At 42.5% G+C, this 72,089-nt stretch overlaps 2 protein-coding genes across 2 annotated transcripts; both read left to right on the top strand.

Moving 5' to 3' along the window:
• Window positions 1-16,092: 16,092 nt before the first annotated feature.
• LOC311034101 (solute carrier family 22 member 4-like) lies at window positions 16,093-28,799 on the top strand (the record flags this gene model as incomplete). Its single annotated transcript, XM_084041844.1, has 13 exons — window positions 16,093-16,355; window positions 17,008-17,107; window positions 18,192-18,295; window positions 18,418-18,451; window positions 19,070-19,074; window positions 19,179-19,333; window positions 20,355-20,526; window positions 21,774-21,905; window positions 22,075-22,317; window positions 23,502-23,716; window positions 25,190-25,372; window positions 26,073-26,208; window positions 28,631-28,799. The coding sequence occupies 13 exons, from the start codon at window positions 16,093-16,095 to the stop codon at window positions 28,797-28,799; spliced, it is 1,911 nt and encodes a 636-aa protein (XP_083897970.1).
• A 10,028-nt stretch (window positions 28,800-38,827) lies between these two features.
• On the top strand, window positions 38,828-50,376 carry LOC311065633 (uncharacterized protein). Its single transcript, XM_084086074.1, has 7 exons — window positions 38,828-39,131; window positions 40,702-40,868; window positions 41,762-41,967; window positions 44,804-44,836; window positions 46,223-46,295; window positions 46,671-46,826; window positions 48,631-50,376. The coding sequence occupies exons 1-7, from the start codon at window positions 38,911-38,913 to the stop codon at window positions 49,644-49,646; spliced, it is 1,872 nt and encodes a 623-aa protein (XP_083942200.1). The 5' UTR covers window positions 38,828-38,910; the 3' UTR covers window positions 49,647-50,376.
• The last annotated feature ends 21,713 nt before the right edge of the window (window positions 50,377-72,089 follow it).

Genomic DNA, 72,089 nt, shown 5'->3' with positions numbered 1-72,089 from the left:
ATGTAATGTAATAGACTTAACCCACTTTAACCATTATTTTATACTTTGGCTATTCAAAAATAGCAGATATACAAGCTCATAGCACGGCACTGAGTGCCGGTACGAGCTTGTATATCTGCTATTTTTGAAAAATCATGAAAATTGTAACAAATATTTGAATATATATAATTTTCAAAGCGAACATTTGTAACTCAAATCTTTGCTTCTGTGGGGGTCCCTGGAACAACATATTTTGAGATGGTGGTCCGCGGCCAAATACATATCATTTTGGGGGTCCTTGACATGAAAAAGTTTGAGAACCACTGATATTATAGCAACATAAGTGTTTCCAAAAACTGTTAGGATCTAGATCAACTGATCCTTTCAATTAAATACTGACTCTTCATGAAACAGCAGGAATATTTTACAGTTTGACGCACGCACGCACACACACACACACACACACACACACACACACACACACACACACACACACACACACACACACACACACACACACACACACACACACACACACACACAGAGTCAGTGGTGTTTGGTAATAGTAGCTAAGCTGTGCAGCACTGGCAGAGGCTTTGTGAGTCACACCACCTAGAACAAAGACCCCATTACTGAACACCCCCCCCCTCATCGCCCACCCCCCCCTCCCCTCTATCCCCCTACTCTCTCTCTCTCTCTCTCTCTCTCTCTCTCTCTCTCTCTCTCTCTCTCTCTCTCTCTCTCTCTCCTCTTTAATGCTATGATGAGTGTGTTTCCTTTGCCGTCCATCCTGTCATTCTCTTTGGGGACGGTTACATACCTCGACCCTGGCAACACACACACACACACACACACACACACACACACACACACACACACACACACACACACACACACACACACACACACACACACACACACACACACACACACACACACACAAAAGCACCGGAGCTGAACAGAACAGGACCTTTATGGACTCACATTAATGCTCTCTCTCTCTCTCTCTCTCTCTCTCTCTCTCTCTCTCTCTCTCTCTCTCTCTCTCTCTCTCTCTCTCTGTGTTATTGTCATGTCTGCCAACAGATACAGGCCAGAAGTCATTATAATACATAATGATACAGCAAAATAACATTGAATAATTCCAGGGGTTTTCCATGCAGCAAAATGTGTTTCGAAAAAAGTGAATCCACTTAACCCTATGAACCCCGATATACAGCGACTTTTTGAAAATTGTCAATCTACAACACTTGGTGATGCTTGTCGTAGGTCAGCTGTTTTCGCATGAAAATATATATTTTTTATTATTTTTTTTGGTACTACTTTTGGTACTTAAAGTACATTTTGATGCCAATACTGTACTTATCTTGTACCTTTACTCAAGTAACCATCTAGTTTCATTGTATAGATTATTATTTGTGATTCTATATCCTTATTCCTTTAGGTTTTTGGTTTACCTGTGCTTACTGTAAATCACTCTGTATAAGAGCGTCTGATAATTGCTTACGTTGTAAATTGTAATATTTTTCCATTTTGATCCCCAGTGATGTAAAGTACATTTACTGAGTACTCCACTACATTTCAGAGGCAAATATTATACGTTTACTCCACCACAGTTATTCGAAAACTTTTGTTACTAGTTACTTTAAGAAAATAAACTTTGTAGATTTTGATTATTATTACAAAACATACATTAACCATTTCAGCCATTTGAAAATAGCACTTTTGTTACTTTAAGTACATTTTGATACCAATACCTTTGTAGGCTACTTTTACTCGAGTCGATTTCAAATCCCCGACTTTTACTGTAACAGAGTATGTCTACATTGCAGAATTGCTACTTCTACTGAATCGTAGTAGTCAGAAGAATACTCCTTCTACCGCGTCACCTTTTGGAGTGTTTTGGGGGAAACCCTGTTATATCTGACAGTTTTGACCTCACAGTGTTTACTGTGAGGACTTCAGGGAACCCCCCCCCACACACACACACACATACACACACACACACACACACACACACACACACACACACACACACACACACACACACACACACGCACACACACACACACACACACACACACACACACACACACCCCAGATGCCAGTGCATCTCTGCCAGACAGAGAGCATGATGGGAAGGGGACCGGCCATTACAGTTAGTTACCCCTCCGCTTTGTGAGGCCTAATTGATTAGTTCCAGGAACACTTGGAAATCCCCTCTAACAGTACACACACACACACACACACACACACACACACACACACACACACACACACACACACACACACACACACACACACACACACGTTTGCGTTGCTATACTTGTGAGGACATCAGCGTCGGTGTGTGACATCTATTAAATAGGGTAAAACTCCACCCCCATCCCTAAACGTAACCTCTATAAATGTCTAATCCTAATCCACAAACTGTAATATTGTCCTAATTGTAAACCTATTACTCCCCAAATCATTATAACCATAAAACAACCATTCATCTTGTGCAGGACCAGGAAAACAGTCTCAGTCTTCTCAGATTAGTCTAAAACCATGGGTTCTCAAAGTGGGGTCCGTGGGGGTCCCCAGCAAAATGAGTCAATATAGCGTCACAATCATTTTAACCACTTTAACCATATTTCATACTTTGGCTGTTCAAAAAGACCAAATATACAAGCTTGTAGATCTGCTATTTTTTATAAATCATGGCACACACACACACACACACACACACACACACACACACACACACACACACACACACACACACACACACACACACACACACACACACACACACACACACACACACACACACACACACACACACGTTTGCGTTGCTATACTTGTGAGGACATCAGCGTCGGTGTGTGACATCTATTAAATAGGGTAAAACAGGGTAAAACACACACACACACACACACACACACACACACACACACACACACAGCAGTACTCTGCCTCCATTGTGTGTCACCATCCTCTGCTCTCCGCTCCCCCCTGCTGGAGAGACCGTGCACCGCAATAAGAAATAACAAAGCTACAGTATAATATAGAGATTATAGACCAGCAGTGTTTGGATGTTTGTAAACAAATGGGTATTTCAGAGCAACAGAGTATTTCTACATTGCAGTATTGATACTTTTACTACAAGTGAAACATGTGAGTACTTTTCCCACCACTGAATGTAGGTAGTTTCAATAAATAACTTGGTACTAAGTGACATTGCTTACAATGTAATGTGTTGGTCAGGGGGTCATGTCACTGGAGTGTTGACCTGTTTCCTCTCATTAATGCATGTATGTCATTGTTTGCTGGAGGTGACTGTCTGGGAGGTGGTAGCTAGTGGCGCCTTGGCTTGACCTTCTGAATTTCACAAACAGGATAATAAAGTGTACCTTGACCTTGAGTGCATATACTGTAGGTACTTATTTAGTCTTGTATCGGGGGGGGGGGGGGGGGGGGGCTGAATGGGTGGAGAGGACGTCTGGGAATTGAAAATCTCCGGTTGGAGCCGTTCAATTGTCAAAGTGTCGCCGAGCAAGACACTTAAAGGAGTAGTTCAGCCAAAAAATGATTTGTTTTCTATGAATTACACACTCCATGAAGTCTTGAATTCATTTTGTCGCATTCCTAAGCCAATATTTTGATGACCGGAGTGGTCTCCAGTAGGAGATTCAATGAGCCTCCTAGCTCCTACTTACCTTTTTTCTTTTTTACCCCATTAATTGACAAAGTCCAAACAGTCTATCCTCAGGGAGTCCATCTCTGCTCTTTCATGTCTCGTATGATTCAAGAGACAGAAGATGATGGACTTTGATAAGTATCACAGCGTGCCGTTCCATTTTCTCAGCCTAGGGCAGCAGCTAGTGTTGCAAATTTTGATTGAGTTTAGTTAGTTAGATTTTAGTTATTTTAGTCATCTGAAATGTTTTAGTTTTTGTCTAGTTTTAGTCCACTAAAAATCATAAGATCGACTGAATGATTTAGTCGACTAAAATGTATGTTGGCGGTGCCTTGATGGCGTCGTAATGGCTGATTTTACACTTGGTTGCGTGCTGAAAATAGCCGATCTACAAGCTCACAACGCGTCGCGCTGCGACGCGTTGTGAGCTTGTAGATCTGCTATTTTCAGAGCACAACACCCCAGCGCAACAAACTAAAATAAAATGACTTGTCTTTTAGTTCTACTGGATCTCTTCTCCACTAGATCCCTCACTAACATTTTAGTCTGTTTTTTATTTGTTGACAATATTGTCAGTATATTTAGTTTTAGTCGTCATAGCTTAGTTTTTATTTGGTTTTTATGTAGTTTTCGTCAGTGAAAAAAGTAAAGTACCAAAAGTAAAAGTACTAAATATTTGAAAATAGCAGATCTACAAGCTCACAACGCGTCGCGATGCGACGCGTTGTGAGCTTGTAGATCTGCTATTTTCAAATAGCCTATGTATAAAATAGGACTAAAGTGGTTAATGTATGTTTCATTATATCATAGTTTATATATGAAAAGTAACTAGTAACTAAAGTTTTCAAATAATTGTAGTGGAGTAAAAGTACAATATTTGCCTCTGAGATGTAGTGGAGTAGAAGTAAAAGTATTGGAAATTGGAAATGTTCAAGTAAAGTACAAATTCCTCAAAATTGTACTTAAGTACAGTACTTAAGTAAATGTACTTAGTTACTTTCGTAGTTTACTGTTTGCTGGAGAGGACACCGATGCTAGGGATGTGCACAGCGACTAAATTGAGTGAAGGTTAAACAATGTTTTTGTAAGCGTTTAATCGACTAGTCTAAAACTTATAGGGAAAAGTCCGAAAATAGCCTAAAGTGAGCACATTACAACCTCGCAATGTAACGCATGGCGAGCTTGAAGTTCTGCTATTTGTGTTATTTGTTGTATGATGGAGGACAGTATATAGGGCTTAAGTGGTTAAGACAATTGTAACCCTTACTGTCCACCACTGTGTCACGATAACCCTATAGCTCAACAGTAAATGTCTGATCAACTTTATTAGACTTACACACAGCAGATGCTGTACAAGCAGTGGTAGAACAAGTTAATACTGCAATATAGAAATACTCTGTTACAACTAAAAGTCTGGAATTAAACATTTACTTGAGTAAAAGTATTGGTATCAAAATATACTTAAAGGTAGGGTAAGTGATTTGCTTTGGTTAAAATAAGTGTTAAATAGCTCTATATTCTGATAGTACTCATTGCTATAGAGTGTTTGTTCAGTATTAGGAGTCTCCTTGTCTCTCCACCTCTTTATTAAAGAGAAAATGCATTTTCGTTTCAGTTTCAGTTTCATTTCCCATTTTATTTAACCAGGACAGAGAACTCTGTCAGGATACAGATTAAACAAGTGAAATTGGAAGTGATGACACTAAGAAATGAGCAGACAAAATTGGAACTGGAACACTATACAAATGAAGCTTAAAAATGGGTACTTTCTCCTGATTGGCTGAGATTTTGACACCTACCGGAAAATCTATTTTCTGTTTATTAAAGAGCTGGAGAGACAGGGAGACATCTGTTACTGAACAAACACTCTATAGCAATGATTACTATCAGAATATAGTATTTTAACCTTTTAACAAAATATTTTTTGTTTTAACCAAACAATATCACTTACTCTACCTTTAAAGTACAAAAGTAAAAGTAGTCATTATGCAGAATGTTCCATTTCACAAGTTTTCCAATAAAAATGTATAAAAATCCTTTGAAAATAGGAGATCTACAAGGTCACAATGCGTCGCATCACTACGCATTGTGAGCTTGTAGATCGGCTATTTTCAAATGGCCGAAATGTATATAGGGATGAAGTGGTTATTGTATGTTTTGTAATAATAATACAAATCTACAAAGTAACTAGTAACTAAAGTTTTCAAATAATTGTAGTGGAGTAAAAGTACAATATTTGCCTCTGAGACGTAGTGGAGTAGAAGTAAAATTACTGAAAATTGGAAATACTCCAGTAAAGTGAAAATACCTCAAAAAGTACAGTACTTGAGTAAATGTCCGATCCACCACTGGATACAAGCATGTGCATGAGCTTGTCTGTGTAGCTGGATGCAGTGCTGGTTCACATGCATGGAGCTCTGTCTCCCATGATGTTTCTTTAATTACACAGATGGTTGGAATGACGCTGCAGCCATTTCCTTACATTAAGAAACTAAAAATGTTTTTTATGGACAAAATGAGCATTGGTCAAGTCCTTATGCTAGGGATTGATATCTGGTCCGATCTGGTCCCAGATGGCTCGTATGGTCAGATCACAGAGCGGAGGGCCGACAGTGTGGGGCCATCGTGTTTACTATGACATGACAACCAGATGACAATCTGTCACTGTCATGATGTTTAAAACATCAACCAGATGGCAATCTGTCACCGTCATTTCACAGCAGTCTACCTCTCAAGCATGTTAAAACGTAAACTGAGGAAACCTCTGTTTGGTTTGCCTTCTACAAACAGCCGCACAAAGTCTTGTATCAAACGGAATGTTTGATGAATGTTACGGATGGCACTTGGTGTGTGGACCACGTCAGAAAGGGTGAGGCTGGCTCTGGGCATCAGCAAACTGACGCTGTGGGTGCCAACCCAAAGTGCAGCTAGTGTCCACCTACGTAACAGTGTCGATTTTGTCGACTGAAACTATCGTCGACTACCTTTTTTCACTGACGAAAACAAAATAAAAACTGAAAAAAACTAAAATATATAGGGCTGAAGTGGTTAATGTGTGTTTTGTAATAATAATCAAAATCTACAAAGTAACTAGTAACTAAAGTTTTCATATAATTGTAGTGGAGTAGAAGTACAATATTTTCCTCTGAGATGGATTAGAAGTGAAATTACTGAAAATTGGAAATACTCCAGTAATGTTAAAATACCTCAATTGTACTTACAGTACTTGTGTAAATATACTTAGTTACTTTACACCACTGCAAGTCTCAACTACCGTTCACTCGCCATGACACCTTTGCCACAGTCTCTTCTAGCCGACAGGCCCACTAGACCTCTAGATGAGCTGCTGGAACTCCACTGAGGCGCTCGGGTGGTGCAGTGGTAAAGTCCCTGCCCACCGCCACGGAGGTTGTGGGTTCGGATCCACCGTGGTGTATCCGGCATTGTCGGGCGTCTGTGCGAACACAATAGGCTCTATGCGCAGCAGCCATATTGGGAATGAATTGGGCCCCTTCCTTACTTCCTTCACAGGTGTTGCATAATACTAATTAAGGCTCTGTTCCATTTAGTGTGGCACAGTAGTTGTCTTATTTTCAAGGACCCCCATAACTCTGAGAGTGTACAAATGTAACCAAATGGACCCTTACGGGTCCATTTGGTTACATTTGTACACTCTCAGAGTTACACACCCACCATAAGGGGCCATTTGGGAACCAAAATGGAGTGTTTCTAGTGAGCCAACATGCACAATATCAGCACCCTGACCAGAATGGAACAGAGCCTTCATTAGTATCATTGGTAACACCTGTGAAGGAAGTAAGGAAGAGGCCCAATTCATTCCCAATATGGCTGCTGTGCATAGAGCCTGTTGGCCCGTGGTCAGGGGAGGGAAGCCAGGCGGAGAGGGTGATATATATTTGTCACTGCATGTATTCCTATAGGCTGGGGGGGGTCACCTGTCAGCAGGGAGTGTTGGGCGGGAGGAGTAGGACGAAGGCCCCCGGTGGGGGCTCCTCACTGGCAGTGGCAGGTGAGTCAGTAGCAGCAGTGACAACACAGACATGTGTTTGTGGAGGAATTAATTGGCATAACGACTAAATTGTGGAGTAAAAGGGGGTCAAACATATTTGGCTATACTCTAAATTTAGAAATAGACAAAAACTCCACTGAGTTTAAATCAGTTGGGGGAAAAAAAAAACAATAGCAAACAGAAGAGCAAATCAACAGAGCAAAGTTCAAGATAGTGGATTGTACAACACAGAATTCTGCATTTCTGCTTGGACTTCTATTTCTCTGTTGTTTTGTCTGTGTGGGTTCAAGTTCTGTGGTGTTCTCTAATGTTAGTCACTCCAAGAAGTTGGCAGCACTGCCTCAGCGCCATCTAGTGGTGATGTGAAGAACGTAAGGACTGTGGCCTGTTGGTCTGGAACCTCTTTGGAGGAGGTTCACTTGGTTGGCTTGTCAGGAGAGACTGTCTGTGTCTGTGTCTGTGTCTGTGTCTGTGTCTGTGTCTGTGTTTTCTCTCTCTCTCTCTCTCTCTCTCTCTCTCTCTCTCTCTCTCTCTCTCTCTCTCTCTCTCTCTCTCTCTCTCTCTTTCTCTCTCTCTCTCTCTCTCTGGTTCTTATTTTCCATTCACCCTACAGTACATGCACCATGCCCTACCCGGCATTTCCCTACATTTTCCCCAGATTTGTACGGATTAGTTCAGGGCCTTTGCCTTCCCTCCTATTTGTGTCTGAACCATCAGTTCATCATGGCGTGCGTGCACGCACACAAATAGACAAACAAACATGCAGATATCATGTGAAGCTGAGCATATAAAGGTGTGAATGTGCAGGGTCCATTCTCTCTGCCTCTTTCCCAAGCTCTGGCTCTGTCAGCAGTGAAAGGCAGGCTACATCAGTAGTTTTATAGGTGCCATATTAGGTCATTACTGCATAGTTGTTATTGAAAAACATACTGTAAACGCACATGAACAGTGTAACAATATTGTAATGATTGTCTGTCTTGAGGTCACTCAGACCTCAGAAAGGGAGGGTGTGTTCCTCTCTCACTAACCCCTCACACAGTAGTGTTGGCAGAAACACAACATGAAAATGATAACACAACACAACAAAACATCATCTGAGGCATGCTGGGAAGTCCCCTCAGCCACTAACAGCCAGGGTCAGGGACACTATAGCACACAATAATACAACCAAAATATTCACGTTTGTATTTATTTGTTATCCTCCTATGAGCAGCCTACATAAGTACAATATGTTTATGAATATTGTACTGTGCGTGCCCACTTCAAGTAAGGCGCTAACAGCGACGTTGAAATTGTGTTAAATCCTACAACGGGGTATTTGTCCTGCCCTGCAAACCCAAACTAAAGCTGTCGGTTGAAACCACTTTGACCATTGTGTGCCTCTGGAAGATGCAGCCGAGCCACACATCCTGTTGATACCAACAGGATGTTTTCAGATGATGAGCTGAAGGTCTGCTTTGAAGTGGTACGGTACAGTATGTCTGCACCCACCCAGACAAGGGTGGGTAGCCTACATGTGAAGAGGAATCTTCATAGGCCAGTATCAGTCCCCCTCTTATTACTGTACCTCTGTCTCTCTCTCTCTCTTGCAAAAGTAAATGTTACAGATACAGTACAACACATTATGTTTTTATCTGCAATGCTTGTTTTCTTCTAGAAAGCTAAACTCTCCTGTCTCCAAGAGTGTAAGGCAGGGGTCAGCAACCTTTTTGACATGAAGTGTCAGTCTGCCTTATCAATATTACGTATTACGTACACCACATCGAAATGAAATATTTCCAACAGATTCTTGATTGTCTTGATATATTCACATTAGGACATTGTAATGATCAATACACTCTCTCAATAGAGTAATAACCCCACCTACTGTATATCCTAGACTCCCTAACCAGTCAGAGTTCAGAGTTTGAATGGATTTAGAATTATGTGCAGGATGTAATTTGCATACAGATGTGAGGGTCTTAATTTAATGATGTCAGACACAACATAAAGCTCCTGCGGATAGAATGCAAGCTTTAAGGACCAGAAAAGCTGCTGCAGAGAACAGACAAGATAAGGCAAGTGACACTGAGGAATTAACCAAGCAGCGACGTGGCCAAAGCCATCAGATCATGCACTGATGTCAGACACAACATAAAACTCCTGCGGATAGAATGACCGACAGTGTGGAATAAACTCCCATTACACCTAAGACAGGCAGCCTCTGTCGATAGCTTTAAAGCACAGCTCAAGACCTATTTCTTCACTCTTGCTTTTAGCTGATTCTTTGGTTGATTTTTAAGTCCTCACTGTATTGCCTATTTTAATGTTGTTTTATGCTTTTGCTTTTATTTTATTTTATTTTCGTTTGCTTTATTGTTAAATTGGTTGTAACTGTAATTGTATTCTTGCTCTGTAAAGCACTTTGAGCTGCATTTCATGTCATGAAAGGTGCTATACAAATAAAGTGTATTATTATTATTATTATTATTATGCGGCCCGAACTCTAGATGTGAGGGCAGGCTTTAACGCGCTGTGCTTTGTTTTCAGCCACACACACGCAGGACGGGCTGGGTTTGTGGCAGCGCACAGACACATTGCTCAGACAAAATACAACATAGAACATACAACTTAGACGTTAGTTTTATGCGTTCGGGTTGGAGTTATTTTAAACACAGATGTCATATTTAGAGGGGAGAGTTGGCTTTGCCAGGTAGCATCATGTTGTTGTTGTCGGTCTGGAAACCTCATATGTCCGAAACTATTATTTTCAGGATAATAAGAAAAAGGAGATCTTCAAGCTGTGAGCTTGTAGACAGGCTATCTTTTGCTACTTGTGTGTGACACTGTAGTATGACAAAGTATGACTCATTTATTTTATAAAAAACACATAAGAGATAAGAGGTTTCTGCCCGACAGCAACGATAGTATGCTAGCTATGGTTTTCTCTTGCATTCAGAAAACAGGGAAATGAGGTACTGCAGCCACAAACCTGGAGAAATATTATTTTTATTTTTTAAGCGTATGACTTCAACTCCACTACATTTCACTCAATAACATTAGGAAGAAACACCGTGACCCAAACTTACAAAAAATACATGATGAATTAACCACTTGATGAATGATTTGCACCCTCAACATTTCCTCACAGAAGCCCCTTCAGTTTGTTCTGACAGCTATTACCACCAGTAAATGATAGACATGGTTATAATAGCCTACTAGACGGGCCCTAAGCTGTCGCTTCAGAACCAATGGGTGCATTGGTTCCCTGTGTGTGTGTGTGTGTGTGTGTGTGTGGGTGGGTGTGTGGGTGTGGGTGTGTGTGTGTGTGGGTGGGTGGGTGGGTGGGTGGGTGTGGGTGTGGGTGTGGGTGTAAAGCAAAGCAAAGCAAAGTTTGTTGTTTACCCAGGGTGTCGGACTAAGCACGAAGCTTGTTTCCAGCCGGACCCTGCATGGAAGCCTTGCTCAAGGGCTATTCAGCAGTGATTCATGATTGATGTGATGAATTGGGGAATCGAACTAGGGACCTTCCGGTATCAAGGCCGCCCCTCTAACCACTAGGCCACCGCTGCCGCTGTGGGTGTGGGTGTGTGTGTGTGTGTGTGTGTGTGTGTGTGTGTGTGTGTGTGTGTGTGTGTGTGTGTGTGTGTGTGTGTGTGTGTGTGTGTGTGTGTGTGTGTGTGTGTGTGTGTGTGTGTGTGTGTGTGTGTGTGTGTGTGTGTGTGTGTGTGTGTGTGTGTGTGTGTGTGTGTGTGTGTGTGTGTGACTGTGTGTGTGGTGGTTCTCCTCCAGACAGGTGTGCCAGTGAGTATTTCTGTCTCCAGTGTCCACCGGTATAGGTTGTGAGGTTGGGTCCACCGGTACAGGTTGTGAAGTTGGGGCTTCCCTTGTTCAAGCAACGTCTGTCACATTGGCTTCATGGACACGGTCTCTGAGGACCTACAGTAGATGTTAATCTAGGCCAGCCGATCCCTGCGAATGTGGTGGCTCACTCCACAAGGGGGGTGGCCACCTCCTGGGCTGCTCTGGTATCTATGGCTGGTATCTATGGCAGAGATTTGTGCAGCAGCCTCATGGACTGTGCCTTGCACGTTTGCTAGGTTTTACAGGCTGAACGTGGCGTCCCAGGTGTCTTTGGGTTCCACGGTGTTGCTTGCGGCTGCCCAGCAAGATTGATTGATTGAAGTTAAAAAGTTAAAAAGTTAAAAAGTTAAAAACAATTACATGTTGAGGTAGGGAGATTTAAGAGCAGGTCATTAAATTGTCCATAGGATATTGGGGCATTAATTTTTAGCGTGAGTTGTAGAGTGTTCCATGAAATAAACACTCTACACAGATGGTGATGGGGCTGGGTCTGGGTGATGGGGCTGGGTCCCCTGTTCCTCGTGACCCGGTTGGTATTAGTCATCCTTTGTTATGATGACCGTAGTGACGGTCAGAGTGAGGTGGAAATAGATCGTAAGTTATTACTGTAACTATGGATCCATGAGACCGAACGATGACCGTCACTATCTCCTGTTGCTCGGAACGTTCTTAGGCGTTCGAGCGTTCGAGCCGGCCGTCCTCACCTGGCATGGTTAAAGGTGAGACCGCCTCCCCGGGTCATGTGAGCATGGCTATGTTGGTATTTGGTCTCGATAATAGATAGAAGATGAGGGCATCATTTTTTGTTATGACCGTAGTGACGGTCATCGTTCGGTCTCATAGATCCATAGTTATAATCATAACTTACTATTTGTTTTGACTATCTGTGTGCTTTTATGACTGATGGCTGATCATTGAGTAGCAGGTCTTGTCTTAACAAATTGGTATTTTATCAGGGAAAATAAAGTGATAAATCTAATGTGAGTTGTTTTGAAGGTTTGTGAGGAGGAGTGTGATGGTAATGATCACAATGCTATAAAATGTCTGTTAACACCAAGGGGCAAGTCTTAGATATTTACGATGAGGCCGACAAAATGGCCAGAGTGGCGCTGTTTTACCCTGCGCCGACCTGCGGTGTCAGAAAGAATTTATTTTAACGCAAGTGAATGGGTTTTTTGACAAACTTTAGACTAGATTTTCTTACTGTAATAAAAATGGTCATAAATTCTATATGCTTCCAGTCGCTAGTTTAAAGTCTCCTTTCAATCATCAGGATATGCGTTTTGCTAAATTATGGTCCTATTTATTATAAAATTGACGATAAAGTAGGCTATTCTCTAGGAGGGGCGGGATGATTTGATTGACAAGCTACACAACCAATAGCATTCATTCCCCGCCCCCCGCTCTTGATTGACAAGCTACCCAACCAATAATGGTCTGGTCTCATTCTGACACGTATTGAAAGATGGCGGGTCTGTAGAAATCAGCGGAGGGGGTTTGTCCATCTCATTTATACAGTCTATGGTTAACACATACAGGGGCACCTTGTTATTGTCCTGCACCGCTCACACAAACGCTTTCAGACCACAGTTCATGTTCCAGCGTGCTTTCCTGTTATTCACAAGTAGGCTTTAAATTTTTTTTACATTTCTGCCTGTAATGACATGACAGAAATAGGTTTGCAGAAAGTAAACACGTGTCTATAAGTATCAATCTGAAAAAGAACATTGAGAGATGGAGATAATATAAATAAAAGGTCAAAAGTGAAAGCTAGAGGGGTGGCGATTGCCATCCCCTGGAACCCCAAACGACACCCTGGTATAGGTCTTGAGGTCACAAGGTCACTGACACTAACGCAGGGATCGAACCAGGAATCATTCGATACTCAAGGGAGTATCTTGGGTACTCAAGTACTCAAGATACTCAATACCATCTTTTCATTGGACACCAAGGGGCCTTGGATGCTGTAAGCTCAGTATTTGCCAATGATGGAGACAGTCAATCAGTCTTACACTGGTAGGTATGCAGGAACATCTTGTACCTTGTTGCTTTCAGGTAGAACAATTGTATCTCCATATTTACACTTTGTTTCTTTCTTCGTTTTTCTTTATTATTATTCATATTATTATTGTTGTAAATTAATTCCTTACTTCATCGTACACGTACAAGCTGTGTGTTGCACAAAAATAGCCTATCTTGTGATGTGACGTGTCCAGAGCTTTTACATTTGAGGCTATTTTCATTACTTTTGTGTTGACACTTGTATGATGAAGTAGGTCATTCATTTAAGAAAACATAATAAGTTTAAATATGGAGGCAATGATGTGGACTTCTCTGCGGGCTAGTTTAAAACAGATAGGAATTGTTCAATCAGTAAAGTTAATGTTAATCATTTCCGGGCTGAAAAAATGTCATTTTGACAGGCTTGGTGGTGGAAAACTGTAACTGTTAACAAGGATACGACGCCCATGCATGAAGATCGCCTATTAAGGCACAACGCCAGCCTGACGTCACATCTCTAGAGATAAATACTGTACTGACACTGAACAGAGACACATTCAGAATGCATCATATTTCTATGCCTCAGAAGACAAGCATTCTTAGTTAATCATATCAGTTAATCAGATATCACGATGTCTTTGATACCAAGCATGTAATCGACTGTCTGGGAAGAAGAACTCAACTTCCATACATCGAGATTGGACCTTCAGAACAACCTCCAGAAGAAGACGAGCAAGAAAGATACCTCCAGTGGTGTAAAGTAACTAAGTACATTTACTCAAGTACTGTACTCAAGTCAAATTTTGAGGTATTCTTACTTTACTTCTAGTTTTCAGTACTTTTACTTATACACTACATCTCAGAGGCAAATATTGTACTTTTAACCACAAACATACATTAACCACTCCAGCCCTATACACATTTTGGCCATTTGAAAATAGCCGATCTGCAAGCTCACGATGCGTCACGATGTGACGCATCGTGAGCTTGTAGATCTGCTGTTTTCAAATGATTTTTAAAAATGTTTTAAATTTGAAAACTTGTGAAACGGGACACTGTGCATAATGAGTACTTTCTACTACATTTTGATACCAATACTTTTGTACTTTTACTGAGAAGTACATTTTGAATTCCGGACTTTCACTTGTAACAGAGTATTTCTACATTGCAGCATTGATACTTTTGCTTAAGTAAAACATGTGAGTACTTTTTTCCACCACTGGATACCTCTACCTTGCATCACAGGGGCCTATCCTATTACCACAAGACATTGTGGACTCAAGCGTCCATAAACCAGTCCTATGGATATAATATAATACAAGATAATAATATCTTCACTACAGTAAGGATGGATCAGAGTGTTTGACTGGGGCTTCTGAGGTAAGTGGAACTCCATTGAAATGTTTCTTTTCCTCTGTGGTTTAAACCATTAAAAGCAGAAAAGCATCGTGTGTCATTTTAGATGTTTTAGACGTATATACATATAGCAACATATGTTTTTCAGAAAGCTCTTGGGATTTAGAAGGCATTTCCTAGCTGTTTTAGCTATAACCATTCATTTATACTTTGGCTATTCAAAGTATAAAATAATAGCAGATCTACAAGCTCATAGTGTATATGAGCTTGTAGATCTGCTAATTTAGAAAATCTTGGGATGGGGCTCGGGGGACAAAAATATAAAATATTTTCATGCTTTCACGTCAAGGACCACCCAAAGTGATTTGTATTTGGCCACGGACCCCCCCATCTCAAAATATGTTGTTCCAATATGTTGTTCCAGGGACCACCCCCCCCCCCCCCCCCCCCAGATATACATGAGCTTGTATATCTGCTATTTTTGAATATCCAAAGAAATCTAAAAATGACAGATACTTTCAGATACTACCTAATGGGTTAACTCCATATTCTAACTTTTTGTGTTTTTTCGTAACTCAATGCCAATACTACAGCGTCACACAAAAGCATCACCGCTCTGAGCTTTTAGATCTACTGCTTATGAATTTGAATCTCGGTTGGTCACGGCCTTTAATTGAAACGATCCTTTCTTTTCTGGTTAGACAACGAAAAAAAGGTCAAAATTCAATTTCTCCCCTGAGCAAGCAGGCAGGCTCTAATAGCTCTGTGGGTCTCCTGCATTGCTGCAGGAGTCAGAAGACCCCGGGAAAGTTACATAGTGCAGCTTTAAATGATGAAATCTGTCTGTACTTCAACTTCAACTTCAAACTACTTTATGTTCCTTTCGGAACTTCGTTTGTGCAGTGGTTAAAAGACAATATACAGTCACAATACATACATAGATACCCAGGTCACTATAAAAACACTAACTACAGTACTTAAAAGCATGATTACAATCCAAATTCTATATGTATGTAAACAATATAAATGATATGCAACCTTTGTGTAAACTCGTACCTTTATGAAATCTCAAATGTTTGTTATCTTTTGTAATTTGTATCTGTTTAATTAATATAGTGTTATATATATTTGCTGCATTCAGGACGTCGTTGGACAAGAGAGTTCGATCTCAATTGGCCTTCCCTGAATAAATAAATACATGATGGACTATGAGGATGCTGTGTCCTTCCTGGGCCACTGGGGGGCGTTTGAGAAGACGGTGTCCATCCTGCTCAGCCTGTGTGTCATCAGTAATGGCTACATAGGGATAGCCATGGTGTTCCTGGGTGACATCCCTCCTCACCGCTGTCGCCTCCCTGCCCTGGACTCCTCCTCCTCCAATGCTTCCTCCTTCAGCCTGGACCTCAACCACTCCATCCCCCTGGAGGAGGTGAAAGGGGAGCTCATCCTCAGCCGCTGCTCCAGGTAAAAAGTCATACGTTTTAATGTATGGAGGTTAACCTTACAGCCTGTAAAACCCATTAAGACCTGATGAGGCCGATACTACAAAATAATGCCTTCTAAATCAGTAGCTGTCAAGCGCTTTCGTGCCAAGGACCCCCAAAGATATTTGGCAGGGGACCGGCATCTGAAAATGTTTTGTGCCAGGGGCCCCCAGAAGAGAAGATTTGTGTAAAAAAAACAAAAAATATTCCAAATTATTTTAACACTTTAAAAAAAAAAAAAAAGATTTTTCAAAAATGTTCAAAAATAGCAGATGTACAAGCTCGCGGCACGAAGTGACGCGCTGTGAGCTTGTATATCTGCAATTCTTTTAATAGCCAACACTAAAATCTCAAAAAATCTTTTGGGAAGGCAAACTGCCTATCAAAGTGACTGCTGGCCAATAACAACGCGTCTTTTCCGGGACTTGGCCGAATCTAGTTAACGGGATATTTTTATACAACCAGATTTTGACAAGTCCCGGAAAAGACGTGCTGTGATTGGCCAGTAGTCATTTTGAGTGGCAGCGTGCCTTCCCGAATATGGCGGCCGCGGATACAGCAACCATTGTGTTTACATTCCAGGTACAAACAAGCAGGTGGTTTCTATAGCAACCATTGTGTTTACGTTCCAGGTACAAACAAGCAGGTGGTTTCTATAGCAACCAGACAGAGGGCTGTGTTGACGGCTGGGTGTTTGGAACAGAGAGATACTCCTCCACCATCGTCACTGAGGTCAGAGGTCAAGCAGCAGTGGTGGATACTAACTTACTGAGCTGAGTACTGTACTTAAAGCAGTGGTTCAAGTTAAGGACCCCCAAATTGGTCTTTATTTTCCTGCGGACCCATCTGAAAATCTTTTGTGCCAGGGACCCCCAGAAATGAGGATTTATGTTAAGATTTTCAAAAATAGCAGATATACAAGCTCGCAGTGCGGCACAGAGTGATGCGCTGACCCTACTTTAAGAACCACTGACTTAAAGGGTCAGGAAACCCAAAACCACCTTTGTTATGTTAGCAGATATAAAGTAGTTGTTTGTGATGGGGAACAACAATATAAAACTATTTGACTGTAACTGTATATTTAAGGTCGGGTCTATAATGCACTATAAGCACATTTCAAATGCATTACAATGCATTAGGTTAATAGTCGTTATAAGTTATGTTTATAATCATTCATAGCGACTTATAATAAGGTTCATTAATATAAGTGCTGGTCATAGTGCATTATAAGCTCAGCGGAACAGCCCACTATGACTAGCAGTAGTAGCAGGTATCACTTTACTTAAAGGTCGGTTCTATAATGCATTATAATCACATTTATAATGCATCCTCACCCTTTAAGTAAATGTTTTGAGTATCTGTACATAACTTGAGTATTTTTATTTTTGGATACTTGTGACTTTCACTCTAGGATGCGGAAAAGTACATTATGAATTAACCACTAGAGCCCTATTTCTACAAGCTTGTAGATCTGCTAGTTTCAATATTGATGTTTACTATCATGTTTTGGAAAATCTTAGATTTTGTGGAAAATGTCGATATTTCAATATAGCCATGATGTAAGTGTGTGTGTGTGTGTGTGTGTGTGTGTGTGTGTGTGTGTGTGTGTGTGTGTGTGTGTGTGTGTGTGTGTGTGTGTGTGTGTGTGTGTGTGTGTGTGTGTGTGTGTGTGTGTGTGTGTGTGTGTGTGTGTGTAGTGGTCTCTGGTGTTTATGTAAGTGTGTATTTGTGTGTAGTGGTCTCTGGTGTTTATGTAAGTGTGTATTTGTGTGTAGTGGTCTCTGGTGTTTATGTAAGTGTGTATTTGTGTGTGTAGTGGTCCCTGGTGTGTGACGACGGCTGGAAGGCACCGTTCACCACGACCGTCTTCTTCCTGGGACTTCTGTGTGGATCGTTTGTCTCTGGATACTTCTCTGACCGGTAACCTGTCTGTCTGTCTGTCTGTCTGTCTGTCTGTCTGTCTGTCTGTCTGTCTGTCTGTATACTCTAGTTACAGTACATGGCCTATGTGTGATGTGTCTGTTGTTGTGTGTGTACTGTAGGTACGGTAGACAGGACATCTTTGATAACCTCATGGTTTTTAAATGAGTATGTGCCCTGTATAAAACACTACATGGTCTATGGCCGCCTCCTATGGAAGTCTGACATGGGAGTCACTCGGCACAAGAGCCACAACCACAGAGGATTGTGAGGTGTAGTTTACAACCACAGAGGATTGTGAGGTGTAGTTTACAACCACAGAGGATTGTGAGGTGTAGTTTACAACCACAGAGGATTGTGAGGTGTAGTTTACAACCACAGAGGATTGTAGGCGTGGTTGTAGGCGTGTCATCTTCTTCGTGTCCATATATAGGTATGGTAGGTGTGTCATCTTCTTTGTGTCCATATAGGTATGGTAGGCGTGTCATCTTCTTTGTGTCCATATATAGGTATGGTAGGCGTGTCATCTTCTTCGTGTCCATATATAGGTATGGTAGGCGTGTCATCTTCTTCGTGTCCATATGGTAGGCGTGTCAACTTCTTCGTGTCCATATATAGGTATGGTAGGAGTGTCATCTTCTGTGTGTCCATATATAGGTATGGTAGGCGTGTCGTCTTCTTTGTGTCCATATATAGGTATGGTAGGCGTGTCATCTACTGTATGTCCATATATAGGTATGGTAAGCGTGTCATCTTCTTTGTGTCCATATATAGGTATGGTAAGCGTGTCATCTTCTTTGTGTCCATATATAGGTATGGTAGGCGTGTCATCTTCTTCGTGTCCATATGGTAGGCGTGTCATCTTCTTTGTGTCCATATATAGGTATGGTAGGCGTGTCGTCTTCTTGGTCTCCATGGCGATCCAGACAGTGTTCAGTGTGCTCCAGACGTTCTCCAGCAGCTGGGAGATGTTCTGTGTGCTGTACTTCATCGTCGCCATGGGAGGCATCGCCAAGTACTGCTGTGGCTTCATACTGGGTATGAAAAATGTTTTTTTAATAAACTGACTTGGTAGGACATGATGGAGGGTAGCAGTGGTGTAAAGTAACTAAGTACATTTACTCAAGTACTGTACTTAAGTAAAATTTTGAGGTACTTTTACTTTACTGGAGTATTTCCAATTGTCTATACTTTTACTTCTACTCCACTACATCTCAGAGGCAAATATTGTACTTTTACTCCACTACAATTATTTGAAAACTACTGATAAAGAAAAACATCACATGGATGCAACTGGGACGCATCATCAGTGTTGTAGCCTGGGGTCATAGGGTGTTTCGGGTCTCGCAACATACAACATACACCCTCGCCCAGGTGACCCAGCCAGGGTTGATCAAGCCCCGACTTACGTTCCAGTAGCACCCACGGTCAGTCCTATAGGGCAAGACAGGGCAGTCCGCTTCTCCGGAAGTACTCTGCCGGGACTCGGGGAGGTTCTGGCACGTGGAGGGACTAGGCTCTGTGGGTTGTCTCCTGGCCGGGCTCCTCCTTCGTCTCACCAGGTCCAGGACCTGAGCGCTGCACCAGATCAGGTGCACCGCCCCGATCCAAACATTTCCTTCTGGCGTGATGGTTCCTTGGGTCGATACCACTAGATTGGGCCGTCTAATGGTATTAGCCCCGATTGCGGTACGCTGGAATGGCCCTCCTGAAGGCCTCACCGCGGGTTTGTTGGGCTTCTTCCTCACGGAAGACACAGCATGGGGCGCTAACCCATACTGCTCCCGGGAGTAGTTACTTTGCAGATATAAATGATTACGTTACAAAACATGCATTAACCACTTTAGCCCTATTTTACACCTAGGCTATTTTCAAACATTTTAGTACTTTTACTTTTGGTACTTTAAGTACATTTTGATACCAATTTAAATGTTATTCCGGACTTTTACTTGTAACAGAGTACTTCTACATTGCAGTACTGATGCTTTTAATTAAGTAAAACTTTTGAGTGTTTTTTCTACCACTGGAGGGAGGTATAAAAGTGCCTTGTCTTGCCTAGGGTTTGAGCTGCTGACAAGCAAAGCGAGGATCTTATTCGGGGCGATTGGAATGCCTTACGGCTCCGCTCTGGGCTACACCATCCTGCCTCTGTTTGCCTTTTACATCAGGAGCTGGAGATGGCTGCTACTGGCTCTGTCCCTGCCTGGCCTGCTCTACATACCTCTGTGGTGGTAAGGATGACAATCAATTGATTTGTATAGACTCAATGCTTGAATATTTGTAAACTAACTGATATTTCCGGGTAGAATGTATACGGATCTCTACACATAAAGTGTCCAGAACATAAGCCATGTCTAGTTTATCAGCTTGTGGATATTTATAACAAAACAATGTATTTCTAATAATATTAAAGGACGACTTCACCCATTTTCAACCTATCTTCATATAATTGGTCCTCACTAATGCTCATGATGAAATGGTACCATCTCTGTGACATCATCGTTAGGCAGGATTTATTTTTCCAACAAGATTTCAATTTCAATTTTGTTTTTATTAACACGAGAACAATGGCTTCTATTATTGGATTGCAACTTTCCAGGAATACAAAGCCTGCAGTTTCTATTAGCTTGGATTCCCCATTGATGTAGATTTTTTTTTAACCATTTTGTCATGCGCATTAGTGAGGACCAATTATATGAAGATAGGTTGCAAATGGGTGAAGTCGTCCTTTAAGTGTCCTGTTCTTCCAGATAAGAAAAGGTTGAAGAATCATAATAATGCTACAATGCCACGCTGCCGGTGTTATCTACCCGGACATAACGTTTTGGTGACGTCATGATGGTTCAGTCTATAGCACTTTTCCAAACAACTTTACAAACAGTGTTGGGGGTACCCTGTTAAAAGTAACACTGCTACTGTACCTGTATTGGGATTACTTTTAACCAGTAACATAACATGTTAATTGTACTCGGTTACTTAGTTACGTTTTCAAATAAATTGTGTCGCTAACGTTACTTTAAAGAAATTATAAATATAAACTAAGCTCATGTCCTACAGTACCTCCATCTTTCAAGACCCAAGTAAGACACCGGAGCGCCAATAATAGCCGACGACAAGCTCACAACGTGCCGCACCCGTGATGCGTTGTCAGACTGCGTTGCAACAGATTTGGCGTAGATGGACAAAATGAGTATGACCAAACACAGAGCCCTGGGGACCCCGGTCAACACAGTATGTGGGGTTAGGTCTCAGGCACAGGTCACCCCTGGACTCGAGTCCAGGGATAATAAAACATTTATTTGTGTTCATTACAACAGTTTTTCTCAGTTTGACTGTTTACTCTTTGACCAAATTAATATGCATTTGGCTGCGGACTCACATACAGTACAAAATGTGTACGCTTGTAAAAAGTCTGCTTATGATGTAAACCCCTGGCCACTCTGAAGCATGTTCAAACAGTGTCCTGTCCAATGGCTAGGTACATCCCAGAGTCTCCTCGCTGGCTATTGGCTCAGGGCCGCATCAGGGAGGCGGAGCTTATTCTCAGGGCTGCAGCCAAGAAGAATGGAGTCATGGCACCCCACCCGAGGTCATCTTCAAAGTGGAAGAAGTCAGTCTAATCCAGGTACACACACACACACACACACACACACACACACACACACACACACACACACACACATACACACACACACACACACACAAATGCCCGTCAACCCGTCCGCCTGCCCGTTCGAAGCAATTTGCTCACCAAAACTCGTGACGGGCCTCACAACCAGGACCATCAGGGTTCTGACCATGGTCCATGGAGACAACACGGGCCTCGTGCTGCCGCCCCACGTCGCCTGTCTACAGGTGATCATCATCCCCTGTGGTATCACAGCCGGCCTGCCGGAGGCAGAGAAAAACGATATTCTGGCCATGTGTTCTGAGTACCTCTGCAGGCTGCAGAAGGCTAAGGTCTGGGAAGCAAACATCAGGGAGGAGGTCGACCTCAGAGACAACTACACCTCCGGATGGAAGTTCAACCACTGGGAGCTCAAGGGAGTTCCAATCAGTGTTGATTTTGACAACAAATTTTGATTTAGTTTTAGTCAAGGTCTTTTGAATAAAATTCCATTTAGTTTTAGCCATATTTTAGTCATCTGAAATAGTTTTTGTCTAGTTTTAGTCGACTAAATATCAAAATATTATAGACTGAATCTACAGTTGATTTAGTCGGCTAAAATGTATTTTTAGCGGTGCCTTGATGGCTTCGTAATGGCTGATTTTACACTTGGTTGCATGCTGAAAATAGCAGATCTACAAGCTCACAACGCGTCGCAGCCAAGTATAGTAACACAAACGTATGTGTGTGTGTGTGTGTGTGTGTGTGTGTGTGTGTGTGTGTGTGTGTGTGTGTGTGTGTGTGTGTGTGTATAGGAGGTGGGGCCTGGTCCTGCAGATAGCCAGCATCGGTACTCCTGGTTGGACTTGGTCAGAACCACCAACATCAGAAACATGATGCTCATCAACATCATACTGTGGTACACCCCCCCCCCCCCCCCCCACACACACACACACACACACACACACACACACACACACACACACACACACACACACACACACACACACACACACACACACACACACACACACACACACACACACACACACACTTCATGAAAAATAATAACATGAAAAGTTGAAATATGGCAGGTTTCTGCCTGCCAGCAATGATGTCTATCTTCATTCTTTCCTTCCTTCCTTCATTCCTCCCTACTCAGGGATGGATTCATGTATTTATTTGGGCTGCCGGTTTTTTATGGCCCCCCCTAAAAGAAATTTGTGGAGAAAAAAAAGAATTTGGAAATAGATTATTATTTTTTTGGGCAAAAACGTTTATTTGGAGGGGGGCTAGTGAAAGTTACAGGTATGGTGTGTATGTATATGAAATCCTTAATCATATTCCATCATATATGGAAGGGCCCCAGGAGCCCTTGTCAGGGCCTCAAACCCAGCGAGAATCAGGCCCATACATTTGATATTTGATTAACCTATACATTTCATTTTAGTAAATTGTCGATGGCCGCGCGGCCCAGTTCCCCCGAAGGACCCCTGAGAACCAAGGGCCCCTGAGAGCCAAGGGCCCCCTGGGCCACAGCGGCCCAATGACTAATACAGCCCTGTCACCTATACTTCCCTCTCTCCCTCCATCTTGTAGGATTGTGATCTGCATGACATACTATGGGATGTCTCTAAACACGCCCAACATGGATGGAGACCCCTACATCAACTGTCTGGTCTCCGGGGCCACAGAGTTCGTCAGTTACGGCGTCATGTGGTTTGTGATCCTTCACGCCCCGCGCCGTTCCCCGCTGCCCTTCAGTCTGCTGCTCAGTGGACTGCTGCTGCTGCTGCTCAAGCTCATCCCTGATGGTACACACACACACACACACGCACGCACGCACGCACGCACGCACGCACGCACGCACGCACGCACGCACGCACGCACGCACGCACGCACGCACGCACGCACGCACGCACGCACGCACGCACGCACGTAACTCGCACGTAGTTACCGCCATGCTGTAACTCCAAAGGTGGACAAGACATCAAAAATAATTGCTCCATTGATTAGAAATTGATAATTAAAAATGTTCTCCTCATTGACTTACATTGTACGGTGAAACAGCTCTCAAAGTCACGAGAGAGTATGTTTTACCCCTGTCCGTCCGTCCGTCCGTCCGTCCGTCCGTCCCTCCGTCCGTGTGTCATTCTGTCTGTCTGTGTACAGCTAATCTCCGGCACCGTTGGCTTGCTCGCAGCGAAACTGTGCACACACACTCCCTGGTTGCCAGAGCAGAACCTCTGCCCCAAATCTTTCACATGGCCCTGTTATAGCGCCACCAGGAGGCCGATTTGCACAAAACACATTTCTTGACAGTACTCCTACAGATTTTGTCCAAACATCACGCAAATCACGGTGCACAGTATCTCTATAGTCATTAAACGAAACGGGTCTTTCAGATTTTTCATATTCCATCCTGATTGACTAAAATTGCCTTCCAAAGTTTGCAGGAGTGCTCCGTTTTGAACAAAATGCCTCAAATCATGAACACAGTAGGGCTTTCACCAACAAGTCGACTAGTCGACTAGTCGACTAGTATAACCACTAGTCGACCTTGTTGGTACTAGTCGAATAGTTAAAAAAAAAAAAAAAAAAAAAAATCTTTTTTTTTTTTTTTTTTTTTTTATTTAATTTTTAATGCTATAGTAATGGCCCATCTTACTATTATTATTATCCTCCTGACTTTATTTTTTATCAAAAGGGGTCAAAAGCATGCCCAATAAAAGCCTATTATTGGGCAATGGGGATCCTTGGAGACGCTGCTGTGGTGCTGTGCTGCTGTGCCAGAAGCGCTTCCTTAAAACGCCATAAAAATAAGGGCAGGAGGATAATAATAATAGTAATATAGTAGTAGGATGGTATTAAAACAGTGCCACCCAAAAAAAAAAAAAAAAAAAAAAAACATTTTTTTTTTTTTTTTTTTTTTTTTTTTAATTTAAATTTCGACTAGTCGACTAGTCGACTACCACTGGGTCAAATTAGTCGACCTGTAAAAATCTCTAGTCGTGAAAGCCCTAGAACACAGCATGCAATTTCTGTTGCATGCACATTCCCACTAGGCCAAAGAAGAAATGCCACTTCACATTTTTAAAATCAGCCTTGTGGTGTCGCTATAACGGGCCGATTTGTGTTTTTGCCTATAACTGCACAGATCTGTGTAAAACTTTGTATGCACACTCTTTAGAGGCCAAGGAAAAACCTTTGCGTCTACTATGTGTCTGTGGTCACCGTGGTGCTGGTGATGTTGGGGAAGATGTTTAGATGTGTTTCTTCTCCTCCAGATGTGTCTGTGGTCACCGTGGTGCTGGTGATGTTGGGGAAGATGTTGGTGACAGGAGCGTTCTGCTTCCTGTACATCTACTCCCTGGAGCTGTTCCCCACTGTGGTCAGAAACATGGCTCTGGGAGCTCTGTCCATGGCCTCCCGCATCGGCTGCAGCGTGGCACCATACATCGCTTACATCGGTGAGCATTGGTGTGTGTGTGTGTGTGTGTGTGTGTGTGTGTGTGTGTGCGTGCGTGCGTGTGTGTGTGTGTGTGTGTGTGTGTGTGTGTGCGTGCGTGCGTGCGTGCGTGCGTGCGTGCGTGCGTGCGTGCGTGCGTGCGTGTGTGTGTGTGTGTGTATGCCAAAAAAAACTGTAATGTGGGCCCACCTTTATAGCCTGGGATCCAGACTGCTTCACTACGTTCGGCGTATTTCTTTTTTCTCACTTGGTTTCTCAGTCTGGAAAGGCTCCTATCTCCAAGGGAGGCGGGACATGCCATACGGCTGAAAACGAGCCGTGGCTTCTGATTGGTCTGTGGTGCGGGGGGCGGGACAAAAACACCAGTGTGATCGTTGTGATTCGTGATTCGTTTGAACAACATCCAATCAGCAACGACGTTGCCTACATAACATAATGTAGTTCCAGTTTAGTTCTGCAAAACCAGTCAAATAGGAGCCTTTCCAGACTGAGAAACCAAGTGAGAAAAAGAAATACGCCGAATGTTGGGAAGCAGGCTGGATCCCAGGCTATACCATCTTTAGTCTGTGTAATGATTATCTTGTAGGGTGGGCCCACGTTGAGTCTGTGTAATGATTATCTTGTAGTGTGGGCCCACGTTTAGTCTGTGACAAACACTACAGATGATGGACATCATTAATTCCTTTCCTCTGGTTCTATAGGGACGTATAACAAGTTCCTCCCCTACATCCTGATGGGCGGAGCCTCTGTCCTGGCCGGCCTCCTCAGCCTGTTGCTGCCCGAAACCAAAGACCAGGAGCTGCCAGACCTCATCTCTCACACCAAGCCACTGGTTGGGTAGGTTTTTTTACCGCACGCACACATACACGGTACAATGGCTGTCAATATGGTGCCATTCTAGAGTGGGGATTCCACGGCATGTCACCTCTTCAGTCAAATGGTAAATGGTGCATTTATTTAGCGCAGGGGTCTTCAACAGGGGGTCCGGGACCCCGAGGGGGTCCTCAGAGTTACTACAGGGGGTCCCCCAAATCTTTGTGTGATATGATTATTTGTTTTTACATTAACCACTAGCATCCCTTTTACATGAACCCTAGCATCCCTTTTCTGAGGAGAACTTTAGCCAAAAATAGCAGATCTACAAGCTCACAACGCCTCGCGCTGCGAGGCGTTGTGAGCTTGTAGATCTGCTATTTTTGGCAAAGAGTTATAGGTGTGTAGAGGGAAAGAGCAGCATCAGTTTATCTGAAACACAATTTTATACAATATAGAGGGGGTCCCTGCCTCATCTCTCTCTCAGCTAGGGGGTCCTTGGCCTGAAAACGTTGAAGACCCCTGATTTAGCGCCTTTATCCAAGGCGCTTTACAATGTGCATTACATTCATCCATTCACACTCACATTTACACACACACACACACACACACACACACACACACACACACACACACACACACACACACACACACACACACACACACACACACACACACACACACACACACACACACACACACACATTTACACACTGACAGCGGAGGAAACCATGCAAGGCCTACCAGCCTGCTCATCGGGAGCGATTAGGGGTTCAGTGTCTTGCTCAAGGACACCTCCACACTAACTCTGGGGGAGCCCACAGGGATCGAACGGGGAACCTTCCGGTTTGCCACTCTCTCTGGTAAAGAAGGAACTAAATAAAATGGTAAATGGTGCATTTATATAGCGCTTCTATCCGAAGCGCTTTACATTGATTGTGCCATTAACCCATTCACACACACATTCATACACCGATGGCGGAGGAAACCATGCAAGGCACCAACCTGCTCATCGGGAGCAATTAGGGGTTCAGCGTCTTGCTCAAGGACACTTCGACACTAACTCGAGGGGAGCGCCCTACAGCTGAATCTACAGCAAATCTACCTCCTGAGTAAAGAAGGAACAGTCAGATAACATTGTTGTCACAACTGAGTGCACAAAGGAACTTCCTCAGTGACACTTCACTTTTCCCTATCAGAAACTTTATGGAACCTACATCTTTTTCATGTCAAGGACCCCCAAAATGATATGTATTTGGCCACGGACCCCCATCTCAAAATGTGTTGATCCAGGAGGTCCCAGAAGCAAAGATTTGAGTTAAATATGTTCGCTTTAAAAAATATATATTTCACGATTTTTCAAAAATAGCAGATCTACAAGCCTGTAGCGCGGCACTCGAGCTTGTATATCTGCTATTTTTGAATAGCCAAAGTGTAAAATAATGCTTTTTTAGCTCAAATCAAAAAGTGTCATGCAGTAGATGTGTTCCAGGTCTTAATGAGTTAAGCAAAATATCAGGGAAGGTGATAGTTTTTTGTATTTTATTTAGTTGAAACGTGATTCAAACATAGTGTTTATCTCTACCGTTCCCATTTACTTCAGTAGAATTGACACTTTTAGTCACCAGTGCAGTTTAGAAAGTGCAGTTTTAATTTTTTCCTTTCCTTCTTTACCAGCTACTGGGTTTTATGGTCTGAGCATTCTTTAGTCTCCATATTTGAATCGGGTGTATTTAAGGTAGAACTTTATGATTTATTTTTTTTCCCCCAGAATTTCTGCTAAGAAACATGAGTAATCAGGTTGTTAATTCGTGCTTATGAGGCGCAGTTTACGGAGCTAGTTCAGGCCAGGCAACTCAAGGGATTGGGCCAACCGATCAGGTGACTAGTCACATGCACTTTTCTCCTGGTCGGTGGGTTATAAGTACTGCTGTGCCTACCTGTTCATTCTGGTTGCGTTGTCCTGCTGCGCTGACGTGCCGACGCTGCTGCTGAGATCCTGCTGTAGGCTATCTGCTGCCTTCACTTGCTGCGTATGCTGCTGCTAACCATGAATAGTCTCATCCATAGATATAGAAACCTATAGATACCTCATTGGCCTCTGCAGTTCATTGGAGCAACCTGTATCGCAATACCCTTGTATTGCTTCCGCCCTTAGTCGCGTGCGTCACAGAAGGGGGCGTTCCGTAGGCCTCTGATTGGCCTACCGAACGTCCCCTTCTGTGACGCACGCGACTGAGGGCGGAAGCTGGTGCGCGCCCGAGATACAGACGCCTCAGAGCCGGAGGAGGCGTCTACCTTTATATGTCTACAGTATGGTCTCATCCCACAGGCAAGTGAGAGAAAAAAAATACGCCCAACGTAGTGAAGCAGTCTGGATCCCAGGGCCCAGGCTATATTCTAATCCAATCCAAGAGTTGTCTGACTGAACTTTTGTGTCTGTCAGGCTGTCCAAACTATTTCAGAGACACAGTGGTCCGGCTGAGCTCCAGAAGGTCCAGTCTACCTTAACGGCACAGAACAACTCCTGTGGAGCTTCCCAGACCCAGACCCATATCCTCTCTCCAGGAGAACGTCCTTCCCAGACCCAGACCCATATCATCTCACCAGGATAAAGCTAGGAAAACAACTACAGCCCAAAGTGTCAATAGAGCGGGACTTCCAGACAACGGCTTGGTCAAAGTAGAGATACTTCTGGTCAAATATTACTCCACTAAGTGAAAGCTGTGTTATTACAAATTGTACTTGAGTTAAAGTACTGGAGTACTTGTTTTAAAAAATACCTATACGTGTTAAAAAGTACAAATTACAAAGTACCAAAAATATCAATAATAGTGAAAATAGCAGAGCTACAAGCTTTCATATCGGCTATAAATGAATAAATTAGTCCAATAATTCAAATGCAATCAATAATTATTTTATCAATGAATCAAACAATGATCAAATCAATATAAATCATGTATCACAGTACTCAAATCAAAAGTGATCAATTCAAAACTAAAAATGTGAATCTATTTCAGACAATAATTACCAAACAAATACAAATAATAATAAAATGTGTGTCATAGTAAAGGAGCAAACATGATCAGTAACATAGTAAAATACAAACAAATGATGAGAACAATGAATGCTTCCAATGAGCAAATTATAGATTTTAGGATCAGTAGACTATGTTATCAAAGATGATTAATATGGTAATGAGCGATGAAGAAAGCCATGAATGTAAATATGAAGTTAGGGTGACTAGAACCTCAGTGAGAGGTGACCTATGTGGTTGATTTGAAAACAACATTTATAAAATAAAAATGTACTAAAGAGGTGTGTCTTAAGAAGTGCTCAAAGTTTATACTGAGTTTGTTGAATGTAATATGTTTAAGGGGGACTGAATAGAATGATCCCAAAACAGTTTTCATCAGAACTAGCCATTGTCAATGTACTGTATTAGTTTTTTCGCTGTTGCCCTATTTCTCCCCAATTCTTTACTCACTCACCTGCCAGTGAGGAGCCCCCACCGCGAGGACGTATAGAGCCTCCGTCCTACTCCTCCCGCCCAACACTCCCTGCTGACAGGCTCTGCCCACAATCCCGTAGGAATGCGTACAGTGACAAATATCACCTTCCCCCTCCCCCCGCCCGGCTTCCCTCCCCGAACACGGGCCAATTGCGTTTGTGTAGACGCTCGACAAAGCCGGATGCACCACGGTGGATTCGAACCCCCAGACACCGTGGTGGTGGTGAGCAGCTCAGGTACTGCACTGCACCACCCGAGTACCTTATGTACATATTAACCCATTCAATACGGGAACGCATCTGTGTCACTTTAGATTTCTTTGGCTATTTAAACAAAAAAAATCTTTGAATATATAGATGTTTTTTAAGCCGAACATTTGTAACTCAACAGATTTTCGTTTTCAAACTTCAAGGACCCCCAAAATGATATGATTTGGCCGCGGACCCCCATCTCAAAATATGTTGTTCCAGGGACCCCCCCAGAAGCAAAGATTTGAGTTTAGAATGTTCGCTTTAAAAATAAATATTAAAAGATTTTCACAAATTTTCGCGATTAAAAATAAATAAATAGCAGATCTACAAGCTCATATCGCGGCACTCGGTGCCGCGATATGAGCTTGCAGATCTGCTATTTTTGAATAGCCAAGTATAAAACTAATGGTTACAAAGTGGTTACGCAGATTATTTCCCGGTCTAAATGGGTCAACATGAAATGGATTATTCATTCAAACCCAGGTCAGTGTGAGGTGTGTCCAGAGCTCTGCGTAGGTTCTGCCAGAACAGTCCAGGGTGCTGTCCAGCCTGGGACCAGCTCAGGTAGGTGTGTCTCTTCACCAGCCTCCTCATGTGATAGTAGGGAGACAACTGGTGGGCTGGAATGTCCTCCAGAAACACCAGGATCAATACGTCCTTCTGTTCATCAAACAGACGGTAGCTGCACACAGGAGAGGAGGACTCATGAGGTCAAGTACAGATGTGCCACTTCAAAACTTCACACGTTACTGTTCTTTCCCTGAAAGTGCCCTGAAAATGCATTTTTTTCCTCCCTGTTCTGCCCTGAAAAGGCACTGTTTTGCCCCTGAAAAGAAGTTGTCACTACACACCCCCGTTTTTCCCTTCAACAGACATCCATATACATGAGAACAAAAGAATGTGTGTCAGACTCATTGTGAGGCGAAAGGTGATTTGAAGAGGTCCTTGACCAGTTGCTCAAATTAATTTGCATCATAAAAGCAGTGATCATCCACATAATTCAGCATTTTAAATGCCCTTCTTTCTCCCTCTTATTGCCCTGGGAATCCCCTGAAAATGTACTGTCTTGGCGATGGCAGGACATGTGAAGTTTTGAAATGGCACATCTGTAGTATAATAATTACAATTGCTGGACACTTGTGTTTTGCGAGGATCAGAGTGTATTGAATTATCATAGTTGTAATACATTACAATGACCTCAGAATGCATTATAATATGTGATTATGAATCTCCATAAGTGGTTATTGGGTCCTTTAATGAAGTTATGACATTCTTCTAGGCAGAAACATTCTGTTTGTATTTCTTGCTTGGATTTAATGCTATTTTTTCCACTTTACTTCATCCTACTATGATCATGACTTATGATGACTTACTATGATAGTGACTAGTAATGCATTCTAAAGGTGATTAATGATTATGACGCATTCTAAAAGCATAATAATATGTTAGAACTATGGTAATTATAGTACCCTATGATCCTGAGGAAAGTGAGTGACCAGCAATTATGAACTATATGATACGTGGCCTTATACGTGTTATTATTAATAAACGTTTTAGAATTAAAAAAGGCCGATACGGAGGCGGGCCGGCCAGCCGGCAGGCGGGTGGACCTCTACTCATGTCACCATGACTCAGCCATAACCATATAAGGAGTTCCCAATGCAGCTACGCCCACATATGCGAGTGTGTTGTCTAACATAAATGTGTCGTCATGGCATCAGCAAACTATTCAGTTAGCTCCATATATGGGTACAAAGGGGGGCATGCCATATATGGCCATAAACTGATGACATCAGGGATCTCCATATGTGGGCATAAAAGGGACATGGCCTGACAGATAGTATTCCGTACAGATTGCCAGCATTATTATCCTTCCGTGTACACAATGTAAATCTGGCCTTTGCAGTGACACATGGCGCCCTCACCTAGCCATCTGGATCTCTCTAGAGCACCATTCACTCTGCAGGTAATGACGGCTGATCACACAGATGGTCTTTCTGCTGCCATAGATGGCATCTGTAATGTTCTCTATGATGGGTGCACCTGGAAACATACCAACATTATGCACACCACATTGAAAACTATTTGGATGGATGGATAGATACAGTAGATAGATAGATAAATACATATACATACAGTATAAGCGAGAAACAGAGAAGAGGTAGCCTACCTGGTAGGAAGTCTCGGTGGTGCAGACAGAGTCTCCAGCCCTGCTCTCCCTCCAGCACTGGAAGCATTTCTCTGCAAACCCAGAGCTCATCGTGAACGTTGTAGGAGATGAAGGCATCGTAGCGCTGAGGAGACCCCCTCTTTCTTTCCTTGGCATCATAAAGGAAGGCCAGGAAGAGGTAGTAGCCATAGAGAAGATGTGACCTCAGGAAGTGGTAGGCGAAGGATGTGAGCAGAGTCAGCACAATCACACAAGTGGAGGAAAGGAAGCAGATGAAGCTAGTGTCCACCAGACAGGAATGAATGTCAAAGTCCAGAAACCTGGTTCCCTTTTTATCGAGAGGAAAGCCACAAGTGTAGCGGTGAGCGTCAACTACCTGCGTTTGGTTGTTGTTCTGCATCCACTGCTGAAAGTAATAGTTAGAGCAATCACAAGTGAAAGGGTTTTGATCCATATTTACATATTTGAGAGCAGGGAGAAAACTGAACACCGAGACATTGATCACCGTCAACTCGTTCTGTTTCAGGTCCAGCCGAGAGAGTCGAGTCAGGTTGACTTGTTCCAGGAAGTCCAGGGACTTAAGTTTATTGTTGGAGAGATCGAGAGCTTCTAGGTTCGGTATGTTTTTAAACGTGATGTTTGATATGTTAGGAGTAAATAATTGCTGATTGCATTGTATTTTAAGGCTCTTCAGGTTCTTCAGTGATGGTAAATACAGCAATATAATTCTGGTGTCAACAAAATTAAAACTTAGACTAAGAGTTTCAAGTTCATCCAGTCCTTCTACAGCAGAGCTGTCCCACTCGTACAGTGCATCTGATTCCAGCTCTAAGTGTTTGAGCGATATCAGATTGGTAAAATCACCCTTCCCGAGGACTGAAATTTGATTCAGACGGAAATCCAAGAATTCTAGTTTCTGTAGACCAATCTTGAATGCATCGCCAAACATCCATATGCGATTGCCACTCATAGTTAGAACCTTTAACTCATTGAGGTGTTGAAAAACACACGGTTTGAGTTCAACGATAAGGTTGGCATCTAGATTAAGTTGTGTGAGTCTTGTTGAATTTAAGAAGTCTGAGCAGCTTAAATTATGAATACCATTGTGATGCAGGCTTAGGTTTTGAAGCATGGGGAGATAATTAACAACGTCTGGCACTTTGGAAAGTTGGTTGCAGGCGAGGTCCAGGTGACTCAGCTGATTCATTTGTTGTATTGAATCCTTAGACAGTTCAGTCAGGTCATTACCTAGTAGGTCAAGGTAGGTTAGTTGACTACAATTTGACAGTTTTTCTCTTATGTTGGCTATGTGGTTATCCTGTAGGGTGAGTGCCCTCAGTGTGGGTATTTTGCAGGCAATATTTAAGAGACCTCTGTCTAGTATCCACTTGTTCAGCGCAGACAACTGTAGACACTCTAGTGAATCAAGGCTCTCTAGAGAATTTCTGATGGAGTTATTAGACAAGTAATGACCCCCCAAATACACCGTAGTTATGTTCCTGAGGAAATACTTGTCTGGTATGTCCCACTCCCATCCAGAATCATTACAACATTGTAACAAGTCGATTTCCTCAAGGTGTGGAAACACAGCTGTTGTGATGCTAAACTTCTTTATCGATCTTGAATCAACTCTCAACATCCTGAGCTCAGAGGACACGTTTAATGGCAGATCTTTTGACTGAAAAGACTCTAATTCGTGAATTGAGATGTTCAGCCTCTGTAAGCGTGGTAGTTGTAAGACGGTGATGATATCTGTCAATTGATGTATCTGGTTGGACGTCAGACTTAGTTCCTGTAAACTGGTGAGTGACTGGAAGGCAGCAGGGTTGATGGATGTGATATTGTTTCCATCCAAGCTCAGTATCAAGAGGTTAGACAGTCCCTGAAACATATTGTCTGTCATTGTTGTTAGTTTGTTGCAGTTCATATTGAGCACTTTAAGATGCACCAAATGGACAAAAGCCCCGTCATCTACATGAGTTATTGGATTATAACTGAGGTTCAAATCTGTGAGATTAAGCAGATTGTGAAAATCTGTCCCGTTGACCTTTTGGATGTCATTAGCTTCAAGTGTTAATGATACAACCTCTCTGGGAATGTCGTCTGGTACGCTAAGGAGGTGACTATTTTTACATTCCACTGAAACACCAGCAGTGACATTGTCAGAGTAAACAATATTGCAGTTTTTCAGGAAGTAAGCCAGTATAGGACTAAGATAAAGCGTGAACAACAGACAGAAGAAGGAGAAACAATGGCAGCTTCCTGTCTGTAGCATCATGGCTGTCTTCAGGGTCAACTGTCAGGTACTTTTGGTGGAGTAATTCTGCTGTGGACACTGGTTGGTGACAACACTGTTCAGCATTGATGATCTAAAGAGGATACAACAGTGAAACAGTTACAGTACACATGGAACCTTTTATTTGATCTTCAAATCTACATAGATTATCAGCAGTGCTCATTGCACGCTGTACCGCGGCGTACGGACAGACCTTTGAGCAGGAGCACACACACGCACATGCATCGATCAAGAACAACCCTTAAGTTCACACCTCTAAACTAAACCTACCAAAGCTGCCGAATGCCGGGTGTCAACAGCCTGAATTAACATATAGGAATGACCCTGAATGCGTATCAATGCTCCATTGAGTGACCTGTTAAATCCTGTAGTGTAGGTCTGAGCGACGTGCGCATGTCGTCATTAAAATAGCGTACCACCACAAATAAAATCACCACTGCACCACTGATTATCAGTCTACAGTATATTCCACATGTCTTCCGTTTAAAGAAATATTACCATTATTTTTGGACAGACTTGTCCCATGTCATTCTCTTCCTGTGTGATCTCACCTGACACTGAAATATAAAAGCTATAACAATGACATAAAAAATATATTTAAAAAAAGATGCTGTAAACTGAAATAGTGTGAAGAACTGTATAAAACTCCTGTTTTTGACAATTATGTTAAATAAATGAGAAATGATCCAGTCAGTAAGAAAATGTTCGTACTTTTTCGAACATTTAGCGGTGAGCGGACTTACGAACCTATACCTACCTACTGCACGACTCTGGTCTGGGGAGGATGAAAATCACAAAAAAAGTTTTGTTCTATGTTGGATTTAAATTGAACATACACATTGTACTAAGATCCCCAGACCCACTCTATCACCTTCCTATGATTTTAAATTGGAAAAGCGGATAAATGCTGTTTATAAAAATCTGCCTTCTCCCAATTGCGGCTTTAATCTATAAGGTCAAGTCCTTTTTATCTTTTAGTAACTTTTAAAGGGTGATACATGCTTTTATTACAACTCGCCTCGATCACTCTATGCCGTCATTAGTCATTGGTCAAGCCTTCCTCTCTCTCGCCTGCAGCTGATACAAAATGCTGCCGCACGTGTTTATTCTTACATAACGTCAGAGGAGAGATTAGTCACTCGGTGGTGTACATTTCAGAGAATTTAAGTCATGCCTCTAGTTAAAGGGGTTAATGTATGTTTTATAATATAATAATTTATATTCACAAAGTAAGAAGAAAAAGAAAAGAAAGTAACTAAACTTTTCAAATAATTGTAGTGGAGTAAAAGCTCAATATTTGCCTTTGAGATGTCGTGGAGTAGAAGTAAAAGTACTGAAAACTGGAAATACTCCAGTAAAGTAAAACATACCTCAAAATTGTACTTAAGTGCAGTACTTGAGTAAATGTACCTAGTTACTTACAACTCTGCGCGGGGTGTACATGTCAGTGAATTTAAGTCATGCCTCTAGTAACACTGTACATTCATACAGTATATCTGGTCAAATGTCCAAGATAATAATAATGCAGAAAAGTCACAAAAAAAATCGTCGTTTCCAGGATGATTTTCAGAGCACCGTGAAAGAAATTCTCTACCAACGGAATTCATTAATTGAAACCTACTTGAACTCTTATAAAAGTCGGTGCCGATCATCCTTCCAGTGTGATGCAGGGAGAGGAATGAAGCATCGTATGAGAGAGTTCATCTGATCCAGTGAGAGGAACGAAGGGTCATTGGGCAGAGGTCATGTGACATGGAAGTTCATTTGACCACAGAAGTACCTCAGAAGTAACATGGTGTACACAGTGGCAACGGTGGAGAGAAGTGAAAGAGGAAGAAACCACAATGAACACACAGACACTGTGTGTGTGTGTGTGTGTGTGTGTGTGTGTGTGTGTGTGTGTGTGTGTGTGTGTGTGTGTGCGTGTGCGTGTGCGGGTGCGTGTGCGTGTGCGTGACTGTGTGTGTGTGTGTGTGTGTGTGTGTGTGTGTGTGTGTGTAAAGAGCTATCTGCAGGGGAAGAACTAGGATTACAATTATGTTAAATATAATTGCGACCGTAGGTCGCATTTACTATAGAAACCTGCTCCAGGTGTCCGTGCGTCCCTCCGTCACACACGTCCCGTCCCTCCGTCACACACGTCCCGTCACACCGTCCCTCCGTCACACACGTCCCGTCACACTTTTGCCCTGCTCATATCTCCGCACCCGTTGCCCCGATCCATGCCAGATTTTGCACACACACTCCTTACCTGCCAAACTACACCCTCCAAGGACCCCCGGAGCTCCAGGGACCCCCAGCTGCCTCGGGGACCCCCAAGTGTAAAAAATGAGCACATGTGGACAAATTACCAAATGACCACCCCAACGGGGCTGCTCACGGGGCATTCCCGGGGACCACCCACTCCTGGTGCTCCAGAACCGATGCAAAAGTGGTGGCGCCCCCAGTGGAGGACCCCCTGCCACTGCAGCTCACATAAAATGCCGTAACTCGGGCTAGGAGCGTCCGGGAGAGCCGCGGCCGGTACCTATTCGTCCGCCAAGGCAACGCGGACACCCCACCCCTAATTTCTCACATGGCCCTCTTCTAGCGCCACCTTCAGGCCGATCTTCACAACACATTTTTGCCCAATACTCCTACAGTTTTGCCCCTAAAAACACGCAAATTGCTACACACTACACAGTATGTCTACACTCATGTCATCAACATGCCTGCCACCACATTTCTTAGACCACCAAACAAAACTATACATTGCCCACACAACTAGGAACCAATCGCCGTTACAGCCCTCTTCTGTATACATGTGACCTACGGTCGCTTATCTCCCGATTAGGGAGTCTTACTGGTTGTAAGCAAGTTTCATGATTGAGGAAACTGTGGAAAACGCTTGAACAAGTATTTTTTTGATCTATATTTTGATCTTAAGATGGTTGTGCGAGCGTTTCCACGATTCAACATCAATTACAGTAGTGCCAAACATTTGTCTAAACAAACAACAGTAAAGAAAAGAAAAAGAAAAAGACATCTGAAACAATTTATTAGGCTACTTGTTTTTGGAAGTGAGAATCCCATTCAGTCTGGGAAAGCATCATGTGTCATTTTAGATTTTAGCCATAGCAACATAAATTACCTTCTAAATCCTAACAGTTTTCTGAAAAACCTTTTCAGAACTGTTAGGATTTAGAAGGCATTCTATTTAAATCAGCCACAGGTCTAAATGGGTTCAAGGCATGAGGCAAAGCCAATGAAACCTGTTTCAGTACAATCATTCAGGGCTGAAGAGCTGCACTTTGTAACTTCCCTATTCTGTTCCACCCCGGATTTGAACCCCGGTCTCCTACACAAGTGCTGACATTTTAACCTCCGGTCAAACTTTGTGTCAAACCAGAAACAGGATTGTAACAACGGTCGTGTCCAACCTAGACACAGGATCTAAAAGTCTCGTTATTTTGTATTAACATACTCTACCATACAGATTGTACAAATTATATTGTATTAACATACTCTACCATACAGATTGTATACGTTATATTGTATTAACATACTCTACCATACAGATTGTATAAGTTATATTGTATTAACATAATCTACCATACAGATTGTATAAATTATATTGTATTAACATACTCTACCATACAGATTGTATACATTATATTGTATTAACATAATCTACCATACAGATTGTATAAGTTATATTGTATTATTTGGTCTTGTTTCTAAAGTTTAGTTGTTTATTTGGAAGAAACAACAACACTTTAGAAACAATTAAGTCCTAAAAACCTGAAACCTCAATCATAATCAAACAAGCAACTTCACAGAAAAACAAGCAGACATGGCAACGCTGACAACCAGGCCAGTAGAGGGCAGTAATACGCCTTGCGGCGTCCACACTGCAGCCTGCTACGTAACGTAACTAGTGTTGCCAGGTCTGCTTACTATAAGGGACTTTTTGGGCATTTTTTCCCTTGTAAATAGTCGCTTGTAAATATTGGTAGTTGCGTTATTTTGGGGCTTATTTCTAAAGTGTAGTTGATTATTTAGGCTTGCTTCCACATTTTTTAAATTATTGTTTAAACCAGAGATACTCAAATATCTTCATATCATGACATGGATGGATTGGACCCCTAACCCCCCATCTGACAATGTTTAGTGCCAGGGAGCATACCAGATTTGTGTTAGATCAAAACATATTCCAAATAATCCACATTTTATTTTAAGATTATTCATTTTTTCTAAATAGCAGATCTACAAGCTCAGAGATGCAATGCGTTGTGAGCTTGGTAGATAGATAAAGTGTTTTCATAGACTTGGTTGCTTATTTCTGTCACACAATCTGGCAACACTGCTCTGCTACGTCACACACAAGCGCCGGAAGTGAAGTGAAGTGAAGTTGTAAACAAAGCCAGCCTGGTGGACTCGGCGCGTAAAAGAAGACTTTAGAGAAGAACGGTTGATTATTAACGATTATTATTATTATAAAGAACGGAGACACAGAGAAATGGCTTTAATCAACGACTATTGTCGTTTCTGCAACGACCGCTTGAGGAACGACGTTGGTAAAATCACTCACTCCAAGTTAGTCTTTGAGAAAACGAGTAAAACGGAGTCAAACGGGGAGAAAAACATCTTCGAGAGACTCCGCGCCCTGGGCCTGACTCTGACCAACCGCCTGGACAGATCCTTCCGCTCCTGTGTTAAATGTGACAGCCTGATCAAGAGGTAGGTTCAATCTGTGTTAAATGTGACAGCCTGGTCAAGAGGTAGGTTCAATCTGTGTTAAATGTGACAGCCTGGTCAAGAGGTAGGTTCAATCTGTGTTAAATGTGACAGCCTGATCAAGAGGTAGGTTCAATCTGTGTTAAATGTGACAGCCTGATCAAGAGGTAGGTTCAATCTGTGTTAAATGTGACAGCCTGATCAAGAGGTAGGTTCATTCTGTGTTAAATGTGACAGCCTGATCAAGAGGTAGGTTCATTCTGTGTTAAATGTGACAGCCTGATCAAGAGGTAGGTTCATTCTGTGTTAAATGTGACAGCCTGATCAAGAGGTAGGTTCATTCTGTGTTAAATGTGACAGCCTGATCAAGAGGTAGGTTCAATCTGTGTTAAATGTGACAGCCTGATCAAGAGGTAGGTTCATTCTGTGTTAAATGTGACAGTCTGATCAAGAGGTAGGTTCAATCTGTGTTAAATGTGACAGCCTGGTCAAGAGGTAGGTTCAATCTGTGTTAAATGTGACAGCCTGGTCAAGAGGTAGGTTCATTCTGTGTTAAATGTGACAGCCTGGTCAAGAGGTAGGTTCATTCTGCTTGAGGACAGAGTACAGCAACTTGCATTGGGCCTGGTCGTCTACAAGATACACCACAACATTGGGATACCCATGTACAGTGGTGGGAAAAAGTACTCAGATATTTTACTTAAGTAAAAGTATCAGAATTCTAAATTTACTTGATTAAAAGCACAAAAGTATTGGCAATGTACTTAAAATATCAAAAGTAAAAGCACAACAATGTTTGAAAATAGCAGATCTACAAGCTCACAACGCGTCGCATCGCGTCGCGTTGTGAGCTTGTAGATCGGCTATTTTCAAATAGCCTATGTATAAAATAGGGCTAAAGTGGTTAATGTATGTTTTATAGTATCATATCACAACACCAGAGGTAACTCCACTGATCATGTCCAACCCTGTAAACTGATTGTATGACATTCTGTATTGTAGTGTGTATATCTGTCTGTCTCTTATATGTCATCATGATTTGTTTGCATGGGGATCTCATCTTAAACAAGCTCAGTGCTTAATGAGTCTCCCAGTTTGTACTTCCATGTACTGTTGTTCTCATGTCTTACTAATATAAATAAAGTACATCAATCAATACCCAGATTTGGCACAAATAAGGGAATGAACTCGTTCTCATGCTTTGCAACAAAAATGTGGAATGCCCTACCTAAAGGAGTGTAAAACCCTACTCACTTTCAAAAGTGCCCTAAAAAAACACCTTCAGGAGGCTGCAATTCCAAACTGGCCCCTGTCAAAGTCTTAACCTACCCCCCACATATTTCTTGTTTTTCATACCAGTAACCTGTAAGCTGATTGTATGACGTTCTGCATAGTAATGTATATCTGTCTGTCTCTTAAATGTCATCATGATTTGAGTGCGTTAGGATCTCATTTTAAATAAGCCATTGTGCTTTTATGAGCGATCCAGCTTAGAGGACCTTGTATTGTGAACTGTACTTCCATGTACTGTTTCCATGTCTTTTCTAAATAAAGTATTCAATCAATCAATCAGGTTAGAGAGCGCTCTACCGGCCTTCAGGAGATGGGAAGAGGACGAGAAGAGGTCCGGTTACACCGGTCCGGTTACACCGGCTGCTGCTGCATCCCAACCCGCAGCGTCAGTTTCGGCCGCCTCGGGATCATCGCCATCATCATCATCATCATCATCGTCTAGCCATGGTTTGAATCTTTTATTCTTTATTCCCAGGGGTCTTCACAGTGGGTGGAAAGTAACTGATTACATGCACTCAAGTACTGTATACGTTTTTTTTGTTTACTATTTTTAATAGGGAAAATTATAAGTGCATGGTTACAGAGTACATTTGTATTCCCTTTTGTTTTGCTTTTTTCCCCTTTATCTCTGTGTACATATAACATTTGCATGGTATGAGGGTTTTAAACTTACTATGTTAAGCACAGTAAAACAGAACAAAATGAGTAAGTGTAACAATTAAAACAAGAAATAATAATAATAATTATAATAAAATAAACTAAGTACAATTTGGAGGTATTTTTTTTCTCCAAATTTCCAAATTCCAATACTTTTACTCCATTAAATCACAGAGACACGTGTTGTACTTTTTACTCCACTACAATTATTTGAAAACTTTAGTTTAGGGTGACCATATACTAAATTCCCAAAAAGAGGACACTTCGCGCATGCATGCATGCATGCATGCGCGAAGTTCTTTTTGGGCCAGACAGTTGGGCTTGTTTCTAAAGTGTAGTTGTTTATTTGGGCTTCTTTCCTAAATGTTGTTTAAACCAGTGATTCTCAAACATTTTCATGTCAAGGACCCCCACATTCATATGTATTTGTCTGCAGACCCCCCCATCTGAACATATTTTACCCCTATACAAGATGTGTGTTGTTAAAATATTTTTAAAATGTTTAAATATTTTCACCCTTTTCCCAGGATTTGTTTGAAAATAGCAGATCTACACGTGCGTACTTGTAGATCGGCTATTTTCAAATATCCAATGCATACAGGTTTAAAGTGCTCATGTGGCCTATATATAGTCGCTTCTTTGGGGCTTGTTTTCATAGACCTGGTTGCTTATTTCTCTCTCAGAATCTGCCAACACCGGTTCGAATCCAGCAGCGGCGGCGGCTACCTCGGCATCGCCGCCGTCTAGCCATGGTTCATCGTCTGAATGTTCGGCTAAAAAGGCCCGAGTGATGCCATCCAAAACGCAGAGGACTTTAAAAAGAATATGTCCAAAGCCGCCAAGTCCTGCTTCTACCACATCAACCTCCACACGGCCCAGTATCACTGAGGTAAGATTGTTTTAACCCGTGAACCCTTTAAGACCGGGAACGCATCTGTGTCATTTTAGATTTTTTTTTTGCCTATTCAAAAATAGCAGATAATACAAGCTCTCACAGCGTGGCACTTTTTGAAAAATCGTGAAAATGTGTGCAAATCTTATATTTTTTAAAGCAAACATTTTTAACTCAAATCACATTGTCATGATTTAAAAAAAATAGCAGATCTACAAGCTCGTAGCGCGGCACTCGGTACCGCCGTATTGAGCTTGTGTGTCTGCTATTTTTGAATAGCCAAAGTGTAAAATAATGCTTTTTAGTTCAAATAAAAAGATGACACAGATGCATTCCAGGTCTTAATGGGTTAAAGTGGCACTAAACAATGAAGCTCCTATACTTCATAATGAATAATGTACTCGGGTGCCCTATAGAGTGATTATTAGCATGTGTAGGCTAATGGGTACTTCAAAGTTCACATTTAAGCTTGTGATTCAGGGGTAGGCAACCTTAGGCACAATAGAGACACACGACCGGGAGCGGAAGGCCTACAAATTCACGTCCACTTTTGACACAGTGCCGCTACTCGAGGTCCGTTAGAACGATGAACTGCAGCTCTCAATGCAATCTCTATGAGAGGCATTGTAAAATACAGTAATTTCACTGGTTAACTACTGACTGAGGCTGTAGCGACTTTTTTTGTGTTCTAATAAACTGTCCCATTTGTTTAATTTATCCTTTTTAATGTCCCATATCTGTTATCTCGATATACAACCCACAATATACTATAATATACTCCATCAGTATGTCAAAACCGCTAGCATCGGAGATTTAGAGTTTAAGTGGTCGCATGGTATATACGTCACGGACGCATATGTTTTGGTCATTATCTCTGGAACAGAAGGTCCAATCTGCTCAGTTCAAAGCTCGTTGGATGCGTGACTTTGAGGACATTAAGCATGCAATTTTTGGGCAAGCGACCGCCTGTCCTGTCTCTACAGTGGGTGCACCACTGGTCAGCGCTCGTAAAGGCAGTGATGTCACTGAAATGCGACAACTTGTCTGTCTGCCGTCTACCCTCTGCTGTGTTAACATTATGGGTAACTTGTTAAAGTGGCAAATTAAATGTGAAACACATCAACTATTAAGAAAACAAGAAGATATGTTGACAAAGACACTCCATACATTTGGAAACATATTTTTATTTAAATCAATATCGTCTCCAGTTAATGTAGGAATATTTTAAAAGTAGGCTAACTCTCATATCCTCTCATAGGGAATGCATTGAGAGCTGCAGTTCATCGTTCTAACGGACCCCGAGTAGCGGCGCTATCTCAAAAGTGGGCGTGAATTTGTAGGCCTTCCGCTTCCGGCCGTGTGTCTCTATAGGCACGGGTGCCAACATTGGCACAGGGGAGGATAATCACTGGCACACAGGAGAGAGAGGATTTTTGGTTTAAAATAAAAATATATATATAAAAAAAATGAATGTAGTCAATTAAATGAAGTCCCCTCACATCTGTATGCAAATTACATGCTGCTTCTACATTCATTCAAACTCTCAACTCTGACAGGGGAGGGAGTCTGGTAGATAGGTGGGCTATTATTACTATGTCCTGAAAATATTTCAAAAGAAGAAGAAATGTGTATGGACAATCACAATCTGTTGGAAATATTTAATTTCGATGTTGGTCATCAAAGTATTGGCTTAGGAATGCGACAAAAATAAAACAAATATCCATTAATTCAAGTCTCCATGGGGAGACTAATCAATAGGAAAAAAATGTATTCCTTTAATGGCATCTCTCTATTCAGCCCAGTAACTGTATTTTTGACCTTTTGTTATCAGTAGTCTAAAGGCTGTAGTGTATAATACATTTGTTTGCGCTAAATGTCACATGTACATTGAACATGATGCTGAAACTAGCCCACTTTAAATTTGTCAGAGGACAGAAAATAAATCACTGTTTTTCTTGACAATAATTTGACGATAAGCGCCCTCTTGTGGACATAAACGATGCTGACCTGTTTTTAAAACACATGCAGTCATTTTCTAGCCTGGTAAACCCTCCCTCCGGAAATCTCATTTCTATTTGATTTCAGGAGTGAGTCTGGCCTGAACCGCCTTTCTGCAATATTGGCTGTGGGCTGGAGTTGGGCGGGAGTAATACCGTTGACTGACAACCCCTTCAACCAATGATCGTTTTTCCCCTTCAGCCAATCAGCAGTTCATTTTGACGACCTCCAGACTATGTGACGCAACGGGACTTTTGGGACGGCCATGCCCAAAATAGGTTGCCTTATTGGGATACATGCGTGTCACTCCCTGCCCCTGCCGGTTCTCTAAATTTATATTTTTAAATAGGCTCTGTCATGATTAATTGACCACATATATGAAGTTAAACAACTAAATTCTATCCAAACGATATCTTAATAGTAAATTCCGTGCCTCAAAAAAGAAGTTTGAGACCGTTTTAAAACCGAAAATAAGAAGTGACGGCACTCGCAGAAACAACAATGGCTGCCGTTCGTCTTTTGTCGGCCCCAGTCAGGCTGCACTCGGCTTCATTCGGGCTCACTCGAACTCGCCACCTGATTGGCCAACTGTCGCTGTCAATCACAGAATGATGTGCGACGACGCTGATAGGCCCTTCAGTTCGGCGTACAGAGCGAATATTGCAGAAAGGCGGTTCAGGCCAGACTCACTCCTGAAATCAAATGGAAATGAGATATCCGGAGGGAGGGTTTACCAGGCTAGTCATTTTCTATGGGGGATAAATAATAATAATAATGTGGCAAGCTGTAATGACATTTCATGTCAAATCTTGTTTTGTTTTTTTTGCACTGGCAGATTCGTCTGGTGTCCGGGCTAGGTTTCACTGAGGTGAGTAGCCTATCTAAAAGATGTTGTAGCCCAATGCTAATTATGTTTTCATTTTGCATCTTGTATGTTTTTTTATTAGTTTATATATTCACGGTGTAGGCTAAATTATGCGTCTGCTTTTGCACGTTGTTGACAATGCTGCTAATAAGATATCTGTCTTTAAGAGCTTTATCATAAATACTGCTCTACATATCTTTATTTCATATTTCATCCAGTATTATTACATTTATTTTGAATGTACCATTATCTTGTGTTATATTGTTCTGTTACTGTTCTGCGGAACAGGTTCCCAAGAACATTTCACTACTTGCACTTGTATATATAAGTCAGTGGTTCTCAAACATTTTTGGCTCAGGTCACCCCTGTAAATAACCTTTTCATCCACGGCACCTTTTGTCATATTAACGGTACGTAAATATGTGAATCTTTCCCCCAAAGATACAGTATGTCACGAGGAAAATTGGAGAGAATACTTGTTTCCATTATTTAGGAAAGACTGAAAATAACTTTTATACTTGGCGTTTAACCACTTAAATCCCAGCATTCCTATTCTGGGGGAACATTCATAAAAAATAGCAGATCTACAAGCTCACAATGTGTCACGTTGTGACGCGTTGTGAGCTTGTAGATCTGCTATTTTTGGTGGAGAGACTTTGAGTACTGTAGGCTAACCACTTAGAAGGTCTAAGTGGTTAAACTGAAGTGACCTTGATAAATTCCAAGTATTATCAAAGTATTCTGAGGCACCCCTGGACTTGCGTCAAGGCACCCTAGGGTGCCGCGGCACCCACTTTGAGAAGCCCTGCTATAAGTAAGCTTAGTAGTATGATGACTAAAACTAAATATATTGACAATTTCGTCAACAAATAAAAACTAGACTAAAATGTTAGTGAGGGACTAGTGGAGAAGAGATCCAGTAGAACTAAAAGACAAGTCATTTTATGTTTGGTTGTGCTCTGAAAATAGCAGATCTACAAGCACACAGTGTCGTGCTGTGACGCACTTTGAGCTTGTAGATCTGCTATTTTCTGCATGCAACCAAGTGTAAAATCCAATGCAAGCCATTAAGACGCCATCAAGGCACCGCCAAAATACATTTTAGTCGACTAAATCAACTGTAGATTTAGTCGACTATAAATCTTATGATATCAAGACAGCTACAACTAGACAAAAACTAAAACGTTTCAGATGACTAAAATATGACTAAAACTAAATGGAATTTTATTCAAAAGACTATGACTAAAACTAAATCCAAATTTGCTGTCAAAATCAACACTGCACTGTAGCCCCAGTGTTGTCAGCACACTGGCTTTTAGGATAAGGGTCTGTGTTGTAGCAAATCATAATGACATTAATTGTGATGTTTTGATTTCACGTTGCGTGCAGCCCCAGGAACCAGCCTCTGTTGAACCGATGCAAGCCACCGGGTTGGAACCAGACACCAAGTCGCACAGTCTTGGTATGTGCTTGGTTTTATTGTTTAATTTATCTTTATTCTTTTAATGCTTTCCATATTTTACCCACTTTCTTGCTAATCCCACACTTACTGCGTACTGTAGCTTTAGCTGTTAGCGTTATGTCTCCACACCGGCTCATCCGTGAGGCATCGTTCCTAGCCATATTATTGTTCTACTGTGCTGCAATCATTGTGTTATGCCTAGTGTTGTTTGCATTCAATTACTTATGCTTAGGTGAAGGTTCTGAGATTGATTCAGACGTGTCTTTCTGTCTGTATGTGTATCTTCTATCTTGTAGCCTTGCGACATAACTCCACTAGTACCTTTGTAAACTCCAAAGTAATTATTGAAGTCTTTATTCTATTCCTTATTTCCAGACCAGTCTGTTGAGTCCAGTCTGCAGGTGAAGATGAGTTCTCAGTCTGTGGAGTCCAGTCTGCAGGTGAAGATGAGTTCTCCAGTGCCTGCCAGGACCATTTCTATTAATCAGGAACTTTTTGAAATTGTTGAAATTGAAGACCACCTGGATCTCAGTAAGTTTCATGCTTTCTTGCTTTTTGTCTCATCATCTTATCAACCTTTCAGTAATATATCATAATCATATATATGATATACTTATCTAGCTATCATTAGAAAGTTATCACTCACAAATCCTGTTTAACGTTGTTTTATTGTGCTTTTTTACATCTCATTGCCACTTTCTAAAGCATCTTTTGTGTAAACTGGGGACCCCTCAAAACAATCATATTTGAACAGGGACCCCCACCCTGAGAAGCACTTGGAATGTAGGAGTTGAGGCATTTATTTTGTTTGACTCTGTTCCACATATAACATAATGTGAAAATAGCAGATCTACAAGCTTGTTATTTATTTTTAAATAGCCGATCTACAAGCTCACAACACCTTGCTTGTAGATTGGCTATTTTAAAAAAGATAGTACCTCTGTTTAATATTATTTGACAATTTGGGCAATGTTTTTGTAGTATAGTTTGTTGATTAGTTTTTATGCAGTAATGGTGTTTTTCTTTTCTTTCTTGAGGTATTAAAAATATCTTAAAAGTCCTTAAATTGTGACTTCACTGTCATCTGGGGACCCCCCTGATTTATATATACATAGCTTGTAAGGATCGGCATTCGTGGAATGAGCAACACAGCTAAACGTGTAGGCTGCGCCCCCCAAAAATGTGCCAAAATCCCCCAATATGCGTATTCCCCCAACACGCAACTTTGTTGAGTTTGTGTTGATGCTCTAAGCAGCAACACTGCCCCCATGGAAAGATGTCACGTTTGTCCCTTCAGGATACCAAATAATGCTACCACTCTGCATAACGGAACACCAGCTTCCACTTTCCCTGTTGCACGGGCCTTATCCTGAAGGGACAAACGTGACATCTTTCCATGGGGGCCGTGTTACTGCTTGGAGCATCAACACAAACCCAACAAAGTTGCAGAACCCATGTTCAGGTGCCAGTCACACACCTGTGCGAGTCACACACCTCTCAGCAGGTGTGTGCTGACAGGTCGCTCAAAACTAGAGTGATTACCAACAGAAGCATACTGGGGGATTTTGGCAACATTTCTGGGGGCGCTACCCACACGTTTAGCTGTATTGCTCATTCCACGAATGCCCGATCCTTACAAGCTGTACAGGTGACTAATCAACGCTAAAAATTATATAAAACACAATACCAATTGGTAATATTGAAGGGAAGCAATAATCGACCGAAGTTAAGTTTCCAAACTTTTTGTGGGCAGTTTATATGTATGTAGGTAGGTTGGTAGGTAGGTAGGTAGATGGAGATTCTTTTAAGGTATTTCAAATGCCTTCTAAACCAGTAGTTTGTTAACCTGGCAACACTGGCAGGATCTTGCAGGCCAGTGCTGCCAGCTCTAAGGCATTAGCACAACAATGTGCACATCGGCCGACAGTTTGTGCTGAACTAAATGCCAACTTTTGCGAACAGACTGCCAGTCTGTTGTGTTCTGAAGTAGTCTGTTTGGTGGAGAGTCACCTTATAATACACTACAACCAGGACCCTGGTTATGTGTGATTGTGGCGTCAACAGCTGCCTCGTTGACGGGCCTTGAGTGTTCATTGTTGTCTGGGGGATATAACTGTCTCTGAGCCTTCAGTGAGGCTGTGAAACCGTTTGTGAGACGGTAGGAGTTGAAATAGCCGTTGGGGATGACATTGAGTTCAATTTGCAGTTTAGAAATGGAGCATTTGTTTACAGTGGTAAGTTCTCCTGACGACCACATGTACAAAAGAGTAAAACACTGCATGGAAAAAATGTAATGTTCAAACATTTAATGGTTTTCTATCACTTTTTTGCCTAGATGTCCCGCACCGTCCCGTGTCTAAAGAGGAGGTTGCACCTGAATTGCAGGAGAGAAGCCCCAGTCCGGTACAGGAGGAACCAGAACCTCCACAGAACAAAGAGGAACGGCAGGAGAGAAGCCCCAGTCTGGTCCAGGAGGAGGAACCAGAACCTCCACAGAACAAAGGGGAACGGCAGGAGAGAAGACCCAGTCCGGTCCAGGAGGAACCAAAGCCTCCACAGAACAAAGGAGAACGGGGAAAGCTACTCCAGGGACCAGATGGGCCAATGGTGACATTACTCGCAGACAAGAGAGAAGATGCCGACGAGAAGAAAAGCTTCACTTGTACAGTTTGTGACAGAGTGTTTAATGCAAGGGGAAATCTGAGGAAGCACGCGATCATTCACACAGGGAAATACCCCTTTACTTGTACAGTTTGTGGCAAAGGCTGTGTAGACAGGAGTGGACTAAAAACACACGTGATGACTCATACGGGGGAAAAGCCCTTCACTTGTACAGTGTGTGGCAAAGGCTGCATAGCTAGGAATAGACTGACGACGCACATGATGACTCATACGGGCGTGAAGCCCTTCACCTTTATCTGTGAGATTTGTGGGAAAGGTTTTTTTACAAAGGGATTCCTGGACAGACACACGAGGGCTCACACAGGGGAGAAGCCCTTTACCTGTAAAGTCTGCGGCAGAGGGTTTCAGGTGAGCGGCGCGCTCAAAACGCACGCGAGGATCCACACGGGCGAGAAGCCCTTTCAGTGCGCCGTGTGCGATAAGAGGTTCCCCAAAAAACTCAACCTGAAGCTGCACATGATGATCCACACGGGGGACTACACCTTCCACTGCACCGTGTGCAACCAGGGCTGTTGTCAATGGAGCGACCTGAAGAAGCACATGATGATTCACACGGGGGAGAAGTCCCTGCCCTGTGCGGTGTGCAAAAAAAGATTCAGTAAACAATCTTATCTGAAGAGGCACATGATCATTCATACCGGTGGGGTTGAGCTTTTAGGGGAAGGCTGATGATGATGCACACCTCAAAGGGGTAGTCCATGAGCCAGAGCCCCAAAATTGAGCAATGATTATCGAAAGAGTGGGCAAAACCAAACCTATATTAAATTGTTCATAGGGTCAATACGAGCAAATAAATATATGATAACCTCTCCACAGGAGTAGCTTTTTCATGGTTATCACACATTTTGTTTAAAAAAGAGTTATCATAATGAAACTTCCTGAGTTGATTACTTACATGAAGACAATGATTTATCGTATTACAAGTTTTCTGAAATCGTATATTTAAATATGCAAATTAGGCATTAGGAAAATATGCCCAAATTTGCATACCTTTCCTGAATCAACATTGGAACATTGGACAAAGCCAGAGTCAACATACTTATTTCATTTTGTTAAGATGTTGGAGTCAAAGGTTTTTAACGATGGAATATTCAATATCTGGCTCAATTTTGTGGCTCAAGCTCATGGACTAAATGCCTAATTTGCATATTGAAATATACAATTTCAGAAAACTTGTAATACGATAAATCATTGTCTTCATGTAAGTAATCAACTCAGGAAGTTTCATTATGATAACTCTTTTTTAAATGTTGTCATTTTTTCACCTGTCATGTACGTATGGGGAAAATAACAAAATGTGTGATAACCATGAAAAAGCTGCTCCTGTGGAGAGGTTATCATATATTTATTTACTCGTATTGACCCTATGAACAATTTAATATAGGTTTGGTTTTGCCCACTCTTTCGATAATGAAATCTTGTCTGGCTCATGGACTAGGGGGGTTGGTGAAGGGTGTGTTAGGGCTCGTATCGCCTAACCCTGGTCCAGAACGTTAGTGAGTTCTCTCTAACGCTCCTATCAGGCGCTGGGCTCTGCGCTTGTACAAGGAAAAGGGAAAAATCTGGTCAATACAAAAATTCCATTGACCAGATCTGTAGAGGGCACTGTGGAGCAACCAAAAACAAGTTTTCCTTCCGGTGAAATATTTTCTTTTCTGGCCAAAAAGTGTATTTTACAGAGAAGGTGGGGTGCTGAGAGGCTTCCCACCTCTGAGAACAGACTTTTAACAACACAAAACAGCCTTTTTTTTTAGGTGTGTAGCGAAATGGTTTTGTTTATTTTCCACTACTGTTGGAGCCCTCGCAGGGCAGTGGAATTCCTTGTACAAGCGCAGAGCCCAGCGCCTGGCAGGGGTCAGGAGCCAGGGGTCTTCAACGTTTTCAGGCCAAGGACCCCCTAGCTGAGAGAGAGATGAAGCAGGGACCCCCTCTATATTGTATAAAATGATGTTTCAGATAAACGTTTGCTGCTTTTTCCCCTCTACACCTATAACTCTTTGCCAAAAATAGCAGATCTACAAGCTCACAACGCCTCGCGCTGCGAGGCGTTGTGAGCTTGTAGATCTGCTATTTTTGGCTAAAGTTCTCATCAGAAAAGGGATGCTAGAGTCCAAGTGGTTAATGTAAAAAAATATATATATATCACAAAGATTTGGCGGACCCCCTGTAGTAACTCTGAAGACCCCCTAGGGGTCCCGGACCCCCTGTTGAAGACCCCTGCGTTAGAGAGAACTCACTAACGCTCTGGACCAGGGCTAGGTATCGCCCACAACCTCACGATCGATACGTACCACTATACAGAGGCCACGATGCGATATGTATCGCGTTACGTGTTGATTTTGAACAATAACCGCGTGTCCTACTAAATTTACTTTTGCAGAGTCCTAGACCACCGATTGCTGATGTTTTGACCAATACATTGCCAGAAAAAGTTGCCAAATCCATTTGAAAAACCTTTTTGATAACATTTAAACAACAAGCAAGGAAATAAATACAAAGAAAAATGGATATGCATGGAATGCAAAAGATTGAATCATGTATATCGTCACTGTTGGGCAGAAACTGATGCTGATGTTTTGTTTTTTTAACCCTTTAAGACCGGGGACGCATCTGTGTCATTTTAAGATTTATTTGGCTATTCAAAAATAGCAGATATACAAGCTCATTAGCTTGTAGATCTGCTATTTTTGAAAAATTGTGCAAAAATATTTTTTAGATTTTTTTTTCCAAAAACTGTTAGGATTTAGATTTTTTAAAGAATCTCCTCAGGTCTTAATGGGTTAAAGCTGTGTCACACACAGCATTTCTTGCCGTATCGATATAGTAGCCTCTGTATCCATACGATTATCGGTAAGGAATATGATACGATTATTGCCGTATGGATTCATTGAACCCACCCCTAGGGTGCGTAAGGACAAAAGGTTGCAAGTGTTCCAAAAAAGGGTGGATCTCTGATGATTAAATCATAGAAAAAGGTCCTGCACACTGTCTGGAACTTGCAAAAAATGCTCTTTATATTAACCCATTAAGACCGGGAACGCATCTGTGTCATTTTATTCAAAAATAGCAGAGGTGTCTGCTCAGTAACGTTAAGGTGCATGTGTTCATAACATCTCTACTTCACAACATATGTCTTAATAAAACACAGGGACTATTATTGTCCTATTTTGTAAATTCTTTCTTCATCAGCATAATTACTACTTGTTTGTATACATCCTTTGGGGCATTGGTTCTCAAAGTGGGATTCGGGGACCCCCAGGGGTCCTTTGGGGGGTACCAGGGGGTCCCGAGCTAAATTAGTCCAAGCGTCCCAATGATTTTAACCCCTTTAACCATATTTTATACTTTGGCTATTCAAAAATAGCAGATATACAAGCTCATAGCTCGTGCCGTGTGCAAATCTTTGAATATATATATATATATATATATATATACTTTTTTTTTTTTAAGTGATCATTTCTAACTCAAATCTTTGCTTCTGGGGGTCCCTGGAACAAAACATTTTGAGATGTGGGTCTTCGGCTAAATACATGTAATTGTGGGGGTCCTTGACATGAAAAAGTTTGAGAACCACTTCTGTGTGTGTGTGTGCGTGTGTGTGCGTCCCGCAGCAAGTTTCTTGTGTGTGTGCGTATGCGCGCGTTATTGTGTTTGCCAGCGGTGTCATATTTTGGTTTGTTTGACAATGGATATACTATTGATCTTACGACGATCGTCTGTCACGACCGTCATGGATGAACTTCAACCTGGTGTTTGCACTTTCTCCATTTACGGCCCTACATCTACATAAACGTTCAGATTTCAAATACAAAGTACTTACCTCATGGCCACGGACGTTATATTTATGTACGGTTCCTCAACAGTATCCGTTTATTCCGTGTTGTTCAATAAAAAGCATTTTAACTCTTAGACTGCCAGAGTTTTTTTTAGAGCAGTCTGTAGCCTCTGCCAGGGTTTTGAACGACTTTGTTACCTTTTCATCCGGGTTGATCCGGGTTGGTCACATGACTGTAGAGATACTGTGTACCGATTTGCATGACGTTTGGATAAAATCTGTAGGAGTAATATAAAAAAATGGGGTTTGCACAAATCGGCCTCCTAGTGGCGCTATAACAGGCCCATGTGAAAAGGTTGGGTCAGAGGTTCTGAATTGGCATCCAGGGAGTGTGTGTGCACAGTTTCGGAGCGAACGGGCCAACGGTGCCGGAGATTAGCTGCTAACGGACGGACAGGACGGACGGACGGACACACGGACACGAGGTAAAACATACTCTCGCCATGCCTTTCGGCCTGGCGGAGACAACAAGCTCAGTGCTTAATGAGTCTTCCAGTTTAGTAGACCTTGTATTGTGAATTTGTACTTCCATGTACTGTTGTTCTCATGTCTTACTAAATAAAGTACATGAATCAATCAACCAAATGTGAAAAGGTGTCTACACATTAAAAAGGGCAGGCTAAATGAAGCAGTTTTAAATGTTGGTCACATTACTATCAAGTGGTGGGCCATAAATATTTATTTTTTTTAGGAATGTTTTAATTCCAAAATCTGCCCCATACCACGATTGGCCCTGGGGCCGGACTTTGGACATGTCTGCTTTATAACACTTTGTAGGAATGTGACCAACATTTAAAACTGCTTCATTTAGCCTGCCCTGCCCTCTAGTGGTCAAACAGAACAACACAACAGCATATACACATATAGATTCACATCAGCATTCAAAATCCAAAACCAGAAACAGTCACTGAACATGTTTCATTGCCACCCAGTGACTGGGTCCCAAAATGACAGCAATAGTACAACAGCTTGAATCACATTAGTATAAAAACACAGCATACAACACAAGCAGCAGCAGCAGAAATAATATAAAACAGTGGTTTTCAACCCTTTTCATATCAAGGTCCATTATTTATTCGGCATTTGAGCCACGGAACCACCGTTTGATGAGATTTAGACTCACAGACCCAAAGACTTAGAATATTTTCTTGTCGTTTGGATAAGATTTTGTCCACAATTCCATCCATGCTGTATTGATGTTGGTACCAAAAGGAGAGATAACAGGCAAAAACAATCAAAAATAACTATTCTTTAATTAAGAAATGCAGATGTTTAACAATAATGTATCTCTTGAGCTTGTAGATCTGCTATTTTTGCTACTTTTGTATGACATAGAATGGGCCAACAGTATATGCAATGTGTCCCTCTGGAGTGAGTGTGGAAATGTAGTGGCCCTCTCTATCATCAAAGTTGCCCACCGCTGTTTTATTCTATGGTATTTTTTCTTTTCTTTTTTTTATTCTATTCTATGGTCAAAATGGCCTCTTTTTTTCAGAATGACATTTTTCATGATGACAAATTATTGTTGCATAAAATGTAAACTATTCAATTGTAATATTGTTGCATAAAATAAATATTATCTGCGCTGCCAAACCATGTATGTTTTTCTACCGACAGCATTGATGGACATTTAAGTTAAAGCTGTCATAAGATAAATGCGAAAGAAAGAGATTGTTTATTTTATACCCAACTGTAAATAGTGTAGATTACATCAGTCATATAATATATTAAACAAGCATATTAGACAAACCATACCCAGTGAGCCATAGTCGAATATTAGACGTCCGTTTTTTTTTAGACCTAAATTAGCTGGTCTAGAATCGGTCTATAATGTAGACCGAATTTAGCCGACTGAATTTAAAGCATTATTTCATAAATATTGATTAAAAAAACAACTGTAAGTTGCATAACTGATCTCCAATTATTGGACAAAAACAATTTGAATAGCCATTGATCATTATACAGTATAGTTTAAATTTAGCCAAGATTTAGACGTTTAAATCAAAACCATATATAAACGTCTACATTTAGACCAGTTTTAAACCATGACATTTATTTTATTTTTTAGACATGTTTTTGAAAAAGGGTTTTATTAGGACGCTAACAGTATGTTTAGAAGTGATAATATCTCACTATTGTCGCTTAAATAATGGCAGCTTGCATTAATGGTGATAGGCCAGTAATGCAAATAGTCCTTTAAAATATATTTCTATAACGGCAGTTCGCACTATTTGCGGTCGAGGACAGCCCAAATCAAAATAAACTCGACGTGACTGCACACTGCATACAATTAAACGTTATTTTAAAAACACTGATTTGTGTATCAATGGTGATTGTGCAGAATTAACAGTCAACCTGTGAATATAAGTATAATGTCAGTCTGTGTGAGACAGTCTGTGAATAAAAGATGCATTCCATTTTATTTTATTTTAGGCAGCTATCTCCTCTGTGCCTTAATTGTCTGAAATTGCACCCTTCTAACATAATGGTATTAATTTAATAATTCTACCATATGAATCTGTCAATCATATTTATTAATGTAATTCACACTTTATTCTCAGTAAAATATTTTATGTGTCAAAAATATGTAGGTATTTTTTTGAAAATAGCAGATCTACAAGCTCACAATGCGTTGCCACCCCGATGCATTGTGAGCTTGTAGATCTGCTCAGTGTCCACTCTTCGTGACGTCACCGCCCACGCCCATTGCAGGCGGCTTTGCGGGTGAGATCAAAGCGAGAGCGCGCGCAGCGTTCAGCCCCGCCTCACACACACACACACACACACACACACACACACACACACACACACACACACACACACACACACACACACACACACACACACACACACACACACACACACACACACACACACACACACACACACACACACACACACACACACACACGGAGCGGCAAATACGAACGAGCGTTTGTGACGCAGCTCTGTTTAAATGTTTTGAAGTAAAAAAGAGTGTTAAAAAGTTAACTAAACCACTCATAATGTAACATTATTCCACATGGACGTCGAGTAGAGGTTAACCAGGGAGGTGGAACAAGCTGTTAAAAAGCTAAAACAAGACAATTATCTCCATGCAGGTGAGTTTTTTTTTGTTGATGGAATTGCGAGTAATTTCACAATTGCAACTAGTAGGATGTGTGAAGTGAATATATAATATGTGTTTTATTGAGCTGTGTTTTATTAGGCAAAACAATGTAAAACATCACTATTACATTTATAATACTTTGTCTAAAAGGCCTTGTTTCCATTGAGGTCCTTGGTATTCATTTCATGACAGGCCTAGTCAGTGCTGGAAAGTAACTGAGTACATGTACTCAAGTACTGTAGGCTACTTTGAGTACAATTGAATTTTTCTTTTTTACTTTACTCGAGTATTTCCAATTTGCAGTACGTTTACTTCTACTCCACTACATCTCAGAAATAAATATTGTACTTTTACTCCACTACAATTGTTTGAAAACTTTAGTTACTAGTTACTTTGTAGATTTTGATTATTATTACAAAACCTACAGTAACCACTTAAGCCCTATATATATATATATATATATTTCGGCCATTTGAAAATAGCAGATCTTAACAATGCGTCGCGGTGCGAGGCATTGTTAGCTTGTATATCTGCTCATACAGTAGCAGCCCGCTTGGCGGTGAAGATCAAAGGGACAGTTTGCCGCCTCGCTCGCTCGCGCTCTCTCTCTCAAAGCAGCAAACACGACGTTTCATTGTTTGGCAGTTAAAAAGACGGGTTAAAAGTGAACTTTAACAACTCCTAAAGTAACATTAGTCCACATGGACATGGTTATGGGTAAAGATATCAGTTTTTATTAGGCTGGTGAAGAGCAGGCTGTTTAAAACACAAGTGAATGAATTCTCCATCCAGACAAACAGGTGAGCAGTGATTCTCAACCATTTTAATCTCAAGGACCCCCAGTTTGACATGCATTAGGCTACGGACCCCCATTTAATGGCATTTCTATCTCTGGGACCCCACAACTGTAAAATCTATGTTAATGTAACTCTGAGAGTGTACAAATGGAACCAAATGGACCCATAAGGGTCCATTTGGTTCCATTTTTACCTCTCAGAGTTACAGACCCATAAGGGTCCAGTTGGTTACATTTGTACACTCAGTTACAGACCCATAAGGGTCCATTTGGTTACATTTGTACACTCCGTTACAGACCCATAAGGGTCCATTTGGTTACATTGTACACTCTCAGAATTACAGACCCATAAGGGTCCATTTGGTTACATTTGTACACTCTCAGAGTAACAGACCCATAAGGGTCCATTTGGTTACATCTGTACACTCTCAGAGTAACAGACCCATTTGTTCCTAATCTATCATTTAGCTGGGGACCCCCTGGAACTCCCTCAAGGACCCCTGGGGGTCCCCGGACCCCACTTTGAGAACCAATACACTAGGCTGTGTATGTTGTGACTGGCTCTCGCTCACTTGAATTAATTCTTTCTTTCTTTCTTTCTTTCTTTCTTTCTTTCTTTGTTTCTCAGAGTGGAGACACAGACTGTGCTGAGGTTGTTCTTGTGCCCTAAATGCCCAGAAGAACATCCTACCAGAACATCCAGCTCTAATGACTACACAGAGGTTATCTGGTGAAGCTACCTGAGAATTCTCTGTGAGTTTTTCTTTTTTTCTTTACTTATACATATACAGTATATATAATATTTCCAATTTGCAGTACTTTTACTTTACTCCACTACATCTAAGAGACAACTATTGTACTTTTACTCCACTACTATTTGCAAACTTAAGTTACTAGTTACTTTGTAGATTTGGATTATTACTAAACATATATTAAACACTTCAGCCATTTCGGCCATTTGAAAATGGCAGATCTACAAGCTCACAATGTGTCGTGATGCGACACATTGTGAGCTTGTAGATCTGCTATTTTCAAAAGATTTGTATCCATTTGAAAACGTGTGAAACAGGACATTGTGCATAATGAGTACATTCTACTTTTGGGACCCATTAAGACCTGAAGCCGATTCTACATGTCTCCTAAATCCATATTCTATAATATTCTGAAAAATGTATGTTTCTATATCAGTGGTGCTCAATCTGTTTCATGTCAAGGACCCCCAAAATGATATGTATTTGGCCACGGACCCCCATCTCAAAATATTTTGTTCCAGGGGGTCCCAGAAGCAAAGAAATAATAGCAGATCTACAAGCTCATAGTGAGGCACCGAGTGCCGCGCTATGAGCTTGTAGATCTGCTATTTTTTAATAGCCAAAGTGTAAAATAATGCTTTTTAGCTCAAATCTAAAAATGGCACACATGCGTTCCAGGTCTTAATGGGTTTTAAAGTACATTTTGATGCCAACACCTTGTGGTGTGTGACACACACACACACACACACACACACACACACACACACACACACACACACACACACACACACACACACACACACACACACACACACACACACACACACACACACACACAGCTGAGTCAAATGACTGATTGACATCACCAGCTGGTTTGGAAGTGACAGATCGATTGTGTTGCAATGTTTCCTCTGTGTGCATAATGACATTTTTGCCAGACCCAGGGGGTCCAGACCCAGGGGGTCGGCCTACATGAGGCTTTGTCGGTCGGTCTGTCCCTCTTTTCCTCTGCACACACGTCATGCGAAGCCATCCAGATCTCAACCACTAGGGGTCTGGCAGTACCAGGTCTCCTGGTTCCCTTGTTAACAACACATTGGCTGCCAAAAACGCAGATCTGCGTTCTATTGAGTCCCTAGAACGCACGCTGCCAAAGACGCACATCTGCGTTCTATTTAAAAAAAGAAAAAAATAATAATAATTTGACCCAAAGACCAAGGAGATATGAAGATTTAGACTCCCATCCACTTCCTTGTTAACTTAAAACTGAAAAATTCTGTATCTCGGCTCCTGAGTACTTTTGTTTTTTCATTGAAAAAGTCTGGCAGTCTACTGTAGAAAATAAATAAATAATTCTGGCAGCCAATGTGTTGTTAAAGTAACACATAAGGACTAAAAGGGTTTTAAATATGTTTATTGAGGCTGTTGACCCTGTGAGGAAGTTAAATGATGTGTGGGTCACGTGTCTCTCCTCTGCAGAGCTGGTAGGGTAATCCTGTTGATTGGGAAAGGGCTGTAGAGCGTTGGTTCTCAAAGTGGGGTCCGGGGACCCCCAGGGGTCCTTGGGGGGGTTCCAGGGGGTCCCCAGCAAAATGTGTTAATATAGAATCACAATAATTTTATTTGTAACCACTTTAACCTTTTATACTTTGGCTATTTTAGAAAAATCGTGAATATTTGTGCAAATCTTTGAATATAATTTTTTTTTAAAGCAAACATTTGTAACTCAATTCTTTGCTTCTGGGGGTCCCTGTAAAAAATATTTTGAGATGGGGGTCCGCGGCCAAATACATATCATTTTGGGGGTCCTTGACATGAAAAAGTTTGAGAACCACTGCTCTAGAGGAGGAGGGATGTTCATATTTGTATCATGTTTTGTCTTTTTATAATTTGTGAATGAACTGGGCCTGTGTGTGACACATAGTGGAATCTGTTTGGAAATTCCTTTATGATTAAGAGTCATTGTGTAGATAACATAATAGTTGAGTTAACCCATTCAATCCGGGAACACATCTGTGTCATTTTAAGATTTCTTTGGCTATTCAAAAACAGCAGATCTACAAGCTCATAGCGCGGCACCGAGTGCCGCGCTATGACCTTGTAGATCTGCTATTTTTGAAAAAGAAATTGTGACAATTTGTCAAATCTTTGAATGATTATGTATACTGCTCAAAAAAATAAAGGGAACACTTTGATCCCTTAATTCTTTTGAGTTTTTTCGTTAGCAGTATGTACACAGTTCATGAAAAAACTCAAAAGAATTAAGGGATCAAAGTGTTCCCTTAATTTTTTTGAGCAGTTCATATTTTTGAAAAGCGAAAAGTCAAATCTTTGCTTCTGGGGGGTCCCTGGAACAACACATATTGAGATGGGGGTTCCTATTTGTCTCTCAAGCAAGGTGGTTAAGATCATTGAAGGCTGGCTGAGCTCGTTCATTTGGAGCAAGAGACGGCCCAGGTTAAAATGATCAAAATTACAAGTTCTGTCTGGCCCTGAGGGTGGACTAGATCTTATAAAGTGGTATCAGGCAGCTGCACAATAGGCTCTATGCACAGCAGCCATATTGGGAATGAATTCGGCCCTTTCCTTACTTCCTTCACAGGCGTTGCCAATAATACTAATTAAGGCTTTGTTCCATTTAGTGTGGCACAGTAGTTGTCTTATTTTCAAGGACCCCCATAACTCTGAGAGTGTACAAATGGAACCAAATGGACCCTTACGGGTCCATTTGGTTACATTTTTACTCTCAGAGTTACACACAAGGGGCCATTTGGGAACCAAAATGGAACCAAAATGGAGTGCTTCTAGTGAGCCAACATGCACAATATCAGCACCCTGACCAGAATGGAACAGAGCCTTCATTAGTATCATTGGTAACACCTGTGAAGGAAGTACGGAAGGGGCCCAATTCATTCCCAATATGGCTGCTGTGCATAGAGCCTATTGCGGTTTGTAGGGTCCTATACTCATGTCGTTTGATCAAATACTAGAAATATATGGTCAATTTTTTCATATTTTTTACAGGTGAGGGATTTAATTCTCAGGCGCACACAACACTATCAACTAACATAGGTACCGACTGTTAACACCCTGGATACTAAGAGGAACTCAGAGTTACAGACCCATAAGGGTCCATTTGGTTCCATTTGTACACTTTCAGAGTTACAGACCCATAAGGGTCCATTTGGTTCCATTTGTACACTCAGTTACAGACCCATAAGGGTCCATTTGGTTACATTTGTACATGCACTGTCAGAGTTACAGACCCATAAGGGTCTGTATTTGGCCGGTATATGTATTTGGCCACGGACCCCCATCTCAAAATATTTTGTTCCCGGGGGTCCCAGAAGCAAAGATTTGAGTTAAAAATGTTCGCTTTAAAAAAATATATATTCAAAGATATGCACACATGTTCACGATTTTTCAAAAATAGCAGATCTACAAGCTCATAGCGCGGCACTCAAATGACTAATCAAATGACTAATTGACATCACCAGCTGGTTTGGAAGTGACAGATCAATTGTGTTGCAATGTTTCCTCTGTGTGCATAATGACATTTTTGCCAGACCCAGGGGGTCCAGACCCAGGGGGTCGGCCTACATGAGGCTTTGTCGGTCGGTCTGTCCCTCTTTTCCTCTGCACACACGTCATGCGAAGCCATCCAGATCTCAACCACTAGGGGTCTGGCAGTACCAGGTCTCCTGGTTCCCTTGTTAAAGCAACACACAAGGACTAAAAGGGTTTTAAATATGTTTATTGAGGCTGTTGACCCTGTGAGGAAGTTAAATGATGTGTGGGTCACGTGTCTCTCCTCTGCAGAGCTGGTAGGGTAATCCTGTTGTTTGGGAAAGCGCTGTAGAGCGTTGGTTCTCAAAGTGCGGGGGGTTCCAGGGGGTCCCCAGCAAAATGTGTTAATATAGAATCACAATCATTTTATTTGCAACCACTTTAACCTTTTATACTTTGGCTATTCAAAAATAGCAGATATACAAGCTCATAGCGCGGCACCGAGTGCAGCACTATGAGCTTGTAGATCTGCTATTTTAGAATGAATATTTGTGCAAATCTTTGAATATAATATTTTTTAAAGCAAACTTCTTTCTTTCTCTCTCTCTCTCTCTCTCTCTCTCTCTCTCTCTCTCAGTGTGGAGACGAGGATGCCCTTAGAGATGGAGATCTCTCTATCCATGGATTCGTCTGCCTGGGGGGGATTCCTCCGTGCGGTTGACCCTGGTCTTAGGTGGACCTCCACTGTGGCTCGATTGCTGCTCGATCAGATTTCTGTCGACTACGGTGGTCTCCACTGGTGGTCTCCACCAAAGATATCGGCCCGGCGCGGGTTTCCTCTGAAGACACCTCATAGTAGGACCTCATTTTAGGAACTAATGTTTCCATTTCCTTTGCTGGATGCTGCAGTTGCTTCATGCTGCAGTCTGTTGGATGGTGCTTGTGGCGTATGCATGTTGGATGCTGATTGAGTCGTATGTGTGCTGATGTGGTTAAAGGTGTTTCTCTGCTGGGTTTTTTTTCCACGTTGTGGAATCAACAATTGTATATGTATTTATTGTTTTCAGGTTGAATCTAGAAGGTAGTTTTTTTCAGGGTGTAGAACGACTATGTTGGTAGTGTAACCCTAACCCTAACACGTTTCTTTCAGGTTGTAGTACGACTATGTTGGTAGTGTTGTGGCTGTTATTTTGTGTGTTTGTGAGAGAGAGAATTTGCATTCAATATATTTTTAGACATAAGCCTCTGTAAATCCAGGCCTGGACCTGGTCATTTCGTTCCGTTCACACTAATCACATGACGCTGCTACATTTTAATCAAGACAAGCTACGTTTTTCATTTAAAAGTTTAATTTCTTGCCCGAAGAAGAACAAGATCAAGATCACCTTGTTGATGTATTTCATCAACGTGGTGATCTTGATCAACAGCGAGATGCACATTTTGAATGAAACATTTCTAACCAATGGAGCAACTATTTGTGATTGCTCGCCCACATTTGGAGTTACATCATGGCAAGGTAACTATACAATTCAAAATCAGAATGTGGTACTTATCATCATATTATTTTATGAACAATCTAATGAGCATTTTTCTTTCTTTCTTGACCCAGATTGGACCAGGTGCTGAAGACGATGAGAGATTATCGCCTCGACATACTAGGCCAGGGGCATTCAACTAGATTAGACAGGGGGCCAAAATTGTTAAATGAATTGAGGTCGGGGGCCACAGGCCTATGAAAACAAAAGAAAATAACCAAATGTTCATGGTTAACCGTTCAACTGTTAAATGGTTCATATTTATTTTTCATTTAATTGTTAGTGCAAATAAACTCCCCCTCCCCGACATAAAGTGGTGCCTGGAGGCAGATGCACAGCAACCACATAAGACTGCAATTCTGCCTTAAGTTAAACACAGGGAAATAAAGTACCATGCGCACTTCAAGAAGCTGACAAGCTGACATAGACCTGAAGGCTGTGGGATTTCCTTTTCAAAACATTTCACAGAATAACACCATGTTTTGCACTAAAACTATGATCTGAATTCAAATGTTTTCTTCAATCAAAAATCTTGCAGTTTGATAACTGAGGTAATTATGTACTATGCATGATAATGCAGCATGGCAGATCTACAGCAGTAGGAATACATTTCCTGACACAGAGTGGAGGATCGTCCCCAAATATTCTGGAATACAACTGCTTCCAATAATGAATTAGTCAAATCAATTAAGCATGTGTCACTCCTCCAGCGCAGTGGGGACTGGGAAATTAATTAATAGTTGATAACAACACAATATACTATTGTAAGTTCCCCCAAATTATCATCAACATTGACCATCTTCAGTTTAAAAGTATATAAACAAGTGGAGTAAGTTCTCACTATAAACCACATTGTTTCAGAAGACATAAGACACTAATAACAAATACAATATAAATACTGACCCATAAAGATGAATGCCACTAATGCCATAGTCATAATCTTATCATCTGTACCAACCAAGTGTAGCCAGTGTTGGGAAAGTTCACTTTCTACATGAACTAGTTCAGTTCATAATTACACATTTTGAACTAAAGTTCATGGTTCCAAAAATGAACTATTTAGTTCATTTATTGTTCTTTTTTTTCAATACGTTGCTGCGAGCTATTTGTAAAAAATATTGCCACAGCCATATTAAACCACAGACAGCTATTATTTTTCCTGTTTTAACACCTACTAGTACTAATAGTAATACTAGACACACACACCTCCCCTTTGCAGTGCTCTAAAGTGAATGCAGTCTGTCTCATTCCTCTCCAAAAGCCCTTGATGGAATATGAATAAGGAATACTGTGATTATGGTAAACTCACATTTCCTATCGCACACACCATACCTGTAACTTTAACTAACCCCCCCCCCCAAAAAACATGTTTGAATTTTTTTTTTTTTTTTGGAAAAAACATCCTGTCGTAAGTGTCCTATCCATCCGTCTTGTCTGTGTAAGTGTCCTATCCATCCGTCCTGTCTATATAAGTGTCCTATCCATCTGTCCTGTCTAAGTAAGTGTGTAAGTGTCCTATCCGTCCTGTCTATGTAAGTGTCCTATCCGTCCTGTCTATGTAAGTGTCCTATCCGTCCTGTCTATGTAAGTGTCCTATCCATCTGTCCTGTCTAAGTGTCCTATCCGTCCTGTCTGTATAAGTGTCCTATCCGTCCTGTCTATGTAAGTGTCCTATCCGTCCTGTCTGTGTAAGTGTCCTATCCGTCCTGTCTGTGTAAGTGTCCTATCCGTCCTGTCTGTGTAAGTGTCCTATCCGTCCTGTCTGTGTAAGGGTTCTATCCGTCCTGTCTATGTAAGTGTCCTATCCGTCCTGTCTGTATAAGTGTCCTAAGTGTCCTATCCGTCCTGTCTGTGTAAGTGTCCTATCCGTCCTGTCTGTCTAAGTGTCCTATCCGCCCTGTCTGTCTAAGTGTCCTATCCGCCCTGTCTGTCTAAGTGTCCTATCCGCCCTGTCTGTCTAAGTGTCCTATCCGCCCTGTCTGTCTAAGTGTCCTATCCGCCCTGTCTGTCTAAGTGTCCTATCCGCCCTGTCTGTCTAAGTGTCCTATCCGCCCTGTCTAAGTGTCCTATCCGTCCTGTCTGTCTAAGTGTCCTATCCGCCCTGTCTGTCTAAGTGTCCTATCCGCCCTGTCTGTTTAAGTGTCCTATCCGCCCTGTCTGTCTAAGTGTCCTATCCGCCCTGTCTGTCTAAGTGTCCTATCCGCCCTGTCTGTCTAAGTGTCCTATCCGCCCTGTCTGTCTAAGTGTCCTATCCGCCCTGTCTGTCTAAGTGTCCTATCCGCCCTGTCTAAGTGTCCTATCCGCCCAGTCTAAGTGTCCTATCCGCCCTGTCTAAGTGTCCTATCCGCCCTGTCTAAGTGTCCTATCCGCCCTGTCTGTGTAAGTGTCCTATCCGCCCTGTCTGTGTAAGTGTCCTATCCGCCCTGTCTGTGTAAGTGTCCTATCCGTCCGTCCTGTCTGTGTAAGTGTCCTATCCGTCCGTCCGGTCTGTGTAAGTGTCCTATCCGTCCGTCCTGTCTGTGTAAGTGTCCTATCCGTCCTGTCTATATAAGTGTCCTATCCATCCATCCACCCCGGATAGGACTTAACACACTAAAGAGACATTACTAGCAATGACCTAGGCTATACCATTATATACAAACCATGTTGGAGGTCTTTTATGTGCCAAACTGTTTGTTTGAGATATTCTCCAGTGTTTCAAGGTTTCTCTGTAGATGTGTCCTATCCATCCATCCCATCTGTCGAAGTGTCCTATCCAATCATCCCGTCTGTCGAAGTGTCCTATCCATCCATCCCGTCTGTTGAAGTGTCCCATCCATCCATCCCGTCTGTCGAAGTGTCCTATCCATCCATCCCGTCTGTCGAAGTGTCCTATCTTCCATCCATCCCGTCTGTCGAAGTGTCCTATCATCCATCCATCCCGCCTGTCGAAGTGTCCTATCCATCCATCCATCCCATCTGTCGAAGTGTCCTATCCATCCATCCATCCATCCCGTCGGTCGAAGTGTCCTATCATCCATCCATCCCGTCGGTTGAAGTGTCCTATCCATCCCGTCGGTCGAAGTGTCCTATCCATCCCGTCGGTTGAAGTGTCCTATCCATCCATCCATCTCGTCTGTCGAAGTGTCCTATCTATCCATCCATCCCGTCTGTCGAAGTGTCCTATCCATCCATCCATCCCGTCGGTCGAAGTGTCCTATCCATCCATCTATCCCGTCGGTCGAAGTGTCCTATCATCCATCCATCCCGTCGGTTGAAGTGTCCTATCCATCCCGTCTGTCGAAGTGTCCTATCCATCCATCCACCCCGTCTGTCGAAGTGTCCTATCCATCCATCCATCCGGTCGGTCGAAGTGTCCTATCCATCCATCCCGTCTGTCGAAGTGTCCTATCCATCCATCCATCCGGTCGGTCGAAGTGTCCTATCCATCCATCCATCCCGTCTGTCGAAGTGTCCTATCCATCCATCCCGTCTGTCGAAGTGTCCTATCATCCATCCATCCCGTCTGTCGAAGTGTCCTATCCATCCATCCACCCGTCTGTCGAAGTGTCCTATCCATCCATCCATCCATCCCGTCTGTTGAAGTGTCCTATCCATCCATCCATCCCGTCTGTCGAAGTGTCCTATCCATCCATCCATCCATCCCGTCTGTCGAAGTGTCCTATCCATCCCGTCTGTCGAAGTGTCCTATCCATCCATCCATCCCGTCGGTCGAAGTGTCCTATCCATCCATCCATCCCGTCTGTCGAAGTGTCCTATCCATCCATCTATCCCGTCTGTCGAAGTGTCCTATCCATCCATCCCGTCGGTCGAAGTGTCCTATCCATCCATCCATCCCGTCGGTCGAAGTGTCCTATCCATCCATCCATCCCGTCGGTCGAAGTGTCCTATCCATCCATGCATCCCGTCAGTCGAAGTGTCCTATCCATCCATCCATCCCGTCGGTCGAAGTGTCCTATCCATCCATCCATCCCGTCTGTCGAAGTGTCCTATCCATCCATCTATCCCGTCTGTTGAAGTGTCCTATCCATCCATCCATCCCGTCGGTCGAAGTGTCCTATCCATCCATCCCGTCTGTCAAAGTGTCCTTTCCATCCATCCCGTCTGTCGAAGTGTCCTATCCATCCATCCCGTCGGTCGAAGTGTCCTATCCATCCATCCCGTCGGTCGAAGTGTCCTATCCATCCATCCATCCCGTCGGTCGAAGTGTCCTATCCATCCATCCATCCCGTCGGTCGAAGTGTCCTATCTATCCATCCCGTCGGTCGAAGTGTCCTATCCATCCATCCCGTCGGTCGAAGTGTCCTATCCATCCATCCATCCCGTCGGTCGAAGTGTCCTATCCATCCCGTCTGTCGAAGTGTCCTGTCCATCCATCCATCCACCCCGCCTGTCGAAGTGTCCTATCCATCCATCCATCCCGTCTGTCGAAGTGTCCTATCCATCCATCCATCCCGTCTGTCGAAGTGTCCTATCCATCCATGCATCCCATCGGTTGAAGTGTCCTATCCATCCATCCATCCTGTCCGTCGAAGTGTCCTATCCATCCATCCATCCCGTCTGTCGAAGTGTCCTATCCATCCATCCATCCCGTCGGTCGAAGTGTCCTATCCATCCATCCATCCCGTTGGTCGAAGTGTCCTATCCATCCATCCATCCATCCATCCCGTCTGTCGAAGTGTCCTATCCATCCATCCATCCCGGCTGTCGAAGTATCCTATCCATCCATCCATCCCGTCGGTCGAAGTGTCCTATCCATCCATCAATCCCGGCTGTCGAAGTATCCTATCCATCCATCCATCCCGTCTGTCGAAGTGTCCTATCCATCCATCCATCCCGTCTGTCGAAGTGTCCTATCCATCCATCCATCCTGTCGGTCGAAGTGTCCTATCCATCCATCCCGTCGGTCGAAGTGTCCTATCCATCCATCCATCCCGTCGGTCGAAGTGTCCTATCCATCCATCCCGTCTGTCGAAGTGTCCTATCCATCCATCCCTCCCGTCTGTCGAAGTGTCCTATCCATCCATCCCGTCGGTCGAAGTGTCCTATCCATCCATCCCGTCGGTCGAAGTGTCCTATCCATCCATCCACCCCGTCTGTCGAAGTGTCCTATCCATCCATCCATCCCGTCTGTCGAAGTGTCCTATCCATCCATCCATCCCGTCTGTCGAAGTGTCCTATCCATCCATCCATTCCGTCTGTCGAAGTGTCCTATCCATCCATCTATCCCGTCTGTCGAAGTGTCCTATCCATCCATCCATCCCGTCGGTCGAAGTGTCCTATCCATCCATCCATCCCATCTGTCGAAGTGTCCTATCCATCCATCCCGTCTGTCGAAGTGTCCTATCCATCCATCCATCCCGTCTGTCGAAGTGTCCTATCCATCCATCCATCCCGTCGGTCGAAGTGTCCTATCCATCCATACTGTCTGTCGAAGTGTCCTATCCATCCATCCACCCCGTCTGTCGAAGTGTCCTATCCATCCATCCCGTCTGTCGAAGTGTCCTATCCATCCCGTCTGTCGAAGTGTCCTATCCATCCATCCATCCCGTCGGTCGAAGTGTCCTATCCATCCATACCGTCTGTCGAAGTGTCCTATCAATCCATCCATCCCGTCTGTCGAAGTGTCCTATCAATCCATCCATCCCGTCTGTCGAAGTGTCCTATCATCCATCCATCCCGTCTGTCGAAGTGTCCTATCCATCCATCCATCCATCCCGTCTGTCGAAGTGTCCTATCCATCCATCCATCCATCCCGTCTGTCGAAGTGTCCTATCCATCCATCCATCCATCCCGTGTGTCGAAGTGTCCTATCTATCCATCCCGTCGGTCGAAGTGTCCTATCCATCCATCCCGTCTGTCGAAGTGTCCTATCCATCCATCCATCCCGTCGGTCGAAGTGTCCTATCCATCCATCCATCCCGTCGGTCGAAGTGTCCTATCCATCCATCCCGTCTGTCGAAGTGTCCTATCCATCCATCCATCCCGTCTGTCGAAGTGTCCTATCCATCCATCCATCCCGTCTGTCGAAGTGTCCTATCCATCCATCCATCCCGTCTGTCGAAGTGTCCTATCCATCCATCCATCCTGTCGGTCGAAGTGTCCTATCCATCCATCCCGTCGGTCGAAGTGTCCTATCCATCCATCCATCCCGTCGGTCGAAGTGTCCTATCCATCCATCCCGTCTGTCGAAGTGTCCTATCCATCCATCCCTCCCGTCTGTCGAAGTGTCCTATCCATCCATCCCGTCGGTCGAAGTGTCCTATCCATCCATCCCGTCGGTCGAAGTGTCCTATCCATCCATCCATCCCGTCGGTCGAAGTGTCCTATCCATCCATCCACCCCGTCTGTCGAAGTGTCCTATCCATCCATCCATCCCGTCTGTCGAAGTGTCCTATCCATCCATCCATCCCGTCTGTCGAAGTGTCCTATCCATCCATCCATCCCGTCTGTCGAAGTGTCCTATCCATCCATCTATCCCGTCTGTCGAAGTGTCCTATCCATCCATCCCGTCGGTCGAAGTGTCCTATCCATCCATCCATCCCGTCTGTCGAAGTGTCCTATCCATCCATCCCGTCTGTCGAAGTGTCCTATCCATCCATCCATCCCGTCGGTCGAAGTGTCCTATCCATCCATCCATCCCGTCTGTCGAAGTGTCCTATCCATCCATCCCGTCTGTCGAAGTGTCCTATCCATCCATCTATCCCGTCTGTCGAAGTGTCCTATCCATCCATCCATCCCGTCGGTTGAAGTGTCCTATCTATCCATCCCGTCGGTCGAAGTGTCCTATCCATCTATCCCGTCTGTCGAAGTGTCCTATCCATCCATCCATCCCGTCGGTTGAAGTGTCCTATCCATCCATTCCGTCTGTCGAAGTGTCCTATCCATCCATCCATCCCGTCGGTCGAAGTGTCCTATCCATCCATCCCGTCGGTCGAAGTGTCCTATCCATCCATCCCGTCGGTCGAAGTGTTCTATCCATCCATCCCGTCTGTCGAAGTGTCCTATCCATCCATCCATCCCGTATATGTAAGTGTCCTATCCATCCATCCATCCCGTCGGTCGAAGTGTCCTATCCATCCATCCGTGGAACGTGAGAACCATGTATGAGACATTACAAGTGGCAGCAATGATGAGGAACTACCAGTTGGTGGGAATGATGACTGATTGGTCTCTGCAACGTCCTCTGCAGCCCCGTATCCAGAACCCTGGATCCATAACTTTGTATCCAGAGCCTGCAGCCCTGTATCCAGAACCCTGCCGATCACATAATCACCTCTGTGTCCTGTATAGACCTCCATCGTAGGCCGGCCTCTTTGATGTGGGACCCGAGATGAGGGCGTGGCTGCACGACATTGAGCTGGACATCTAATGATGATAAACGAAAGAAGAAGAAGCCTGAGTCTCATTTATGTTTGTAATATATTGTAATAAGTTTAATAATTATTTATTTTTGTTTGTTATATATTGTAATATATGTGATATCTATTTACTTCTGTTTGTAATGTAATATATAATATCTATTTACTTCTGTTTGTAATATATTGATATATATGTAATATCTGTTTACGTCTGTTTGCAATCTATGTGACATCCGTGTACGTCTCTTTTTAATGTATCCAGAGCCTGCAGCCCTGTATCCAGAACCCTGTCGATCTGTCGATCACATAATCACCTCTGTGTCCTGTACAGACCAACATCGTAGGCCGGCCTCTTTGATGTGGGACCCGAGATGAGGGCGTGGCTGCACGTCATTGAGCTGGACATCTAATGATGATAAACGAAAGAAGAAGCCTGAGTGTCACTTATGTTTGTTATATATTGTAATGTATGTAATATCTGCTTGTAATGTATGTGACGTCCGTGTACGTCTGTTTGCAATCCATGTGACGTCCGTGTACGTGTACGCGGCCGGAAATGTGATAGCCAAACTCAGATAAATTATGTTTGAATACATTTTAATGTTCTATATGTGATACCAACAACATCCGTACGTGGAACGTGAGAACCATGTATGAGACAGGAAGACATTACAAGTGGCAGCAATGATGAGGAACTACCAGTTGGTGGGAATGATGACTGATTGGTCTCTGCAACGTCCTCTGCAGCCCCGTATCCAGAACCCTGTATCCATAACTTTGTATCCAGAGCCTGCAGCCCCGTATCCAAAACCCTGTATCCATAACTTTGTATCCAGAGCCTGCAGCCTTGTATCCAGAACCCTGTATCCATAACTTTGTATCCAGAGCCTGCAGCCCTGTATCCAGAACCCTGCCGATCACATAATCACCTCTGTGTCCTGTACAGACCACCATCGGAGGCCGGCCTGTTTGATGTGGGACCCGAGATGAGGGCGTGGCTGCACGACATTGAGCTGGACATCTAATGATGATAAACGAAAGAAGAAGAAGCCTGAGTCTCACTTATGTTTGTAATATATTGTAATAAGTGTAATAAATATTTATTTTTGTTTGTTATATATTGTAATAAATGTAATATCTATTTACTTCTGTTTGTAATGTAATATATAATATCTATTTACTTCTGTTTGTAATATATTGTAATATATGTAATATCTGTTTACGTCTGTTTGTAATATATGTGACGTCAGTGTAAGTCTGAAATGTATCCAGAGCCTGCAGCCCTGTATCCAGAACCCTGCCGATCTGCCGATCACATAATCACCTCTGTGTCCTGTACAGACCACCATCGTAGGCCGGCCGCTTTCATGTGGGACCCGAGATGAGGGCGTGGCTGCACGTTATTGAGCTGGACATGTAATGATGATAAACGAAAGAAGAAGAAGCCTGAGTCTCACTTATGTTTGTAATATATTGTAATATATGTAATATGTATTCACTTCTGTTTGTATTGTATTGTAATATATGTAATATATATTTACTTCTGTTTGTATTATATTGTAATGTATGTAATATATATTTACTTCTGTTTGTAATATATTGTAATATATGTAATACGTCTGTTTGTAATGTATGTGGCGTCCGTGTACTTCTGTTTGCAATCCCCCCCCAACCCCCCAATCCCCACCCCCCCCCCACAGAGGGGGGGGTGGGGGTGTCCCCACTCTCGGCCTGCACCTTGTCGTGGTGAGTGGGCTTTAAACCAAGACAGGCCATTTAACCCATTAAAACCGGGAAAGCATCTGTGTCATTTTGATTTTAGATTTTGAAAAAACATTTTCAGGGGGGGGGGGGGGGGGTCAGTGGCCAAATATATATATGGGGGGGGGGGGGGGGGGTCAGTGGCCAAATATATATATATACATATGTATCAATTTGGGGATCCTTGGCACGAAAAAGTCCCAGAACCACTGATTTAAACTCTGCTTCCAAAAGCTGAATGCCGTACATCGGAAAAACGTTGTACAAATGACCTTTAGTATATTGTGATATAATTTATATGGACGTCGCGATGCGACGCATTGTGAGCTTGTAGATCTGCTATTTTCAAAAAGATTTTTATGCATTTTATACATTCGAAAACCTTGTGAAATGGGACATTCTGCATAATGAGTACTTGGTACTTTAGTACATTTTGAATTCCGGACTTTTACTTTC

This window comes from Gymnoscopelus microlampas (assembly GCF_963454915.1).
Source record: "Gymnoscopelus microlampas genome assembly, chromosome: 18".
NCBI classification, from domain to species: domain Eukaryota; kingdom Metazoa; phylum Chordata; class Actinopteri; order Myctophiformes; family Myctophidae; genus Gymnoscopelus; species Gymnoscopelus microlampas.
This window is presented reverse-complemented; position numbering and strand designations above follow the sequence as displayed.

What these genes read in the sequence shown, in the direction of transcription:
- LOC311065633 (XM_084086074.1), top strand. Translation starts at nt 38,911, where the DNA reads ATGGCTTTAATCAACGACTATTGTCGTTTCTGCAACGACCGCTTGAGG. An exon ending in CACGGCCCAGTATCACTGAG is followed by an intron (nt 41,968 to 44,803) that starts GTAAGATTGTTT and finishes TTGCACTGGCAG; the next exon opens with ATTCGTCTGGTGTCCGGGCT. An exon ending in CACCAAGTCGCACAGTCTTG is followed by an intron (nt 46,296 to 46,670) that starts GTATGTGCTTGG and finishes CCTTATTTCCAG; the next exon opens with ACCAGTCTGTTGAGTCCAGT.